Source organism: Castanea sativa, chromosome 9, assembly GCF_040712315.1.
Source record: "Castanea sativa cultivar Marrone di Chiusa Pesio chromosome 9, ASM4071231v1".
Lineage (NCBI taxonomy): Eukaryota > Viridiplantae > Streptophyta > Magnoliopsida > Fagales > Fagaceae > Castanea > Castanea sativa.
Genome location: NC_134021.1, coordinates 7,378,206 through 7,450,294, shown reverse-complemented (window position 1 = coordinate 7,450,294; position 72,089 = coordinate 7,378,206). Strand labels below are relative to the sequence as shown.

Genomic DNA, 72,089 nt, shown 5'->3' with positions numbered 1-72,089 from the left:
AGCGTCACTTGGCAAGATCTCATGCACTCCCGCATGAAATCTCTACTTATATATATATATATATATATTGATGATTATTCTTTTATAACTCCTAATCACTAATCAGCACGAGTCTCAAAAAACTTTGTGATAGGAATTTATCATACGTACAAAATAAGCACAGATTTTTTATCTTTATTTTTTTTTAAAAGGATATTACTATTGTGTTAATCCTTATAAGAATTTAAGCATATATTAAATTTCATTATTTTTTACATGTTTTCTTTGTTTCCTTTATAATTTATATACTGTGTTGGTTTAAAAGAATTTTTTCTCAAGCTTTCCAATGATGGACATTAGATAAGATATTCAACTTTTATACACCAAGCATTGACTGTAAGTCTTGTACATGGAACAAATCAAGATAAGAAATTAAGAATATGGTCTATTTTGGTCGGCCTTAGCTTGATTTCTCTAAACATCAATTTTATCTCTTGCCAAAAGTCCGAGTTATTTTGGGAGGAAGTTTCCTTAATTATTACTTGTATACAAAATTCCAGGATCATTAAATTGGAATAGGTCCCTTACTAACCTAACCAATTGGAATAGAATGAAATTTCTTCCCATTCACACTAAACACTATGTACACTCCAAATTTTTTCCGCATCTCATAATGATACATTGTGAAAAGGTGTCATCCAAGTCCAACAAGATTGAGAGAAAGGTGTGATGTGAGCTTAGACAATTAATGAGAGATTAATGAGATAATAGTAAAATAGGTTAATGTGAACTTTTGAGTAACAGTAAAAAAAAACTTAATGAAAGAGGTAAAAAAATGCTAAATGCAAAATTAAAACATTACTTGGCAAGACCCCACACACTCCCGCACGAGTTCTTTGCTTATATATATATATATATATATATATATATATATATATTATACAGACCACTTCATGCGGGAGTGGAGAAAATAAACACTTCTATTTTCAAAAAATATCAGAAAACAACGGACCTGATACCATAAAGGCGGAAGGATGACAGCGCAGAAGGTGAAAGCACAACAGATAACAGATATATAGAATAATTCAAAGTAAATGATAATTGAAAGTAAGGCGGTAGAACCAGCCAAGCAGTTGTATATCAAAATAATTCAAAATATTGAAAACAGAAGTGTTTATTGAATGTACTTCAAAACACTTACAGCAGTAGTAGTCACAAGATTACAATGATCAACAGGGATAGTAGTACAAGGCTTGAAAGCTAGTCCTGGTTCTAGTTACAAGCTTTGTGTAATCAGTGAGATATTCTGAACTAAGGGAAGTCCTAGAGAGAGTTCTAAAGGAAATCCTAGAAGATAATTCTGAGTTTTCAATAAGGGACAACCCCCCTTAAATAAGTAAATAAAGCAGTGAATAGTGACATTTTTACTATTCATATCAGGACCCGTGAGGGGCATTAGGAGCGCAATATCTGGAAGGAATCAAGTCGGCTTTTAGGGCCGAAAGAGGTTTGGCTGGTAGTGCCAAAAGTAGTCAATAAAGAGATCATGGCAGCAGCAGTAAATACTTTTACCCTTGGGTGAATATTGAAACATCATTACCCATTGTGCAGGTCAGACAAACATGGGGATCAACAAGCTCCTAGATCAGGAGTATTTTCATCATATTCTTGATCATGCCCAAACCAATCTTTCGGATAAGGTTGGGGGTAAGGGAAATAAGGACTTTCAGCAACAAAACCTTCATCGTCAAAATTTCTATTTTCTGCCTCCTTTTCTTCCTCAATCTTTTTCTTGAGAATGGCATATAAATCATCTTTACTCAAATTATCAATATCTGAGGCTTGTGAAGTAGAGGGAGCCTTGGAAGTAGTTTGGGCACTAGAGAGTAGATGCTGGGGAGGCGGTCTTCGGTAAACATTGTCCAATATTTATGAAATGTAACCAAACTTGTCCCACCATTTAATATACCAATGTCTAGTAAGAATATCTCATTCTTTCTCATATTTCCATTTTAGAATCCAGGGGACTCTGAAACGTTTAACAAAGTGGAGAAGACAGGGAATTTGGCATTATGAGCATTTACCTTAAAGCCTTGTTTGAAAAAATTGAAACAGTCAACAAGAGGTTTGGGGAAAATATCAATATTAGGACCAAATTAATTCCACCAACGAGTGAACCAAAGAGGTAAATCAGCAGTGGCATCAAACTCTTTGTCAAAGTTAATAAACCATGAATGAGTCATTGTTTCATTCTGGTGAAGCATGAATCTGAACCAAGCGTCAATATAATCATGGTATGAATATGGGACAGGGTGCTTGGGGAGTCTTTTTGTTGAGGCAGGGGAATGTCCCCAACTAGCTTCAGTAGTAATGTTTTTCAAGTAAACACTGTGGTAAATAATTTTGGTTTTATCATGTAAATCAAAAATAGTATTGATAACAATGGAATTATCCTAGCGTAAAATGTCAGAATAATATTCTAGTTTTTTACCACCATGCTCGGCAATCCAGTGAAACATTGGAGGGAAATAGGTTTTTGCAATCTAGAGAGGATTCTTGATTGCAGCTCAATTTGGTTCAACAAAAAACAAGTTTTGGGAATATTGTTTTTTAACATATTGGGAAGCATTGGGTTTTCTTGGATAAATAGTTTGAATTGGCTGGTTAACAGGGGTCAAAGCATAAGGATCATAGGCAGAAGCCAAAACAGAGGAGTAATTAGGTTTAGGAATTGTTCCTAAGGGGGTAAACCGGTGAACAATTTCTTCAGGGGAGACAGGTTCTTTTTTAACAATTTGGTTAGGTGTTGCCGCAGGATTCTTATCCTTGGATCCTTTACTTGCCACTGTGGCACTGCAAGAATTCACGAGTAAGAAAATCAGGAATAGAGTTTTGAGAACCTTTAATATATTCAATATTAAAATCAAAAACACTTAAAATAGCTTGTCATCTGGCGAAAATATGTTTGGAGGCAATATTCTCAACATCTTTTTCAATAACATATTTTGCACTTTTGCAATCAATTCGTAATAGAAATTTTTGGTTCAACAAATCACTTTGAAATTTTGAAATGCACAATACAATAGCTAAAATTTCTTTCTTTATAGTACTATAATTTAGTTGTGGAGTATTCCAGACTCCAGAGTAAAAGCAAACAATTTGTTCGGATGAGTCAGGTGAAACTCTTTGTTTCAGAATACCTCCATAACCAATGTCAGAGGCATCGGTTTCAACAATTTTGAAGGCATTAACAGTTGGAATACCAAGACAAGGCAAAGTTTTAACATGAGATTTGATCTGTTTAACAAGAGAAGTATGAATATCAGTCCAAGGAGGAGGATTACTTTGTAACCGATCAAAAAGTGGTTTACATTGTTTCGTCAGATTTTTGTAAAAATCAGAAACATAGTTTAAGGAACCAAGAAATCTTTGAAGTTGAGTTTTATCAATAATTTCATCAGGGAATTTGTCTGCAAATTGAATTGCTCTATCAATCGGACGAATCCGTCCTTCAAAAATATCATAACCAAGAAATCTTACTTTGGTTTGAAACAATTTGATTTTCTTGGCAGAGATAACAAAACCACTTCGTTTGATAGTGTGTAGAAACGAGTACAAATGTTTCCAGTGTTCATCAACAGAGTTGGAGAAGATTAAGACATCATCTATGTAAACAATAGTAAAATGGCTGAAACAATTTAAGATATCATTCATGATATTTTGGAATTCACTTGGAGCATTTTTGAGGCCAAAAGGCATAACATTCCACTCAAAGTGACCAAAGGGTGTGGTAAAAGCAGTCTTGTACCTATCCTTCTCGTTAATTTGGACTTGCCAAAATCCGGATTTCATATCAAATTTGGAAAATATCACAACATTACTTAGTCTATGAACTAAATCATTCTTATTAGGAATAGGGTATCTAATCCATTCTAAGACTTTGTTCAGAGGCTTGTAGTTAATCACTAGGCGAGGAGTTCCTCTCTCAATCTCATCATTTTTCTAGACATAAAAAGCAGCACAAGACCAAGGAGATTTGCTATTCCAAAATCATTAATCTCAGTTTTACAAAATTCAACAGTTTTAGCATTCATCTGAATGGGACGGGTTTTAGTAGGAATATTTTTTTCATTGAAATCTTTAACATAAGGCAAGTCAACAATATGTTTTTTTCTATGCCAAAAAGCATTAGGAAGTTCAAAACAAACATCACTCATTAATATTTTGTTAAAATTATCAATTTTGGATTGTAGTATTCTATCAGAAAGTTGTTCAATAATTTTTTTGTATCTAACTTCTTGTTGAAGGAAGTTAAGGTGTTTAACTTTAGCATGGATCAGATTAAAAGCATTGTCATGGGTTTCATATTTTGAACAAAATTTGAATTTTACTTTTTGTCCAAAAGGATCAGTAGTAATTCCATCATCTTCAGTAAGAAAAAGGATATAAAGAGTTAATAAAAGGCAAACCAAGAATCACTTTATCAGTCATGTTTTCAACATGCACAGAGGGAATTTTAAAGCAAACATTATCATGGCAAACATGAGCATTATTCAATTCATATTTGATTTTCATTTTTGTTCCATTGGCAGAAACCAATCTCTTAGTAGATTTTTAAAAATATTTAGAAGTAATCAGTCATTCTTGAATACAATTAACATCAGCACCAGAATCAATCATAGCAACAACATCAAAAGCATAATCATGAGCAACAACGATTTTGAATTTAGTGTACCATTTAGGCAGCATATGTTTAACAAGAGATAGTTGATTATCAATCAAATTAATCAAGACTTTGTCAGAAACATTACCAGAAGGAGAAGCTTGTTGATCGGATTCATCTCCGTCTTCTTCCTCATCATTATCAGATTGGTGTTTATCCATATTTTTATCAATCTTCAGAATTAACAATTCTTTTTTATGATCATTATCATGTTTAATAGTTTTTACATCACTTTTTAATTGAATTATTTCTTGTTTAATAGTTTTTATTTCATATTGAATATCATTAACAGTTATTTCTTTGGATTTATTTTTATTAAATTTTTCCAAAGTTTCTTCAAAACTTATCGTAGATTTAGGTTTTTGAACCTTTTCATCTTCTGTTAAGTTTTTCATAAACTTGTCAAGATATTCTTTTTGTAAATTGGGGTCTTCAACTTTGCTTATTAATGTTAATAATAAATCATCGCTTTCTTTACTTTTAGTTAACATTCTAACAGATTTTATCACATTACAACAAGAATCTCTACAACCAAGTTTAATATTGGGAGATTTAGAAATATCACTACAAGAGCGATAATCAGAATTAGACGAGGAGAAATCCTCTTCAAAAGAATCAGTTGAAGTAGCAGATTCAAGAATCTGAAATAGTTCATGTTGATCATTATCATTAATGTTTAACATGTTCAGCTTATTTTTTAATTTACCAGGTTCTTGGTTACAGTCTTTACTGAAATAGCCAAATTTGCCACAGTTAAAGCATTTACCTTTACCTGATCTTTGTTTATCATGTTTTTTAAAAGCAGATTTCTTTTTGTCATAAAAATCATTGGGTTTAACAAAGTGGGTTCTATATCTTTTATGCTTTTTATGGGAATAACTTTTGTAAACCTTATCATGTTTACTTTTTCTTTTTTGCCTGGAAGGGGCAATAGGAGGTAAACCATATTATTCACAGAAATTACCCATTTCATATTTAGCTTTCTTCTTATCTTTTAATTGTTTTTTTTAACCAATTTTCATCATTATACATATTGATTCTAAGTTTTTTAATAGTGCTGAAAATATCACCATAAGTTAAATTATCAAAATCAATAGAATCATTTTTACCAATTAATTCATTTTTTTACCTTATGAGCAAAGATAGGAGGTAGACCATCAATAAACCTCTCTTTCCAATTAGGCTTCGTAGAGTCTTTCTTGAGCATAACTCTGGAAATAAATACATCTTGGTACCATCTGTAATCAGACATAGTAGGGTATCTCAAATTATTCAAATAATCAGAAATTCGAGACGAAATATTAGATGGAGTACCAACAAAATGTTTAAGAATGGTGTAAACCAAAGTATTGACACCATCAGGAATTCCATGATTAATACTTTCATCGAAAATGGGCATACCATCAATATCTCTTTTAACAGCATGTTTAATAGATTCTCTGGATTCTTTTGTGAGATGTGAATCCCACCAACCTCGAAGAGAACCAGTAAAACCAGAAGCAAACAAATCAACAATATCAGGGTGATCAAGATTGTCATGATTGTTCATGTATGCAATACCAACCATAGACATGTGAGCCATTTTGTTAATAATTTCTTGTTCAGACAAACCATCAATATTCCACTCATAAAGTTTTTCAGCAGAAATAGAAAATTGAGTTTGAAAGGATCTTTCTTCAAACTGCAAATCAGGAGGAGTAGGTTTAGAATACCAATTTTTTGTAAAAGACTCAGAATTGGGTTTTCCAACAAATCGTTTAATTTCAGGTAAACTTAAACCATCATCAAAAGCATTTTTTGAAGAATCAGAAGATAACGAGTCAGAATTTGTGTATTCTTCAGAAACAATTTCTTTCTCATTTCTTGAAATAGCATAATCAGCACTTCTAGAAGTAGATGTTTGCTTGGTTTTAACTTTTACATCAGCAAGCACTTTTTCAATTTTTTCAATAGTTGATCCTTGAGAGGCAACTAAGTCAAAAGTCTTGGTCTGAGAAGTTTTAAAGTCAATATTTTTTCTTTGACTGGGTAAGTCAATCAAAGGTTTCTCAGGCTTTGAAACAGCAGTTTTTTCAACAATTTTTTCTTCAATACGATCAAGTTGTTGACCAATAATATGCAGAGATTCATTAGTAAAATTGTTTTGTTCAATAATGGCAAAAACATGAGTTTTATCATCAGCAATTTTGAAAGGGGAGGCTTTTACCTCGGTGCTTTCTTTATCATTTGAACATGTGATCAAAACAGTTTCAAGGGGTGGATGGCTAGACCGGACAGTGGTCTTGTCTTTTTTAATAAAAATGGATTTTCTTATTACGTTCAAGTAATTAGTGTGAACTTCATTTCTTGAAACATAATAATTTTCCAAATAATCAAAAAACAAAATATGTTGTTTTAGCAAATTCATTTATTCTCTCCATTTCCTTTTGATTCTGTCTTTCTCAGACTGAGCAAAAGTACTTTGGTAAAATTTTCTTTTATCACGGTTTGCTTTAGAAAAGAATTCATTACTTAAAGCAACCATATCAATTTGAAAAGCAGGGATTTCAAAATCCATATCCATCGGATTAATCACACGTAATTGATTTTCAAAATCAAGGTTTTCAATGGGTGGAAAATCAGATCTAGAAGGAGTTTCAGATTTAACATCTTCTTCTTCTTTGTTAATATCAGAAGGAAATTCAGGTTTTGTTGAATAATAAGTATTGCTAACTTGAGAATTGTTGCTAGCAACTCCTTTTAGCCTCAAATCAAGTTTATCAAAATTCTTTTCTAGAAATTTATCAACATCAAAATTTCTTTTAACAAAACTTTTAGATCCAGCAAAGAACTTTCTTCCTTCATTGATTCTTAAGGGTTTGTTATTAGGAAAACATTTGGTATCATCAAAAAATATTTTAACAGTTCCATCAGTATATTGTGCAATTTTAGTAAGATCAAGTTCATCAAAAACAGGTTTAACATGTGGTGCTATTTGTTCCAAAGTCCATTCTCTGGGAAGAGTAATATCTTGCCATTGAATCATTTTAGGAACTTGGATCTTAGCATCAGGGGTGGAACATTGAATCAACATGGTTTTTCCAGCAGGATTACGTCCTCTAGCTCGAGGAGTTAGCTGGGAATCAAGCAGTCTATAAAAGATACGATAAATAAGAGTAAAAGGTCTACTACCATCATCCATATCATAACTAGAAGTCAATATATTCAAAGTTAAAGCTTTAATAATATTATGATCATCTAAAGCAAGAGCAAGATCAGGATCAGGATAACAATCAAAGTAAACAGGACCATCATACAAAGAAGCAGTAATCATACCAAGAATGCTATCATTAAATTTCTTAAATCTAGCATCTCGTAAACACATAAGCACAGAAGCATCAATTCCTTTTTTGATTAAAGGTTTAACAGCAACTTGAACCAAACCAATATGTAAATATTTAAGATTTTTCTTGGACAAGAACTCATTAATATTTTTCTTGGAAAATAAACAACATTTTTCATGAGTTTTAGAAATAAAAAAGGTTTGTTCAACAGTTCTAGCTCTATATTCAGAGAAAATATTTTTTTTAGTCCAATTGGTGTTTATCCATATTTTTATCAATCTTCAGAATTAACAATTCTTTTTTAAGATGATCATTATCATGTTTAATAGTTTTTACATCATTTTTTAATTGAATTATTTCTTGTTTAACAGTTTTTATTTCATATTGAAGATCATTAACAGTTATTTCTTTGGATTTATTTTTATTATATATATATATATATATATATATATATATATATATATTCCTTTATTACTCCTAATCACTAATCAGCATGTGTCTCAAATAATTTTGTGATAGGGCTTTATCATACATACAAAATAAGCATAGATTTTTTTTTTATCTTTATTTATTTTTTAAATGATATTGCTATTGTGTTCATCCTTATAAGAATTGCACAGATTAAATTTTCATTATTTTTGAAAATTTTTCTTTGATTCTGTTATAATTCATATATTGTGTTGGTTTAAATGAATTTTTTCTCAAGCTTTCAAAGGATGGACTTTAGATAAGATATTCAACTTTTATACGCCAAGCATTAACTGTAAGCCTTGTACATGGAACGAATTGAGATAAGAAATTAAGAATATGGTCCATTTTGGTCGGCCTTAGCTTGATTTGTCTAGACAACAATTTTCTCTTTTACCAAAAGTCCGACTTATTTTAGGTGAAAGTTTCCTTAATTATTACTTGTATACAAAATTCCAAGATCATTAAATTGGAATAGGTTCCTTACTAATCTAACCAATTGGAATAGAATGAAATTTCTTCCCATCCACACCAAATGTTGTGTACACTCCAAATTGTTTCCGCATCACATAATGATACGTTGTGAAAAGGTGTCTTCCAAGTCCAACATGATTGAGAGAAAGGTGTGATGTAAGCTTAGACAATTAATGAGATAATAGTGAAATAAGTTAATGTAAACTTTTGAGTAATAGTAAAAAAAAAACTATATGAAAGAGGTAAAAAAGTGCTAAATGCAAAATTAAAACGTTACTTGGCAAGACTTCACACACTCCCGCATGAGATCTTTGCTTATATATATATTCCTTTATTACTCCTAATCACTAATCAACGTGAGTCTCAAATAACTTTGTGATAGGACTTTCTCATACGTACAGAATAAGCATAGATTTTTTTTTTTTTTATCTTTTAAAAAAAAAAAAAAAAAGGATATTGCTATTGTGTTCATCCTTATAAGAATTTAAGCACAGATTAAATTTTCATTATTTTTGAAAAATTTTCTTTGGTTCCTTTATAATTTATATATTGTGTTGGTTTAAATGAATTTTTTCTCAAGCTTTCAAATGATGGACTTTAGATAAGATATTCAACTTTTATACGCCAAGAATTGACTGTAAGTCTTGTACATGGAACAAATTGAGATAAGAAATTAAGAATATGGTCCATTTTGGTCGGCCTTAGCTTGATTTGTCTAGACAACAATTTTCTCTCTTGCCAAAAGTCCGACTTATTTTTGATAGAAGTTTCCTCAATTATTACTTGTATACAAAATTCCAGGATCATTAAATTGGAATAGGTCCCTTACTAACCTAACCAATTGGAATAGAATGAAATTTCTTCCCATTTACACTAAATGTTGGGTACGTTCCAAATTTTTTCCGCATCTCATAATGATATGTTGTGAAAAGGTGTCTTCCAAGTCTAACATGATTGAGAGAAAGGTGTGATGTAAGCTTAGACAATTAACGAGAGATTAATGAGATAATAGTAAAATAAGTTAATGTAAACTTTTGAGTAACAGAAAAAAAACTTAATGAACGAGGTAAAAAAATACTAATATGCAAAATTATTTGAAGAAGTAATTTTGTTTTTTTTTTTATAAAGATATTTGAAGTATTTGAATTTAAATAGATAACAAATACAGATAAATACATATAGATATAAGACATTTGAATACAAATGGGCAATTAGAATAAAGGTTTTTTTTTTTTATCCTATTGTTGTACTAGCATTACTATTTTAACATTTTTTTTGCTTTTTTGTAGGGGGAAAAAAAAAAATAAAGGATATGTTGTTTCAGAAAATGTATTAGTGTATTTTGGTATGCCAAAAATTGAAGACAAAAAAGGGGAAAATTAAAGACGAAGCAGACGAAACTAAATTATATGTTATTTCAGAAAATGTAGATGATTTTTAACTTTTAATTTAAAATAAGCCAAATTAAAGATTATATGATAATTTTTAATTTCCTTCCTTGTCTGAAAATCAAACCAAGAGATTTTGACATGAACAAAGTTTCCCTTCAAACTAGTTTGGAGAAAAACCCCTTCAAAATCCTCATATATCTTTATATTGAGTGTAAATTTTGAAAATCTAACCGTTGGATTACATATTCTTATTATATCATTCATCCTTGCAAAATTTCAAGAAAATCAAATATATATATATATATATATATATGTGTGTGTGTGTGTGTGTGCACGTGTGTGTAAGAAGTTTGATGAGTTTCTTTCCAAACTAGTTTAGGAAGAAACTTTGTTCTTTTGATATGCAATTAACTTCAATTAATTGAATTAGAGATAAAATTGCATGCGATCAATAGTATACACTATGAAAATATCCTTGCTTTGAGGGTGAGTCATCCGGTAAAAGTGAAAGGGGAATTGGAAGGGTATACATATGTAGTAGATCTAAGGATGACAAAAGCCTCCTGTGAGGATATTAATTTGTTACGTTTTATTCAAATATTTATTTCATTGACACAAACATACATGTGCCTTAGTACGTGAAACTTATCAGCTTCTTATTACTATTTAAAGAGAAGGGAACGCATAATTCCTCTCCCTAATCTATGGACAGAAAGTGATAACGTAGTTAGGTGCACCAGAGCAAGTAAATGTGCTGTTCTGATCATCATAAGCATAGCTATAAGCTTGAGGACATTGCTGCTCAAAGATCTGAGAGTAGTTTGTGGGTGGACATGTTTCAGGCGTGCCATATGCGCCAGTGCAACAATATTGTGGTTCATTGAAAGCGGTACATGCACTCTTGCAAGCAATAACGCTCCCATCAGACCCTTTCACTTGCAGCTCTGCTGGGCAAGCCGCGTTCACGTTGGCTGGACAGCTTGAGGCCTTGCATTCGCCAGTTCCGCCTTGTGTGGCTACTGAAACAGGCAAGTTGAATCCATCTACAAGGCTAACATCATAGAAGTCCATTCCACCATCGGCGGCTATGTTGATTTCTACCAAAGAAGCTGGCGGAACTGCACCGTTACCATTGCATGAAACTTGACCAGAGCTACATTCTGCAGTAGCGCAACTGAACCTTCCGGAGCTATCTGTGGAGCATAGGGTACGGGCCCAGAATCGGCCTTTCCATGGAGCTTGGACATCTATTGCTGAGGATGCCGTAGATGCTAACTCAAACCCGGTAGTTGATAATTGAGGTTTTTGGTCTGAAGTTAAGGTTCCTGGCCAAACGGTATATGGACAGTTGTTTGTGAAAGTTATTCTAGCAGAGTGAGCACCTGCATGGAATGTGTATAAACCAAAATCATCGTCACCATTTTGAACATGAAAACAAAACCTGTATTGTAAGCAGCAAATATAAGTAGGAGATGCAACGTTAATTTTAACGTGTAGATCACACGTATCATGATGGTGCATGGTTATAATTCGACGGGCTGCAATTATAGGAACTACCATATTATTCTTTTAACTATCAAAAGTAAATAAATAAGAGTCGTGATAAGAAGAATATGCGTGAACGCTATGCCTTATTAGTGAGGTTTCATGAGTTTATTGTGTAAGTTCCCATATGATGAAGAAAGGGGCAAATCAAAACTGCCAGAGTGATGACTGACTTGTAGCAACCTAGAATTGTGTGATTCTTTTGGCTGTATATTAAGCACTTCTAGAGAGAAAGAGAGAGAGGGTGTGATGCTGCAAATAGTGATTAGTGAGGAGGCATACCAGATAGGAAAAAGAAGGCCAAGGTGAGGCCGTAGAGTGCCAGAGTTTTCATCATTGTATGATATCGTTGCTATAAGAACTAACAAGTATGATGAACTTGTGTGTACGTTGTATGGTGGTGAATGGTGATAATCCAAAGAACTTGGTTGGCTATATATATAGGCTTATAGGTGGTTGCGGATTTCATGGCGGTCCATGCGGGGAAACTAGACTTTTACTTTTCTTCTTCTTCTTTAATTGTTATTATTATCATTTTTTTTTTTTTTTTTTTTTGTTGAGGGCAAGCTTGGACTTTTCATTGCGACTGTATCATTATTTGTTACGTATAGGAGAAGCATGTAGCTGAGGAACTTGGTGTATTTTACAACAGCGGGTTGTCTAGAATGGCTAATAGCCTAATAGTGTTATGTTCAATAGACTTTTGTTTTGTAGTCAATTTAACAACGTGTGAGGTTGAGACGAATTAATGGTAGTCTAGTTCTCCCATGACTTAAGGTTACGTGCATAGGTTTTTTACTAGAAATTGAAGACTACTCCATATGCGACTTGTAACTTAAGTTATGCCATTACTAATTTGTCTGATTTCAACACGACTTTCTGTGGACGGTTTGAACTTTGACCCGGGGCGGCTGGGTTATGAGAGTTCTGCAGATGATTTCAACAGTAAAACTTTTTTCTTTTTTTTTGGAAGTAAAACAGTAAAACTTTTTTGTTTGTGAGTGCATATTAACAGTGTTGCCTTTGTATTCTGAAGAATGACCGCTTGCGCCATTTGCACCAACAGATTCATTCCAGTGGGGGCGAAATTGCTTCTTAAGGATAGCGGATTTAGTTCCGTGCCTCGACAATAAGTTTTACTTAATTCTTAATTTTATACTCTTTTGCACTTGTCTATTTTGCTTATAAGTTAATCTGAGCATATCTTGTTTTGTTGATATATTATTGATATTGCTTTGTAACTTTGTTAACAACTTGGACAATTTTCAAACTATACTTCCAACACATGAATCAAGTCTCATAACATAATAAGTAATATTTGTTGCACACATTGTTATAAACCCATTTTTTGAATTGAAATCGTGTTTTCAACTTAGAATTTTTGTTCAAACAATGTGTACGCGTAACAAGGTTTGTATAACAATTTTTTTCTTTATGTAATTTGAAAATTCTTTTCCAATTGGGGTAAATTAACCTAGACCTAGCAAATGCGTCGAACCGATAGATTTCAAGTTCACTTGGCTCAAGTATTAGTATTTTGAGAGAATAGTGAAGTGATACTTCTTCATCTCACACAATAGTGAGTTCCATTAATTAAATTCCTATTAATTTACCATTCATGTGAAAAGATAGAGTACTACGTCATAATACTCTTAAAATATCTAATGATTTTTTGTAAGCTAGTCAATCACCAAACTCAGGTGTACTTTTTAAGAGAGATTTTGATTAAGATTGCAAAATCAAGAGGGTGTTTGGATTGGGTGAAAACTGAGTTATATAAATCGTGCAACCCATAGAAGAATTGTTGTTTGGCAACATTTTTGAGTTATGTTCTCATCACTCAAAACTCAAAAATTTAAGTTTGTGTGATGAAAACTGGAAACAAGATTTTGGTGTTTTCGGATTATGAAATATGAGTTATAGTGGCAAAGTTGTAAGAAAACCAAACTTGTGGGACCCACTCTCTTGGCTTGTCTCTATCAAGTCCGACTCACTCTATCACCAACGACATTTTTTTTCTCTTCTTCTTCTTCTTTCCTTTTCTTTCTTTCTTCTTCTTTCCTTTTCTTTCTTTCTTCTTCAAACCCACTCCACCACCAATGGTTTTTTTTTCTTCTTCTTCTTTCTTTTTCTTTCTTTCTTTCTTTTTCAGACCCACTCCACCATGTTCACCCACGCATAAATCTATACCTAGAAACAGAAAGTCACTCCTCATTTTTGTGATTTTAGTCTTTGATCTAAGGATTCCTGGTTTTGGGTTTGGGTCTAGGTTTTTTGTGTTTGTGGGTTTGGCAATTTTGGATCGCCAATCTAAAGATTTTGTATTGGTGGGTTTGGCTTTTCTATGTTTGTGGTTGTGGTTTGAAGTTTGGGCTGTGATGGAGATGGGTTTGTGTGGTTGTTGGTGGTGGTATTGATGGTTGGAAACTTTTTCTTTTTGTGGGTGTAGATGATGGTTGGATTTTTCTTTTGGTTGTTGAGATTTTTCTTTTCGTTGTGTGGTCGTTGGTGGTGTTGACGGTGGTGGGTTCTGAGTTTGGCATTGATAGTGGTGATGGACTTGGGTTTGGGTTTGTTGGGTTTCCTAGAATGTTTTACCGTTAGTGTGTGGGTTTCGCCTTCTTCATCCTCTAGGTTTCATTCCTATGGAGCGTGAGGGAGTGGGTTCCGGTCTATCACACGGGTTTTTAAGAGAAAGGCAATGAAAGTTCTAACTTGAGGGCTCCAGAAAATTTAGTTAAATTTTTTTTTTTTTTCAAAGTGAAAAGTGAAAACTAAATAGAGTTTTGATGCCAAACACATTCTAGAGTGAGTTAAGAGAAAATTGGGAATTAGAAATGAGATATGAGAATTAGATTTGAATTATGAGTATTTAGATATATGAAGTGAGATATGAGTGAAGTGAGAATCAAACAAACCCCAAATCTTACAAAATTTCATTCCATATCATTCAATATCGGATGTTATTGCATTGACCATCATTTCTTTATTTGGTTAAATTCTTCTTCTCTTTAGGATCCAACTGCTTGACCGAAACTTTTTTTCCCTTTCATTTTCTAATTTTTTTTGGTAAGGCCAAAAACACACTTAAAAGCAAAAAAAACTTTTGTGTTGTCAATAGGGGGAAAAATCCAATATAAGAAGATGAATCTTGAATAAGAGATGGATTTTACAGTTTATGTGTGATAGGCCAAGAATGTATTGACCCCTTGTGATCAATTAATTGATTAATTAGCCAAGTTTATTAATTAATCAAATCAACATGCAATACACATGGTAGCACAAACAAATCACCAACTAAAATAAAATGCAGCGGAAATTAAAGTTGACACGGTAATTTGTTTACGAATGGAAAAAACCTCTAAGGCAAAAACACCACCCGGTGATTTTAAGGTCATTACTCCCAAAAATTCACTATTATCACAACAAGCAGTTACAAGTGAAGGAATCGCAGTACCTTATACCAACTTACAGTTGAACTCTTACCACAATACCCAATTGGACTTGTTTAGTAGTAACAATCTCTCCTTTTAATGTACAGCTCCCAATATGTAACTAACCAATAGATGTGCGGATCCTAGTACGCGACTTAATCACCAACTTTTGAAGAATGTTGGCTGCAAAGTTCTTCAGTTCATCACACAATGAAGATCACGAAACCCCTTGGTCACAAAACTCTACGGTGTACAAACACAGCAGCTTCTTCAAGAGAAAGATGAACTAGGGCATATGTCTCCGGTTTATAATATGCTTGTGAAAAACTTTTGCATTGATGTGCATCAGCTGTGACGGCCCTTAAAAAAATCCTTATATATATTTAGGGTTGTGAGTAAAGAAAGCTCAAACATCTATTCACAAATTGGATGAAAATCAGAATTGGAAAACTGACTTTCTTAAATCTCGATAGATACCCTATCTATTGAACAACTGTTAAGTTTTGGGCTAAAATAGCTTTTTAAATCTCAATAGATGCTAGCTGTCGAGCTAGCTTTCGAGTTTTAAAATCCAACACTTCATCACTTGATTCTTGGACAAACTTGCATGGCTTTAACACTTGAACTTGAAACCTTGTTTCTTGAAGCATTAAACACATCCTAGATCTACCCAATTATAAGTGAAGTGCGTTTTGTCAAAGGATAGCCAATACATGATGACATATATATATCAATAATGAATACAAGGTTTGCTATCACAAAGTGGTCACAAGACCAAAGGTACATGAACAAAGTATCTAAAAGATAAAGAAAAGAAAAGATACATAAGTTCTCACTACATCCCTCAAAGTATACACACTCCCCCGAACAAAAATTTCCTATGTACTAACTCTCCCCTTAAATACACGACTACTCTCATCCCAAAACTACTCCCTCTTTTTGTCATGAATGACAAAGGGCAAGTAACTCAAGCAGTCATCTCATCATCATTGGAAGAGCTAGAACCATTATCCTTATCACCAACTCCATCAGAGCCACCATCGTCGTCCTTATCCTTAGAAGTCTCTGGAGAAGAAATGGGAGACTCAACGAAGCCACCAAGGCGAGCCTGTCGTCGTGCAATACTACCGACACGGGTGTTCACCTGACATAACTCATCGCTGAGAGTGTCAAGGCGAGCATCCATGCGTTGAAGTTGTGCCATGATTGCATCAAGAGTCACACTGCCCGTAGAACAGGAAGGAGCAGATATGGATGGAGTTGAAGAAGCTGAAGTCGTCATTTCAATCCATGTCCGCCTCGGTCGAAGTTGCGCCTTGCTCCGTTTAGCGGTAGCAGCGTCTATGGCACACATAACAGAGAAGTGGTCCGAGTCGGGATAGGAGACAGAAAAATGGCGAATGATTCGCATGATAGACAAAGGAAAAATGAGCTTATCATGGGTCGCTGTATCCCTATAGACATCTATGAAAGATAAAATAAAGTGAGAAAGGAAGTCAATAGAAATGTGCTCTAAGAGGGATAACAAAAAACGAGCACGAGGCTCTGTGATAGAGTTATAGTGAGACAAAGGATGGAGAACGAATGTCATCACCATGTTAAGGAATCTTGGACCTTTAGCAAAGGCCGAGCAAGGGGTGTTTTGACAGTCACCCTAAGAAGAAGGTATCTCACAAAATAGAAACATGAGTTCGTCTTTAGACATAGTCTTAAGACGATCACAGTCGGGGTAGTCGGGATGCGCTACCCTTGGGACATGTAGCACCTCAGAAATAACATCCGGAGTGACTACGATGCGCGTACCTCGAACGCGAGTGATAAAATGAGATACAGAATACTTAAATCCGTGCATATTGGAGTAAAACTCCTGTATGATCATAGAAGGGCACGTGATCGGGATGCCACACAATGACTCCCAACCTCTACGGTAGATGACAGTGGAAAAGTCAGTATCGAAAAAGTCCAATAAGATGACTTGGCGTTCCGAATGAATGCCTCGTCGGGAAAATGCATGAATATGTGACATGCAAAAGTAAAAATATCATGGGCTCAGCCCAATCCAATCCTACCAACACACATGTAATCAACACATATAGCACACATCTATAATGCATGAAACATTGTTATAATGCAAATGTGATGCAATGCATAAACAATTAGGATCATTTAAACAAAACCCATTCCATAAATTTCACAAAAAAAGTTCATCAATTTTGAAAAACCCCAAAATTTTTCAAAAAAAAACCCCAAAAGTTAGGCCAAAATGCATGAAATGTATGATAAAGAGATAAAAATGAGATCATACCAGTGAAGAATACAAGGAAAAGACCGAAGATTAAGTAGGGAAGATGAAGAGGTTGAGTGAGAAGTGTTTGGGAGAGATAGAAGTGATTTTCCGTCGAGAGAGATCGGAGTAAAATGAGAGAAAATCGCGCTGAAGGCTTTATATAGGATTTCAAAATTCTCGACTGATCGAGAGATATCGAGAGGTGTCGAGGTTTAAAATTTAACAGATACAACTATCGAGAAGCTATCTAGAGGTCTCCATAACAAAAGGGGCTCAATGGTTTAAGATGCTATCGAGCATCTATTGAGGAGACAAAAGCTTTCTCGATGGATTGAGAAGCTATCGAAAAGCTATTAAGATTGGGATAAAAAGAAGCTAAAGAGCTCGATAGATAGCCTAGCTGTCAAGAGGTGTCCAGCAGCTGTCGTGATTGCTTAAAAACAATTTTTCAAAGAAGGGAAAAACACAAACATGAATGCAATCAAGCATGCTACACAACCAAGGATTCAAACAACATTTTAAATTCTCAAAATCATCTCTCAACAAAAAAATTGTTAAGCACACAGATCCAAAAACACACACACACACACTAAACAAGTCTAACCAATTTTATATTCTAAAAACAAGTCAAGATACTTTAGTGAGCATACATTTACACATGTAGACCTTGTGATGGTCAAATCACATTGTACCTACACATGTATCAAAAGCAGCAAAAAATATTACATGTTGTGTGTGAAAAACATTGCAAGATTGCATGAGCGTTTACATGCTATGATGATTTGAGATATGAGCAAATTCATTTAACTCACACACAATTATTACTGCTTGATGGGGACTATCACCTTCGAGGTACATCCTATAACTCCCACATCTCCTAGAAGACACGCTTGCAATCATATATAAAGCATTTTAATTCTTTTTTATTTAATTTTTCTTTGCATATTTTTCTTTTATTAAGCATATCATGCATGGGCATGTAAGTAAGAGAAAAGAAATACCCAATTATGTTAAGCTTTTGACATTGCACTTTTACTATGCTGAACCATACAAATGTCGTTTCATAATTGGCAGGCAATAGTGATGAGTTGGTTATTTATGCCTTTCTCTTAGGATTTTTTAGTATTTCCCGTCAAAAAGAGTGATACGAGTGATAAGTATAGGAGATTACTTAATCTTACTCATCACAAACACGAGCCACAAAGCTTACTTGCTTAGTTGTGCATAGAGATACTCATCTAAGCTACAAGAGATACAAAGTTTAGAAAATTTTGTTTCAATGGTCATTCAAGGTACACAAGTACCAATGTACACAAACGCACACTGTTTTTGTATTTTTCTGATTTTTCAATTTTTTTTTAAATAAAGAAAACATGAAAAAAACAAACGAAAACATGTTAAGTAAAGCAATGCATAAAAACTAGACTGACTCAAAACAATAAAGCAAAACACACAAGTAATGCAAACACAAAAATAGAGGGAGGAGAGAGAAAAGTGACTAAATCACTTAGAGCCTTTTTCCTTCCACACCTTGGAGGAACCTTTCTTTTTAGCGAACCCTTGAACTGGTGGTGAGGGGGAAGAATTGCAACCGTTCAAGTTTGAAAGGAACATGAGGGCTTTGAGAAGATCTCTAAGAGGAGCAAGAGAGGATGGAAACTAATTTTGGTTTCCCAATGAGATCATACTGTTGCTTTATTGAGTGGCTAGCCACTTATAGCAATTAGGTTGAGTATGTCTAGCTACTCCACAGTGATGCTAGAGATGCTACTACTTATGAGCAATACTCTTCTTAGCCCTAGGGTGTTTAGTTTCTTTTTTAGCAAGCTTAGGGGGTGTTCCTAAGATAGATTTACCATTGTATATGTTCTCACTAGCTAACATAGTTTTGACATCATTGTTCTCAGATTCAACATTATTAGCAGGAGAAACAAAAATAGTAGTACTAGAGGAAGCAGTATTAGGAGAAGAGAAATCATACCCTAAACTAGTTCGATCAGAATTAGATTTTTGAAGGTTGAGCATCTCATCAAGCTTTGCACTTGAAGTCCTCTCCAGCTGAGCTCTGACTTGAAACAACTCCGCTTCAAGCTTCTTGGTCTTCTCAGCCAAGAAATTGTTCTCAAACCTCAGTGTTCTAATAGTCTGATTGGCTTCATCAAACTTTGTGGAGATTTCTTCTCGTTCAATCTCCATATCACTAAGCTTTTTGGTGGCCTACCTATACAACTTCTCATGCTTTTCGGAGACCTTGTATAATTTTGTATAGGCTGTACGGATGTCATCTTGTTCATCTATCTTTTCAAACTTAGAATCCACCAAATCCTCTTCTTCATCCACATCTTCTACAATCCCTTTAATAGGATTGATAGTGGCGATGAAGGAATTTAGGATTCCGTCATCCTCATTTTCGGAATCATCCTCAAGTTCGATGTCGCTCAAAGTAGCAGCAAGTGCCTTGCTCTTCCCAATGGACTTGAGATAAGTAAGGCATTCCTGTTTCATGTGACCGACACCTTGACACCCGAAACACTTATGTCCTGAGGGAATAGTGTACCGACCGCCATCCCTAACACCCTTCTTCCCTTTGTCTTGGCTCTTAGATTGAGAAGTAGATTGCCTACGATCCTTGTCGAAGCCCTTCGCATTGGCATTCTTTATGAACTTCTTAAACAACCTGGTAATGTAGGACTTCATTTTAGAATCTTCATTGTTTGAAGACTCATCCGTGTCACTGCTCTTGGCCTTCAATGCCATACTCTTGCCCTTACTTGATTTCCCAATCTTTGTCAAACCCAACTCATAGGCCTGTAAATTACCAACCACCTCTGTTAAAGGAATTTTGTCGATGTCCTTTGATATTTCAATAGCAGTGATCTTGGCATGAAATCTCTCACGTAGAGATCTGAGTACCTTTCTCACAATCTTTGGTTCGGGAATAGTTTCCCCAAGATTAAAGGCTAAATTCGCTATGTTCTTAAGCTTGGCATAGAACTCATCAAACGACTCATCCTCCTCCATCTTAATCTCTTCAAAGCTTGTAGTGAGCCTCTGAAACTTTGAATCCTTCATAGCCTTTGTTCCCTCATAGGTTGTCTGGAGAATGGTCGATGCTTCCTTCGCAGTTTCAGTGGAGGATATCTTCTTGAACTCCTCATTTGTGACCGCACTGAATAAAACATTCAATGCCCAGCTGTTGAAGTTAGCCGCCTTGATCTTAGCATCATTCCAATCAGCCAGCGCTTTCTTTGACTTGGTCCAACCTATCTCCACAGCTTGCCACACTTTCTCATCTAAAGATTGCAAGAAATGTCTCATGCGTACTTTGCAATATGTATAGTTCGTACCATCAAATAAAGGAGGTACAATGAGTGACTGTCCTCTATCCATGACAAACAGGAGTCAATAGATCACACAACAAAGATTAAACACTAATCAGAGTGTGCTTGCTCTGATACCACTTGATAGGCCAAGAATATATTGACCACTTGTGATGAATTAATTGATTAATTAGCTAAGTTTATTAATTAATCAAATTAACATGCAATACACGTGGTAGCACAAACAAATCACCAACTAAAATAAAATGAAGCGAAAATTAAAGTTGACACAGTGATTTGTTTACGAATAGGGAAAACCTCCAAGGCAAAAACTCCACCAGGTGATTTTAAAGTCACCACTCCCGAGAATTCACTATTATCACAACAAGCGGTTACAAGTAAAGGAATCTCAGTACCTTATACCAACCTACAGTTGAACCCTTACCCCAATACCCAATTGGACTTGTTCTATAGTGACAATATCTCTTTTTAATGCACGACTCCCACTACGTGACTAACCAATAGATGCGCGGATCCCAGTACGCGACTTAATCACCAACTTGAGAAGGATGTTAATTACAAAGTTCTTCAGTTCATCACATGATGAAGATTACGAAGCACCTTCATCACAAAACCCTACAGTGTACAAACACAACAGCTTCTTCAAGAGAAAGATGAACTAGGGCATATGTCTCTTGTTCACAATATGCTTGTGAAAAACTTTTGCATTGATGTGCATCAGTTGTAACGGCCCTTAAAACAATCTTTATATATGTTTAGGGTTGTGAGAAAAGAAAGCCCAAACATCTATTCACGGATTGGATGAAAATCAGAACTAAAAAACTGACTTTCTTAAATCTCGATAGATACCATATCTATCAAACAGCTGTCAAGCTTCAGGCTAAAACAACTTTTTAAATCTCGATAGATACAAGCTGTCAAGCTTTAAAATTCAGCACTTCATCACTTGATTCTTGGACAAACTTGCATGGCTTTAACACTTGAACTTGAAACCTTGTTCCTTGAAACGTTAAACACACCCTAGATCTACCCAATTACAAGTAAAGTGCGTTTTGTCAAAGGATTAGCCAATACATTATGACATATGTTCCTAACATGAGTCACATATGTCCTAACAATGTGGTTTTCTTATTACAAATTTGTCCATAGTTTTGGAAAGAGAACAAAAGATAAACTATGAATTCATTTAATATATTTTTTCTTAATACAATAAACATATTAATTATTGTTACTAAGATTAAATTTTAGAAATTATCTATTGTTTCTAAATACAATAAACATATTAATCATTGTTGTTGTAAGTGAACTTTAATTATTATTTCTTAAAATGTTTTTATCTATTAGTATATGTCTTTACTCATTACAATTATTTTATTTACCAATTAAACTCAACATTGACAACTATTGGTCTTTATTATTGTATTGAGAAAAAAAAAATTGTGTTAACATTTGCATTTATCTTCACTCAATCATTCCCCTATCCCGTGCCCCATGCCCCTTATCTATTTTCTTTTTTTTTAAGAATCACGCATGTCTAATTGTATAATTGCTTTTTAGTGTAACATTTCCTGTTCAAAAAAACTAAAATATTGTCAAGAGAATCATATTCAAGCTTATTTCATTGAACTTAAAAAAAAAAAAAAAAAAAGGGTTAGGAGTTCAAAATTTTATTTTGGGAAAAATGCTCACACACTCCTTGAACTTTGAAGTAGTGACTAAAACACCCCCTAAACTTTTAATTTGGCCAATTTACTCCGCATATGCTTGCCAAATCTATACCTCTGTTAGTTTGGTGTTAAAAAACTAACAGAAACTCAAACTCACATGAGAGACACGTGAGCATAAAAATGACCAAGGGAGTATGAATTATTTCAATTGAGATGGAGAGAGAAAGCTTTAGAGAGAGAGAGAGAGAGAGATTGTAGAACCAGAAGTCCAGAACCACGTGTCTCTCTTATTCTTTTCCGTTGTTCTGTTCACTTCTATTTTGTTTGTTTCATTAGAGCATCCACAATAGTGGTGCTAAATAGCTATATTGCTATTTTTAGCACCACTAATACTTAGAACGCATGATGTAGTAGTGGTGTCATAGCTAAATTTTTTATTAAATTTATCTCTCTTCTCTCATTAAAATTTTCTCTTTTTCTTTCTTTCTCTCTCTCTCCGGCTTCTCTTCCTTCTTCTTTTCTTCCGCAGTGGTGCTCGAGTGGATCGGCCTTTAGTTTTGGTGGTCGTGGGTCAAGCGGGTCCTGAACACCCCTACTGCTAAGACCCCATCTCCCCAAACCCATCTCGCCAAGACCCCATCTCCCCAAGCCCCATCGCTGATCTGTTACCCAAGCCCCATCACCGCCAAGTAGGTGTTGGGTTTGTGTATGTGTGCTGAGTTTGTGTTTGTGTTGGATTTCCGCCAAGTTTATCCTGGGTTTGTGTTTGTGTTTTCGTGGGTGTGGTCTGATTGGATTGTGGCCTGTGGATCAGTGGGTTTCGTGGATTGTGGCCTGTGGGTCGATGGTGGTGGGTTATTGATCTGTGGGTGTGGTTGGTGGGGCACGACATGGGTTGTGATGGTTGGGTTGATGGGTCACGGCATGGGTTGTGGTAGTTTGCTTGCTATATATTAGAGAAGAGAGAGACGAAGAGGAAAGGAGAGAAAGAGATAGAGATGATGATGAATAAAAAACAATATTTAAATGAAGTAGCTAAAAAAATAAACCCATTGATGTTGGATGTGTTGTGAAATGGTAAGTTAAAATAGATAAAGTGACTTCTTGTAGTGCTAAAAGGCTAAAAATTTGCCTCTACTGCTGTGGATGCTCTTATATTGTTTTTGTTTGGCTATCGGCAAATACTTTTTTTCTCCATTTTTCTTTACTTGGGAAAGTTTTTCTCTAACAGTGGTTATTGAATATACATACATATATATATATATAGTGGCGGAGCTAGGATTTTGGTTCAGAGGGGGAAAAATTAAAGACAACATTTAAAGTGAAATTAATCTAAAAAATATTAATCGATAATAATAACAAAATATATATTTTTTATATCATAAAAAAAATAACCAATTCATAGTTACAACAAAATCTACATCAAAAAGTTTACAAACTGATGTAGTAAAAATGTGATTAGTGTTATTCAAATAATATAATGAATAGATGTTTGTAATTATTTTTTGTGATTGGTGACATGCTAATTTGTAAGATATAAATAGTAAAATTTGTAATAACTCTAGCATCATTTAACAATAAAATGTTACAAAAAGTTTCATTAATAGTGAAAATAATGATAGAAAATAAAAAGAAAAAAAATTGTGAAATAGGTGTCTTACAAGGACACTAGGAACAAGACAAAAGCTTACAAGGACAGTAAAATAAGTGAAAAGGGGATATAATTTGATGTTTGAGAAAACTTTTTTTTACTTTCTTTTTCTTGTGTCAAAGTGATGACTTTCAAGTTTCAACCAATTGAGAGTCATTTTTTTTCCCCCTATGCTAGAGTAACTACTTAAGATTACACATACAAGAAAATTTTAAGTGGACTCAGGGGGGCAGGGGCCCCCCTCGCCCCCCCTCCGGCTCCACCAATATATATATACTCACCAACAGAGAGGTTTTTGAGCGAAGCAATGGAAGGGAATATGAAAACAGCGTCATCCTCTTCCTTGACTTTTGAACTTTTTAGGTCCAAAGAATTTTCTTTGTCATCTGGGATTTTTGGGTCTATCTTTGTGCCTTCAACCAAGGTATTGGTTTTATTCTCAATTCAACTCTGTTGTTTTGAGCTAATGTTTAGAATCTATAAATATGCGAGGTATTTTCTTCAATTGTTTCGATTTGATTTTCATTGCTTTTATTGTGTTATGTTCACCTGTTTTCTGCATTTTATGGTATTGGTACCAATTTTTGTTTTTAGTGTGAGAACCTTCTATCTCTCGCTAAAGCCTTCTACAATTTCTACTAGTTTTTTAACACCAAACTTAAGGTATTGATTTTACAAGTTTATAAAATTTGTGGAGTAAATTGACCAAATTAAAAGTTCAAGTGCTATTTTGGCCACTATCTCAAAGTCTAGGAGGTGTGTGAGCATTTTTCCCTTTAAAATAAAAAAAAAATTATTTTAAAAAAATTATACATAATTCTTCTTCTTTTTTTCCAGCTCAGGGGGTTTATTTGAAACCCTAAGATTCACTTGCCAATGCCCTTGCGTCCTCAGAGTTTCTACTAGGGAAATTGAAGACAACCCATATGCGAACTGTAAGTTATGCCATCACTAATTTGTCTGATTTCAACTTGACTTTTTGTGTATGATTTGAACTTTGAACTTTGAACCTGGGGCAACTGGAAATGTTTGTGAGAGTTCTGCAGATGATTCTAGTGGAAAAACATAGTTTGTATCACATACAAAATATACGCAGCGGAAAATTAACGAATCTACTTCATTCGTAATTGATAACATGTACTATGTAAATTTCAAAATTTAAGAACAAGAGAGCGTACCTTGGTGCGATGAAATTCAAAACCAAAGATTAGAAGTACTTGGGAACACTTTTAATTTTCACTTATGCCCAAGAAGTGTGGTCTCTCAATCAGTTTACACTCACATACATACTATTTCATTCCACCCAAAATTCTATATGTTTCTCTCCTTATATCTAACTGATTATCTAATTGGACCAGCCTTTTGGGTCATTCCAATTGGGCTTCAATATGTGGCTTGGAGTGGGACCAAAAGGGAATAAATAAGACTCTAACTCCAATGGGTCTTGGGCTGATCTGTCAACTCTTGACAAATCCAAAGTTACCATTAATTATATTTAATACCACTATATAAGTATAATTGCACTCTAGGCCTTATTAATAAATTATATCTCAATACTTTATTATACATGCAATTCCTTTATTAAAATATTCGTTGTAATACAAAGTCATGAATATTGATTGCCACTTTGAAGATTACTACATCGTAATCCTTGAGTGCCCGGTTTAATCCTTTAAATTATTCATCATATATCTATGAAAACCAATTTCATAAATATATACTTTAGTAATTTCTTACTAAAGTAGTTAGACCTAATATTCTGAATAACCAAATCCATTAAACTTATCTCAAATTAAAATTTTATATATCCGTTAAGAGATTATGAATTTCATCTTGATAATATATGTTTCATCAACATTAAATGCGGCTGCCCAACATACTGTGATTTTGATCGTGACTTTAGATCTCACTTCTGATATATCAAAGCAACCTACACTTCATGATCAGGTTCATTATTCTTTTAGGATTGAAAGTTCATGTAAATAGAAGTCGTGAAATTGATTATTCATTTGACAGTCGTTAGCAGGATAATAAATCTCACAGCGGTCCAAATCAATATGTCTTAACTCTTAAAACATATCAACTAGAAGTCTCCACTTTCATGTTCAAGACAAATCGTCTTAGTTAATATATTATATAGTCTTCACAGATGAAATGCCCAATTTCATCACCAACTACGGACTAAAATTCTATGTTTACAAAGAACTTGTGATTTATATTTTTTGTGACTAAATCACATACTATGCATCTTATGAACTATATGATAATGTCCGAATATTCATGTTACCATTATTTTAGATAGTAACAAAACAACTTTATTAATCATAACATGATATCATACATAATATCATATATAGCATCATACAATAGGATTTAAAGTGCACATATCCTAACAGATTCTTACAGTAAAATATTTTTGTTGTTCATATATTGAATAACTATAAATTTATAATGTAATCTTAAATTTTAAATGACATAATACCCTATAAGACCTATACATTGTTAGACATAAGAAATAAATTCATAACCGTGACTTTTTCAATCTTTAATGTTGTACTTATTAAAGAGTTTTTAATGAAGAACATTGTAAACGTTGATATGGTGGTTAATTGAAACTATGATTCTCATGACTCCCACTCTAATGTTAACAAAAAAACCACCATTTCTATTAACTTTACACCAGTCCCTGGAAGGAAGAGGTCAGGGTACTGTACCGGAGGCTGTACCGGTTTGGCTAGTGGTACGATATATTTCGGGTATCGGTTAATACCGGTGTACCGTTTCGAGATTACCGCTAAATATAAATATATATATATATATATATTCTCTTAAAAATATAAAAAGATTTAAAGTCTGACTAATAATAATAATTCCTTTAAATATTAATAATTATGTTTGTAGTATAACTTTTTATTTTAAGAAGGATTGTAGTTTAATAATAGTACTAAGTACATGTGCTTACTAAATGCAGTAATGAAAAAACAAAACAAATAAAAATCAATGTGCAAAACTTAAAACTAGGACACGTGTGATTAGAGATAAGTTTGAAAATTTTGAAAAGACTCATTTAATGACTTCAGTACATTCACATGGGAGTGGGAGTGTGGGACTCTAGCTTACAAAAGAAGATATATCAGTGCGCGTTCAAAACTAGAAAAACAAAACAACAGAGAAGCTAGCGGAAGAAAAACAGAGAACGGAGAAGTGAAGAGGCGAGGAAGAAGAAGCTGAAGTAGGTGAGGAGACTGCAATTGACAAAATGGAAGTGGCTGGAGACATGGGTGACCAGCGACGTGGTAGTGAGTGGCTGTGATGATTTTTGGGTTTTTTTTTTTTTTTTTGGTACTGGCCGGGTTTAGATTTACCGGCCGAAACATACAATTTTCACCGGTAAAGCCGAAACAGTCAGGTATGGGCCGGTACTCAGAGCAGTACAAATCAATGGGGGTTTTGGTACTAGTCAGTTCACCGGTATGAAAAAAACCGGCCGTACCGGCCGGTACGGTATGGTATCAACTTCTTTGGTTTGAGGGCTTCTTCTATTAAGAGGAAATGATCAAAAGAATTGTATAGTAGAGATGTTAATCTAATTTTGGAACAATCCTCGATAGTCCACCACGGATTACATTATGCAAGCCAAATATTGAGCGCCTAGCTATATATCATCTCCAACATCAGCACCAGATTTTTTTATAAACCAACCCGGACTGGCCCGATCATGTAGGGCTAGAATCATAGAATGGTATCGCTTGGCTTTAATTTTCTCCTAGGTTGCCTAACAAGTCCAGCAGATCTCTCATTTGCAATTTGGGCAGAAGGTCTGATTCTCACTCTAAAAAAGTTTTGATCGAGACTCTAAAGAAGTACACTGACGGAACTGGGCCCATATAAATGGGAACATCAATCAAGCATCGTTACCTAATGAGTAATGTTGCTACACACTTTGTTATAAACCCATTTTTTGAAATGAAAACGTGTTTTTAAAACACAATTTCTGTTCAAACAATGCGTTTAACAAGGTGTGTATAACCATTTTTATCCTAATATAATTTGAAAATTCTTTTCTGCTTGGGGTAAATTAACCTAGACCTATCAAATGCGTTGGACCAATAGATTTCAGGTTCACCCGGCTCGAGTTTTAGTGAGAAACAAGTTGTCCCAAATAGGTTGCAAAACCTATGAATCTTAACTGGTCTTTGTACGGTCTTGTCAATTCGATATGCCACGTATTTTTTTACATGCAAAAAATGATATAAAAATATAAATGAAACTTGATAATATTGCCCTTGCACTCTTTCAAAAAAAAAAAAGAGAGAGAAAAATAATAAAAAACAATTGAAAATAAAAGTCAAAATAATACAAAAATTCTTAACTTTACACATTTACTAAACTAAAGCCTTCAAGCCTCGACTTCATTAAGAAAGAAACTATGAATGTTTGTGAAAAGAAAAAAAAAATTTTGAAAAAGAAGGGAATGAAGAAAATGGTAAGAAGTGAAAGTAAGAAACATGTTTATATGGAGTTAGAAGAGGGGGGAGGGGCAAAAAAAATTACTTAGATTAGAAAGTAAAAAGGATTAAATTTCTAACAAAGAAGTTGACCCGACCCAACACGATTTGACCTAACATTTCAACAGGTTGACTCGTTTTTTCACTGGTCATCCATATTCATATTTTTCCTTTTAGTATGAGTCCAATTTTGTTTGGTTTAGACCATCTAGTATAAATAATGCCTAGCTATTCCCTTATTAAATAATTTTTTTTAAACAGATATTATTTTGAAATAATTATTTAGTACTTTGAGAGCATACTGATGTGACACTTCTTCATCTCATATAATAGTGGGTTCTATTAATTAAATTCATAATGGTTTACCATTCATGTGAAAAGATAGAGTACCACGTCATGATACTCTGAAAATATCTAATGATTTTTTGTAAGCTAGTCAATCACCAAACTCAGCTAACTCAGCTGTACTTTTTGAGAGAGACTTTGATTAAGAGATTGCATAATCAAATATTTCAAAATTTCATTCCATATTGTTCAATTTCGGTTGTTATTGCACTGACAATCCTTTCTTTGTTTGGTTAAATTCTTCTTCTATTTAAGATCCATTTGCTTGACCGATACTTTTTTTTTTTATCCCTTTCATTTTCTAATGCTTTTTGGTATGGTGAAGAGCACACTTAAGCAAAAACAGTTTTATTTGTTGTCAATAGGGGGAAAATTCCAATTATAAAGAGGAAAAAATTTTCAAAAAATTACATATTAAATAAGCTACCACAAAAAAATAATAATAATAATAATACATTTAGTGATAACTTCTCTCTCTTCACCCGGCCTCTCCACATATTGATTGTTGATCAAATATTGACCAATCAAATTTTTCCCTAATGGCATTTCTTGCTCATATCAGTCATTTCCCACCTATCTTTTTACTTGGATTCCAAATTTGGGATATATTTGATTATTTTATGGTTTAATGCTCTTGAATGACAAAAAAAATTAATTTTCTTTTGTACGTTTTTAGACCCCTTAAAACACAAGTTGTTTAACCTAATTATATAGCCAAGTGATTACTTAGATAAATTATTTAGATCTAGGTTAACACAAACAAATCATATCATGTAAAGCAGTACAGAAATATAATGAACACACAATATAATAACCCAGGAAAACCAAACCGGTAAAAAACGTGGGGAGGATTTAACCTAGCTATCCTCAAGGTAAAACAGATTCATGGACAGCTCCGAGTCCACGGACTACTTCTTTCTTAGATCCACGACAGCCACAAGTTCTCTTACTTGTGTTTTTCTTTAAGCTCTTGAAACAGCAACCGAAGAGATCACCAAGTTCTTGACATCAATTTAGATCTTGATAACCCTAAGTGTATATGAAGGTAAACACCTCTAGATCTCACAGAAGATTCACACACACAGTATATCAACAACCTCTAAAACGTGACTAGAGTTTTTCTATTTATATGAGACATAAAACATAAAACCCTACACGTCAAACTGGACTTGGGCTAAGTTGGAAATTCTACAAAAAAAAATAATCTGCACGAGGTTCGATCGATCGAGTCTAATTTTTTATTGATCGAGCCTTGTAGATTTGGTCCATTAAATTCTGCAATCACTCAATTCTAACTTTATACATAAACATACTTTGAGCAGCCTAAATCTAGACTCTAAATTTTGATCATGGTTTGCCAACACATTATACATTGAAGTTCTAATACATTAGTCCCTAAGGTCTTAGAACCTAACATATTTTCATTTATTACATGTTTTCATGAATAATTTTTTATATTATTATTTGTAATTTCAAGAATAATTCATAATTTCATGAAAGAAAAATAACTAAACATACTTTGTAGCTCATTTTCAAGGTCACAATCCAACGCAGGAAAATGACCCTTTAAATGTACTTTTCCCTAATAAAAAAAGTGTTAATTAAATTTTCTAGCGAATAAATTCAAAATGCAAATGATTTACAATAACGAGCATGCAATGATGAATGTCCATCTGGTAAATGTTGAAATGGGAGTTGGAAGGGCGAACAACGTAAATGTAAGGATGATAGAAGCCTCCTGTGGGATCGTGATACAAGGCCAACCCAGTTTGTTAGTATAGTATTACACAAGGACTTTTTATTGTTTTTTTTATTTTTTTACCCACTCTTACTGCATCATTGCTCATTAATTTACTGCTACTATATATTAAGCTTAACAGCTTATTCCCTGGCTGTCAAAGATTCAGACTATTTTAAACAATGGTGGAGCCAGAATCTGACTTGAGGGGAGAAAAAATTACATTCGACATCACATTTACACGCATGCAAGTAAACACACACACACACACACACACACACATAGTATTTGAGATCAATTTGCAAGATAACAATTCATTCATGTGTACATTAAGCAAAATATATATATATATATATATTTTTTTTTATATATTTTTTTTTGAGGAAAAACGTAATTTATTTTATTAAGTAAAACCAGCTATCTCAGCCAATACAACCGGAAATAAAGGTGGTGGAACATCCTCCATCCACACTATAAAAACCAAAACACAAATAGCATGACGAGCTAACTTGTGAGAAACAATATTACCCTCTCTCTTTACATGAGAGTAGTGTAATTCAGTAAAAAAAATTAACCATATTTCTAATTTCATCCAACACTAAGCCCACTGTTGAAAGGAATTTTGTACCTTCGCGCAAGGCCTTCACTAACACTAGCGAGTCAGTCTCAAGGAAGGCGTGTTGAACTCCCAGGTCAGCCACAAACTGCAAAGCTGTTTCGACGGCCATCGTCTCGATTTGCAGAGGGCTAAATGCCTGGGAAAGTTGCTTAGACAGTGATCCCAACATCATTCCCTCACTGTTACGTATGACCACCCCAATCCTTGCTTTGTTCTCCTTTGCGAACTTGGCACCATCACAATTAATTTTTACCAACCTGTGATCTGGTGGTTTCCACTTTTGCACCAAGGAATGGGCTGTCCGAGGAGATGGAGGGAATTTATGAGGTTTCTCACGTTCCCCTCCACTGCTAGCTGTGCTTGTATGCCCTGCCTCCTTAGTACCCGTTGTATCAAACTTCCTTATTTCCTTGTCAATAACTAAGAGTTGTGAAAGGGATAAATCACCTTGGCATTTATTTTCGGAATGTGATTGAGGGAATAAATGATCGTGGCAATTACGTTCGGAAATTGATTGAGAGAATAACGGGTTTGGCTTCTCTTGGTTCAGCACGTTTCCTGCCTCAGACTCCCTTTCCTTATGAGTTATAGATTTTGAATTTGTAATGGACATGGAATTAATGTCATCCCTTGATTTTTTGATTTCCATAATTGCTTCTCCCTCTCTAGTCCGATCAGCCACTGTGCCTGAAAATTCTCCTTCATGTCGCTGAACTGGGGGAGGTCTCATAGGGCGCCTGAAAATTCTCCTTCCTATTGTTTCACAAATACTTTTTGCCACAGCCATATTCATGAATCTGTAGGGGACATCATGTACCCTATGGTTGCCACAATGCTTGATTTTGAAACCATTTGTAGAGTGCCAGATTTGTTTGGAGGTTCGTGCAACTGCCTCTATCTTGAGGAATCTGCTTGTGAGAAATTTTGTTGCTAAGATGAATTCGCCTAATCTATGGTCCTTTTGAAGAACGTAGCCAGATTTCACTCTATCAGACATTGAGAAATTATTCCATCTATTTGCTAACTCCTCCATTGCAGTGGTAAAACGTTTGAAGTGTTTCCCTGACCCCGAACAAAAAACCACAAGCTCGAGAGACAGTTGGTATCTCAAGAGGACAAGACTCTCCTTCGAAGAAGGGACAAAAAACTTCTACTGCCTAATAGAGGAGAAGAACCCTACTTTCTTAGTGACAGAGAGACATTTTTGTTTTGACTTACTATGATGGTTAACTTTCTTCTCAGTTCTGAGAAAACTTTCACCAATATTTGAATGCCAAAAAATTCAAAATAAAATAACATATTCATTATATTATTTATCTATTAGGGGTTTATTTACATAAAAAAAAATTATTTTGAAATTGTAATTATAAAAAATGTTATATTAGGAGGGAATTGGTTTTGGTTTAAAAAACCATCCTATTTATTAACCATTTATTTATATAATTTTTAAATGCATTTACTGTATATATATAATATAATAGAAAAAATGCATTTAAAAAGTCACCAAAGAAAGAGAGGAGAAAAATCAAACAATATTAGATTATAAGTTAGATATATGTTATGGTATCACTACAAAAAAAAATGCCTATTAGCGACCAAAAATTTTTTATAGACCCAAAAAGCCCTCTCAAAATATCTTATTTGTGATGGCAAAATAAAGTCATCGTAAATACTTGGTAAAATGTGAAATATTTGTGACCAACAAAAAAAGTTGTCGCAATTATGTGTTATAGCCGTCACAAATACTAATATTTTGGAGGGAAATTTTCCCTCCATATTATTTGCGAGGGACAATTAAAAATCTCTCACAAAAAGTGTATTATTTGTGACGGTTAAAAGAAAACCATCACTAATACTAAATTATTTGGAGGGAAATGTTCCCACCAAATTATTTCCGAGGGACAGTAAAAATCCCTTGCAAAAAGTTTATTTTTTGTATGGGTTAAAAATATGCTCTTACTAATACTAAATTATTTGCGAGGGCCACGATTGACCTTCGCAAAAAATCATTAAAATATTAATTTTTTTTGGAGATAAAATTTATTCTAAAATTCAAAGAAAAATAAAAAGAAACACATAAACATATAGCATTTTGTATTCTTTAAATGAACCTTTTGTTTACAGTCTTAAAAAAAACATTTTATATACATCCTATATAAGAAAGGTTTGTCCTTATTTTCTAAACAATTGTACCCATAAAAAAAAATGATAGCACTTTCAACTTCAAAATGGTAGCCTAAAACTCAAGAATTTCAGCCTCTTGTACTCACTCTCTCTCTCTCTCTCAAGTGAATAAAAATTTCTTCCCATTAAAATAATGCATAAAAGATGAGTTCATAAATCAAATGGTAAATTACATCCGATTGGCATGAAAATTGGCATGCATGTTAAGAACATATAGAACATGTAATCTAATGGTTGGATTTTCAAAATATGAATTCAATAATAAGTTATTAGGTGATGTAACATTTTTTAGAGTTACAACACGTGTAACTTGAACCCAACTCTCTATTTCTTAATTTAATGTGAACTTTGAAAAATCAACCGTTAGATTACATTATCTTCATATATTTTTCATGCTTATAAAATTTTAAGGTGATCAAATATATCCATTTGTTTTATTTTATTTTTGTTTTTTATTTAATAGAATTGGGCTATGTTAATATAGGATGGGCTATTTTGAGATGGTATAAGTGGGCCATGCTCTCAATCCATGGAAGCAGCGGCTTGTATTGTGTATGTGGTTTTATAGCTTTTCATCATTAATAATAATTTTACATTTTTACCTAAAATATGTCTAGACTAGTTAGTAAGTAAATATTAATAGATTTTACATGTTTGTAGTGACACGTATTTTGTATGTTAATTTGATTAATTAATTAAATTTAGTTAATTAATTAATTAATTCATCACAAGGAGGTTAATATATTCTTGGCCTATCACTCTGATATATATTAAGCTTAAAAGCTTAATTAGATCATGGCTGTTAAAGCTTCACACTATTTTAAATGTCTCGGAACAACATGAAGAGGAAGGGAAATAGTATTCTTTTACAGTATCCATTTGTTATGTATTATTCAAATAATTATTTCGTTGACACATACATACATGTGCCTTAGTACATGAAACTTATCAGCTTCTTATTACTATTTAGAGAGAAGGGAACGCATAATTCCTCTTCTTAATTTATGGACAGAAAGTGATAACATAGTTGGGTGCACCAGAGCAAGTAAATGTGCTGTTCTGGTCATCATAAGCATAGCTATAAGCCTGAGGGCATTGGTTCTCAAAGATCCGAGAATAGTCTGTGGGTGGACATGTTTCTGGGGTGTTATTTGCGCCAGTGCAACAATACTGTGGCTGATTGAAAGCAGTACAAGCACTCTTGCAAGCAATAACACTTCCATCAGACCCTTTCACTTGCAGCTCTGCTGGGCAAGCTGCATTCACATTGGCCGGACAGCTTGAGGCCTTGCATTCACCAGTTCCGCCTTGTGTGGCTACTGAAACAGGCAAGTTGAACCCATCTACAAGGCTAACATCATAAAAGTCCATTCCACCATCGGCGGCTATGTTGATTTCTACCAAAGAAGCTGGCGGAACTGCACCGTTACCATTGCATGAAACCTGACCAGAGCTACATTCTGCAGTAGCACAACTGAACCTTCCGGAGCTATCTGTGGAGCATAGAGTTCGGGCCCAGAATCGGCCTTTCCATGGAGCTTGGACATCTATTGCTGAGGACGCTGTAGATGCTAACTCAAACCCAGTAGTTGATAACTGAGGTTTTTAATCCGAAGTTAAGGTTCCTGGCCAGACGGTATATGGACAGTTGTTTGTGAAAGTTATTCTAGCAGAGTGAGCACCTGCATGCAACATATATAGACCAAAATCCTTGTCATCATTTTGAAAATGAAAATAAAACCTGTATTGTAAGCAGCAAATATATGTAGCAGATGCAACATTAATTCTAACGTGTAGATATACGTACGTATCATGATGATGCATGTTTATAATTCAACGGGTTGCAATTATTTTTAATTATCAAAAGTAAATAAATAAGGCTCGTGATGAAAAGAATGTGCATGAACTCTATTCCTTCGCGGGGTTTCATGACTTTATTGCGTAGCCCATGTGATGATCAATGGGGCAAAAAAACCAGCATGATTTTTTATTTTTTCGAGAAAATGAATCATCACAAACAAGAATTTTGTAAGAGCACTTGCAGCAATGGAGCTAAATAGCTATATAGCTATTTTAGCTCCACCAAAACACCAAAAAGAAGCATGCAGTGGAAATTTAAATCTATATTTTTTTAAATTATTCTTCTGATCTGCACATCTATAAATAGATGTGCACTATTCATGAGAGCTAAAAAAATTAATTTTTTATTTTGTGTTCACATTACTTTTTTATTGTGGTGTTTTTATTGTAGTGAGATGTATTATTTTATTGTGGTAGATATATTATTTTATTGTGATGTTTATATTATTTTATTGTGTTGAAAGCTAAAATAGATCCACTGCTGCAACATGTGTGTAGGTAAAATAGATAAAGTAACTTTTGGTAGAGCTAAATTGCTAAATTTTTAGCTCCACTGCTGTGGATGCTCTAATGATTTTAGGTGTATATCAAGCACTTCTAAAGGATGAGAGAGAGAGTTTTGGACGATGCAATGTGGGATAGTGATTAGTCAGGAGGCATACCAGATAGGAAAAAGAAGGCCAAGGTAAGGCTGTAGAGTGCCAGGGTTTTCATCATTGTATGATATCGTTGCTTTAAATTGGTGGTATATAAGAACTAACAAGTATGATGAACTTGAATGTGGTATGGTGATAATAATCTGAAGAACTTGGTTGGGTATATATAGAAGCTTATTCGTGGTTGCGGATATCAATGCGGTCCATGCGGGGAAACTAGGCTTGGAATTTTTTTTTTTTTTTTTTTTTTGTCATTTTCTTTGAGTGAAGGCTTGGACTTTTCAGTAGGAATGCTTATTGGCCTGGTGATCGTTAGAGTCTTTTATACGGCACCAAGGTCGGTATTACTGCAACTGTGTCATTAATTGGTACGTAGAGGAACTTGGTATGTTTACAACAACGGGTTCTCTAGAATGACTGTAATAGTATTATGTTGAATAGACTTTTGTTTTGTTTTCAATTTAACAACGTGTGAGGTTGAGACGAACTGACGAAGTAACCAGTCTAGTTCACCCATGACTTAAGGTAGCGTCCATAGGTTTTCACTAGGGAAATTGGAGACAAACCTACGCAATCTGTAAGTTATGCCAACTCTAATTTTTCTGATTTCAACGTGAATTTTTGCGCGTTGGTCTAACTTTGAACCCGGGCGGCTTGAGATATTTTTGAGAGTTTTGTGGATGAATTTGGAGTGAGAAAAATATTCTTTCACACTTGTTCATTTAAAACATAAAAGTAGATATGAAAAAAATTACCTGAAATAGTAGATGTGTAAGAACCAAAACCCCTTGGAGCGAACCAATTTGTAAGGCTTCCAATCCTAGCTAGGATCTGGTAGGTTACTTTTTTAATTTCTTTTTCACCAAACTTATGTTGTCATAATTCAAAGAGTAAAGCTAAACCATTGATATAGTTGGCGATCAAAGACTTTATTAATACATTCACATTCTAGAATATAGTACATTTTCTAGTAATGTTGTGGCATATTCTTTTCGTGAAAAATATTAAATAACAACTCGCTTTTGTGTATAGAGAAGTGAGCTAGGAGCCTAACTTCTTTCGGCTTTTACATTTGAGGGTCTGTTTCTTCAAGATTTTAAGAGATGGACTACGCCGTAATAAACAACAACAACAACAACAACTGCAGCAGCAACAACAACGGACCTAGCTTAAATCCAGTGTCCTATGCATTGAACATGATAGGATGCTACCATGTGTCCAAAAATTGCCATATGCTAACATCCTATCAGGTGCAGTGGACTCAAGTCACTCTCAACAACAATAATAATAATAATAATTTATAATGTATATCAATTATACAAAAAAAAAAAATGTTAAATGTTAGCATCGGTGCAGTACACAGGACATAGTGGACCCAAGTCTCTCCCAACAACAATGATAACAATAATAATTTATAAAGTATATCAATTATACAATTAAACGTCTGCATCTATATCATAAAACACTAAATAGGTACATCTTACTATTGAAATTTGTATATTATAGTGGATCCATGGATGGATATTGATGATGCCTAAGAGATCACCAGTAAGCTGCTAGTACTCCACCGATTTGAAGCAACACCTGCGAAGAAAAAAGTAGGTGATCGACAGAGAGCACCGGTGTGGTGCCGGCCAAAGACCCTCCGACGATCAAGTTAGAATCTTTAAACAACCCTAGAGTGCCAGAGTTGAGGTAATTGTGCGTACCTTTGGGTCATGAGGGTCTTGGGATATATATAGTGGTGTGTGGCCGAAATATGCGCCTTGGTGAAGAAGTACTTTCCTTTTTAAAAGAGTAATTCGCGGATCTTTGCCTATTGTATTGAGCCCTTTCCTTATAGGAATCTTCTTAACTAAGTCGAACGCGTAGCGCAAGAACTTTCCTTATATTCACATAAGCAGAGGTCAAGATAGGCTAAAAATGAAAGTTGGATTATTCCTTCAGCCTTCACCTGCCAAGGTCGTCAGCCCACGTGTAACTCCTATACTGTCGTCAGCTTACGTACGCCAACGTGGTCCGTCAGCCAAGGACATCAGCTAAAGACCTTACAGCCAAGGTCGTCACCCCTGACTCGTCCACGTGATCCGTCAGCTTAACGTTGCTGCGTAAGGGGCATGGCTATGAATGCTGAAGAGGTGTCAATGACAGTAGTTGACGGATAGCGTATTGTCGTCAGCTTCTTAACGTGCATTCAGTATGTAACAAGTGAACTTCCGTCAGCTTCTTAATGTGTCGTCACCTTGTAATAACGTCACTATCAGATATAAATAGTATGAGCTATGCTAATAGTAAACTAATTAGGACTACATGTCAATTAGGACCAGAAGTCCCAGTATAGTTACGACTAGGGTAAAATAATGTGCTTAGGTCTAAACCCACATCTCCAACACCTAACTATGTCATGTGACTATGCTATATATCACACCCAAGCAATTAAGGCGCCATGTGATTTGGATCAAATGCAATTACCAGTTACCACATGGTTGTGAAATGTAAAAATTAAGATAGCTAGTAAACAAAAATTTGTCTTTTATCTTTTTAACTTTTTACTTTTTTACCGTTTTAACTTTTGCATCTTACAACAAATAATGATTATATGGATCTAAATCTGTGGCCAAATGGCATAAGTGCCGGACCAAAAGCTGTCCCACTAATTTAAATAAGGTACCACAAGTCCTTGTAGGCTGTCATAACTTCTGCTTTGGCATTAATTTAAATGTAATTAGACATGACACCATGAGGGGAAGTTTAAGAAGTCAATTGTATTACCATCATGATTAGGAAATCTTGTGGAATGGCTTTGAGAAAAGGTTAAAAAAGATCGATGAGGTATGGGAGAGAGAGAGAGATTCCAAACAAAATTGGAAGCCTAGACCCATGAGATAACACTTATCTAGAGGTAGGTAAACCAAATCCTGTTAGAAACCCTTTTAGAATGCTAATTGCTTATGTTCAATGTTTTAAGCCCTAAATGTTCAACAACACACTAATTCACAATGTTCTGCCATAATGAGATCATAAATGAGGTTATTTAAAGGCAGAGATTTCCAAAAAATAAGGACGCTCCCTTCATGGATCCAGTGAGGGGCTACATGTTACTCAGTAAAACATTGTTAACGTCTCCTCACTCATAAGGCCGGGCTTGTCAGGAGCACCAATTAGGGCAAGTATCAATTAATGGTCACCTTGACAACCTATCCTTTAATTGAAATCCCTGCAAATATTGATCCTCATGAGATACTCATTCTTATGTCGTCATGCCCTTCGAGCATCCCAAATCTTAATTCCTAATTCTTACCCAAAACCATAGAAAGTAACTTCCAAAGCTTTTTCTAAGGCACCGAATCCACCGATCATCCAATTTGCCTTGGTCTGCTAGCTTACATAGAAGCCTCATATAAGGATCGTGATACAAGGCCAACCTAATGGGATTTTTTATTGTCTTGTTTTTTCTTACCCCACCTGCATATCATTTCGCCTACCATTAAACTTAACAGCTTAAGGACCCTGGCTGTTAAAGATTCGGACTTAATCTCAGCGTCTGAATGTCTCGGTCCAACATCAAAAGCAAGTGAAAGAGTAGCCCGGAAAACTTTCTTATCTATGTTGTCGTAAATAATAAGCACAACCACACCGCTACTCGACAAAGTTAAAAGAAAGTTTTTGCAGTATTAATCGATTTATTCAAATAATTATTTTATTGACAAATACATCCATGTGCCGAGTACATTAAACTTGTTATTTTCTAATTACTATTTAAAGAGAAGGGAACACATAATTTCTCTCCTCAATTTATGGACAAAAAGTGATAACATAATTGGGTGCACTAGAGCCGGTGAACAAGCTATTCTTATCATCTTGAGCATAGCTATAAGCTTCAGGACATTGCTGCTCAAAGATCTGAGAATAGCTTGTGGGTGGACATGTTCCAGGCATTTTATATGCACCAGTGCAACAATATTGTGGTTCATTGAAAGCGGTACATGCGCTCTTGCAAGCAATAATGCTCCCATCAGACCCTGTCATTTGCAGCTCTCAGGGACGGAACTAAGATTCGAACTTGGAGGGACTAAAGCTTAAAACAAATTTTTTTTTTTTTTATGAAAATAGAAACTAACATCTATTTCATATTCAACAAAATACTACATATAAAAATAAGTATTTTTTAAACATTTGATATTATAAAAATATCAACAATGTATAACATATAAAATAAGCATTTCTTAAACATTTCAACACAATTATTAAAATAGAATTCGACCCTATTTCAGAAGAGATCCAAAAACATATATATATATATATATATATATATATATATATATATATATATATATATATATATATATATATATATATATATTTAAGGGCAAATCTTAATTTTTCAAATTAAATATGTATACCAATTTTTTTTTTTTTTAATTAGGGGTTATTAAGACCAAAATTTAAAATTTCAAACACACACATATATATATATATATATATATATATATATATATATATATATATATATATATCCTAGTTTTTCTTTTTTTGTTGGGGGGCCCACTGTAGGTCCGTCACTGCCCGCGTAGCAACCCACCTCTCTCTGCCCCTGTATGTCACCTTTTTTTTCTATTGCATATGTTTATGACTATAACGAAGAGAGGAGTTACAAATCCTTTTGAGGAGATCAAAATACCGATTATTACTTGGGAATAAGAATTAATATTAGAAGAGATGCAAGCAGTAATAGTGGAATAAGAAATTTTTTTTTGCAGTATTCATTTGATGCGTTTTATTATAATTATTTGGTTGACATATCCATACATGTGCCTTAGAATATGAAACTGCTAATCAGCATCTTACTATTGTTTAGAGGGAAGGGAATATATAATTCCTATCCTTAATTCATGGACAAAAAGTGATAACATAGTTGGGTGCACCAGAGCAAGTAAATAAGCTATTCTTATCATCATAAGCATAGCTATAAGCTAGAGGACATTGGTTCTCAAAGAACTGAGAATAGTCTGTAGGTGGACAAGTTTCTGCAGTGCTATATGCACCAGTGCAGCAATACTGTGGCTGATTGAAAGCAGTACAAGCACTCTTGCAAGCAATAACGCTCCCATCAGACCCTTTAATTTGCAGCTCTGCTGGGCAAGCTGCGTTCACATTGGCTGGACAGCTTGAGGCCTTGCATTCGCCAGTTCCGCCTTGTGGGGCTAATGAAATAGGCAAGTTGAACCCATCTACATTGCTAACATCGTAATAGTCCATTCCACCATTATCAGCTATGTTGATTTCTACCAAAGAAGCTGGCGGAACTGCACCGTTACCATTGCATGAAACCTGACCAGATCCGCAATCTGCAGTAGCGCAACTGAACCCTCCCGAGCTGTCTGTGGAGCATAGGGTTCGGGCCCAAAACCGGCCTGTCCATGGAGCTTGGACATCTATTGCCAAGGATGCAGTAGATGCTAACTCAAACCCAGTAGTTGATAATTGAGGTTTTTGATCAGCAGTTAAGGTTCCTGGCCAGACGGTGTATGGACAGTTGTTTGTGAAAGTTATACTAGCAGCGTGAGTACCTGCATGCAACATGTATATAACAAACTCCTTGTCACCGTTTTGAACATGAAAAACAAAACCTATCTTATAAGCAGGGAAAATAAGCTAGAGAGCACCATTTTAACATGTATTATCATGATGACGGTTTTAATCAACGGGTTGCAATTTGGAACCACCGTATTATTTTTATTCTATCTAAAAATATATAAATTAAAATCATGATGAAAAGAATGTGCTTGAAATCTAATTCTAGCCCTCAGATTGATTCCCTGTTCATTGGAGATCCATAGACTAATATGAAAAAGGAAGAGGCAGAGCCAGAAATTTTTGTTTGGAATGGTCAAGTTGCAGCACTAATATATTTATCAAGACAACCTCATACACATATATACAAATGTTTTTTTTTTATTATATACACACATTTTTTTATTTGATAAGTTATATTCTACGCACACAAAAAAAAAAAAAAACTTAGTATTTTAAATCACAATTATGTTTGATAGCAATTGTTCATAAAATAAAATTTATTTTTAGCATTTTTATAGTGAAATTCTTAAAAAGTTTCATTTTTTATACAAATTATCAAATTTTATACTAAAGTAAGTAAAATAATCTTTCAATTGAACTAATAAAATTTTCAAAAACATAAATGATCTAAAACTTGTAGAAAAAAGTTAAGCTCCAAATATATTTGAAACTATCTTGCTCTAACCCATTATGTGGCAACTAAAAAGACATTTCATGTGTAGTTTTAATAACAATATTTTTTTTTAATGAGTCAATGACTTGTTAATTGCCACATAACAGATTGAAAAAAATATAGATTCAAACATGTTTAGTGTCCAACTTTATCAAATATTTAACAGATATAAGATCACATTTTACAATAAAAAATAGAATTACGAAAAATAATATTGGGTTTCTATAACTATTAAACCAATTATTTTTTTAAGAGTATCATTAGATTAAATCAAATATTTGGGGGTCAACTCTTATTTTTGTAGATTAAATTTTGAAAACATTAAAATAATTATATATTTTTAAAAAATTCAAAATTTTGAACACATAGCTACGCCCCTAAAAGGCTAGTGACACTGTAATGTGTTGATGCAGTGATGCATGCGTATATCAAAAGTAGATAGTGAGGCATACCAGATAGAAAAAAGAAGGCCAAGGTAAGGCCGCAGAGTACCAGAGTTTTCATCATTGGATGATACAATTGCTTTAAATTGGTGGTAAAAACTAACAAGTATGATGAAATTGAACGTGGTATGGTGGTGCTAATCCGAAGAACATGGTTTGGTATAAATAGAGCCTCATACGCGGATTTCAAGATGCTACAGTACATTAGGCTTGGACTTTTCATTACGAATATTTATTGGCCTAGCTTAAGTCTTTAATTCGGCTTCAAGTCGGTACTCTGCAACTGTGCCAAATTGTCAAATATTGGGAAGGGTAAAGTAGAGGGACTTTGTATTTTACAAGTGGGTTGTTAAATGTAATATCATTAGTGGTACGAGTTTTATGCTCCATCGACTTATGTATTCAATTTAACGTTTGACTTTTAGCGAAGCAACTAGTCTAGTTCATTATGACTAAAGGTTATTTCCAAGGATTTTTCACTAGGGAAATTGAATACAACCCTTGCGAACTGTAAATTATGCCAACCCTAATTTGACTAATTCAACCAGTGACGGCTCCAAAAAAATTTTTAAGAGAGTTCCTTAAGAAGCATAAATTATAATCTAATAAAAAGAGAAATTCATATATTAACAACAACAACAATAAAAAAACACGCAAATATATAAAATTTACAATTGCATTCTACGAGTTTTCGTTTTTTGAAATCGTTGCATGATAGTCTCATTATCAATGCTACAAGTTACATCTCTTTCAATGTACACAACTAAACAATTATTCATCTATTAAATGTAGAACAAATTATGAAGCAAAATTTAATTTTATTGACATAAAAAAACTGAAGGTATTTCAAAAAAAAAAAATTTGAATGGTAGACAAATAAAAAATTTTAAATTATTATATATAAATTTTTTTTTTTCAAGTCAGGTGGTCCAAGGACCACCCTAGCCTTAAGATGGCGCCGCCCTAAGATTCAACATGAGACCCTGTACAATGTATGGTTTGGAAACGAGGTAGCTCCGTAGCTGGAGATATTTACGAGAGTGCGGCAGTTGAATTTGGAGTGAACCAATTCGTACAACATCCAATCCTAGCATCTGCTAGGTTCCTTTTCTTTCTTTTTAACCAACTAGTGTGAGCTGCAAGTGCAAGGAACGTGCTTGCCTATGCATTGGGTATTTGTAAATACATCCTGAGCTTTAAAATTTAAAGTTGACAACTTATTTTAGTGTTAAATTTTCAATTTCCATCCCATTGTCTATATTAGAGTAAAAATTTAAAAGTGTAATGGACAACTAACCAATCCTTAAAATCCCATATCAATCTATGTTGTAAACCCAAAAGTAGCAATACATTTAGTAAAAACAAGTCCTTAAAATCCTATAATAATCTATGTTGTAAATCCATAAGACCCCATAAAAGAAGAAGAAAACAAGATTCTAGCTGGTCATTGATGAAATTTAAAACACCTTGACAAAGTATCAGTATATCACTACCAAATATGGTTTTTTTTTTTTTTAATAAGTATATGTATGAAATAAAAATGTAACCAGGAGTATCGTCTAACTACCAAATATAGTTAGACACATCCACTACCAAGCACTATGTCTACCTTGTAATCATAGTTGACTTTAGCCAATGGTTATTTACAAAATCAAAAAACAAGGCATGTTTTCTAGCTAAATTCAACCACTCTAGAAACTAAGCTTTTAGATATGGCTCTATGCTAGAAGGTGATAGTATGTAGTACACATTCACATTCTAATGAGTTTATTTACATCTTTAACCTTCAATAGCACAACACTATGATTTTCTATCATTGTGAACCACTTGATTTTATTGCACTTCATCTTCCACTCTTGTAGAAAACCAAACCTTAGTATCAAGCCAAGGAAGGGTGCTTCCACATCTAATGTGAGAGGAATCTCCTTGATCCTGCACAACCTCTTTGGTATGCTTCATACATCAACCTCTTCGCCACCTAATCCAGCTCCTAGTTTGGTTTTAACCAAAGCGACAGCCTAGAAAGGGGGAAAGAATTAGAGAGTTGAAGCTCTAAAGGTTAAGAGTAATAGCATGTTTGATTAATTCAAAAGTCAAGCAAACACCTGACACCCATTCAAAAATTGATAAGATAATAAATAACATTTTTCCCCTGTAAATGATAAAAATGCTAGATTAATCTCCATTGTGTTAGTAATGACTGCAATAAACAGTTTTTTGAATCAAGACACAATAACCACTTTTGGCCTTTCACAATACACAAGGATCTCAATAAGACGGGAAAACTTAAAAACAACAACAATAATAATTACAGAATCAGAAAGCATGACAAACCTCATATGTGACAGCATCCCACAATTCGTCATTAGCAAGGATAAGATAAGAACCTCAAGGGAAGCATCAATCTTTTCCTCCTACAAGTTTTATAAGGATGTTAGTAGCTGATTATTCACAAAAAAAAAAAAAAAAAAAAAAAAAAAAAAAAAAAAAAAAAAAGAAGAAGAAGAAGAAGCATGAAAGGGGCACTCTTAACCAGACTAAATGTACCAACCAAAGCTCTCTTAAAGAGGGACTTGTACTACTATTGACAGGTGTCAATAAACAATATTCCTCTAGCAGAAAGCCAATTCACATATGTAGATACATTGAGAAATGCCAGTATAAATTTTGTACATTTTCAAATTAAAAAAGATTATGAGTACGTATAATTATTCTAGCACACAGAAGATAATTACGATGCAGGCATAATAATATCAGCAATTTCATTTGTTTTTCTTCTTAATAATTATAAATAAATAAAGGTGATCTTAAGTTTTCATTTGAATCACCATTTACCATAGTAAGAAAGTAAAACTTCCTTTACATAGTAAGCATCAAAAGTCAATGTTAAGAAAAACCTGCACCTAAAATTCTGGATCAACAGCAACATATTACATTGAGAGTCTATCGCCAAATGCACAAGAAAAAAGAAAGAACTCCTTCAACTCTCCTAGTTGGTGTGGTATAATTTTATTCACCAAGACACATGCAATTTACTAAATCACCAAAAATCTTGAAAATTAATGTATGATGAGCCTACCAGCCCACATAACAAATTCACCAACATTCCCTAATCCATTATGGCTCATTAGTTTGGTCTAGCTTGTGATCTAAAGAAACAAAAATAGTTGCAGAAAATCACATGATGATAAACAAATGAGATAACAAGTTAGCAGAATAGGAAACACATAACATTTTAACCGAATCCTCTCACATTAAAAAGATTTTAGATATTATATATTGTTTGCTACTCTCCATTATTAAATGGTCAATACATCATCTACAATGGCACACTTATCAAAGGAACTCATACAATTAAATCAACTAAGTCTCTAAGATCATGAGAAACAAATCCTTGAAGGGATTTCAAAGTAGCAACAAATGGCACTCAACTATTCAAAAAAGAAATGACACAATTGAGTATTTTCCTATAGCAAGCCAAAGCTTTGGTAGTGGAAGTAGCTCCAAAGAAGTTGGAAATTTGGTAGTGTATCTCTTGACATAATTCAAAATGAATAAACTCAACTCAAGGGATCAGAATGCATTTTTTGTTTTATCCTTTTTTGTTCTTCTTTCCATTTGAATTGATAATGAGGGTCGATTTTTTTGTTCGTTAAACATTACCTAAAGCATTCAAACACATATGTTGAAGTATTTTTATAGTTGATCAATCTTGATATAGGGTCACATAGATGGAAGCTCCAAACTAATTTATTATCTAAAAGCTAGTTTCAAAGTGGTCTGCATCACTTAAGTCCCAATATTGCTACAAAAAACATTCACATGGATTATAAATCCAAACACAGAGAGATATGATTATATAGAGTGTTCCCCAAATGATAGAAAGAGACATAATAAGTTGATAAGGAATACCGCGTCATCCATTTCTTGGTGGGATAATGTCAGCAAAGATGGTTTAAACATGGTAAAAGCTGCTGATTCTAGTTTTTTTTTTTTTTTTTTGCCCCTATTTTCTTTCGGCTGGGATGGTAAAAATAATAATAAAGGCACATTAAACTTTAATTATTTCTTTAAATCATAAGAAATATATAACCATTCCATATCACATTAGACATCATAGGGCCTTTTCACTTCAAGTTATATAAAAGTCATGCAATTTTCTTAACATATTGGTAAACTTATAAAATCTTTAATCCCAAAACCATGGGGTTTGTATGAAAATACACAATTTTCAAATGGGTAAAATCAAGAACAATTACCATATGTGTAGCTATATAATTGGGCACAATTTTTCTCCCTAAACATGGCCATGAACTCATCTAAAAATTCATGCAAGACAAAAAAATTAGCTCATTAACAATAAAATAAGCTAATACACATCTATTTTTCTAAGATAAAATAAGTTAAGTCAAACATTCGGACTCACTATAAAAATAAAAACTTGAAATATCAAATACCAAAATTTTAAGGAACTAATTTTAGAGCTCACACAACCCAGCATGAGATTTGATTCCGTGCACTATGAATAATGGTCGATCACGCTGTCTCTAGTGTCAATCACATTTGAGTTTCATCTAATTTTTCACCATTTCCATAGCTCGAAGAACAAAGTCTCTTATTTTAACAAATATGTGCTTTGAGGCACGTTGTTTCATTGCACCTTTAATTGTGTTAACACCAAAAGTGAGAAACTTTTTCACATCTTAAACAAAGAGATGAGCAAGAAAGAAATATTGGATAGGAAAAGAAATACACATTATAACAATAATTTGAGGAGAGAAAGAAGAAGTACGCCATTGACATCTTAGAGATATTTATGAAGATCTTTTCCTTTGTGTTCTTTGGGGAATTTTGTGAAACATATATAGGACTGGGGTGTTGTCATAAGGTTTTGTGCTTTTGATTTGGAGGGTCCCCTGGGTTAATCATTGCAAACTGTGTACCAAAATCTTTGGGCTATATAAATATAAAAATGGAACCACCCGTTGGTTCATATTACTCTACTATTTCTTCACAGATCAGCAATGGAACCATGGCAAAGCTAGAAGGAAGTGAAATTGAATGACAAAACTTCAGGAAAAATTCAAATACCAACACAAATTAAAGAAGGATATCTAAAACAAGAATGAAAAACCCACTGAAATTTCAGAGAATCGGATTTTGGCGAAATTCCCAGCCTTGAGACGTCAAAGCTTTCATCAAATATATAAAAGGCTCACTACCAGTTTTGTGAAATTAGTACCTCAGTATAATAAACAAAAGAAAAAGAGAGATAGAAATCAATCAAACTATAAAGAAATTTAGAGATAGAAAATACCTGTCGTGTGAGCTGAAAGAAAACCACCGAAGCCACAAATCAGTCCTCTGCTTTTCCATTTCCTTCTCTCAACCTTCAAAAAAACCATCATTAATATCTGGTGAAAGAAAATTGGCAATTTTGCCTCACTCGGTCTTGTTGCTTCATACGCTTGGCTGTGATCTTGGAAGGGACAAAAGAGTGTATGAGAAGTCTTGGGAGGGTCCTTTCCACGAGTTCAAATATTCTGTTCCATTTTTTCTGCTTCACTATGTACTCTACTAATAAAAATTTGATAAGTGTTCATCTAATTAATTAAATATTATCATTATTGACTTATTAATGCTACCATTATTAATTAATAGTAGTATTTAATTAATTAGGTGAACACGTGGCAAGTTTTTATTGATGAAGTATAGAATGGAGCAGGAAAAGTGGAACAGAATTTAGACTCCGTTTCCACACCTACCCATAACACATATCAAAAATCTGGAAGAAATAAATAAATAAAAGCAAAGTATATAGAAGCAAAAAGGAAGAAAGAAAAAGATGGTACCTTTCAACTCAAAGCCTTCCCTCACTCCGATCTACTTATCCCCCACTCCGATATACCCATCCCCCTTTGCTCTATTCAGATTGGCCGATGTTCCACCATAGACGTCCAAAAAAAGCCATTGGCAACCATGGCTTGCTCTCTCAATCCAAAAATTCTCTAGACATTGAGAAAGAGAGAAAAATAGAGGTTGAGAGGTAGAGAGAGTTCCAGATTCCAGAACTCTCTAGCCCTCTGGCTCTCTATCTCTGTCTTCTTTTTTGTTAGGTTTAAGAGCTTTAAGTTTAAATGTATTAGATCTCTAATTTGTAACGTTGGCAAACCAGAATCAAAACGTTTTAGTCTTGTTTAGACCGATCAAAGTATATGTCTTATATGTAAAGTTGGAATTGAGTTGCTGCAAAATTCACTGCGCAATTCTGCCTGGCTCGATCGATCGAGAATTAGACTCAATCGATCGAAAATCGTGCAGATTATTATTTTCTGCATAATTTTCTAACTCAGTCCAAGCCCGTTTTACGTGTAGAGTTTTATATTTTGTCCTAGGTATAAAAGGGAAAACACTATCCACGTTTTTTTTTTATTAGTTGCTTTTTATGCTGTGTGTGTGAATCTCTTGTGAGATTTAGAGGTGTTTGTCTTCACATACACTTAGGGTTATCAAGATCTAGATTGATGTTAAGAGCTTGATAATCAATTCAGTTGCAGATTCAAGAGCTTAAAGATATACAAGCGGGAGTGCTGGTGCTTGCTCGGAATTCAAGAAAGAAGTAGTCTGTGAACTCGGAGCTGTCACATGGTCGTGGTAATAAGTTTCCTACTCGAGGTAGCAATAGGATGTTAGTGGTATAAGTCGCTATTATGTAAACTTCAATTCTTCCGTAATGGATTCAGTTTTACCTTGAGGATAGCTAGGTTAAATCCTCCCCAAGTTTTTTACCAGTTTAGTTTTCCTAGGTCATCATATCATTGTGTTCTTTATATTTCCGCTGCTTTGCATGATATGATATATTTGTATTAACCTAAATCTGCTTAATTTATCTAAGTTAATCACTTGACTAAATAACTAAGTTAATTTGGTTGTGTTTTTTTTTTTTTTTTGTTAATCTATTTGTGTTTAAGGGGTCTAAAAACGTATATTTTTCTTTTCTTTTTTATTTGGTTTTCACATTTTAGCCAAACGAACCCTTTTGGCATTACAAAAAGACAATATATATATATATATATACACTAAACCAAAAACACAATGTAGAGGCATTGCCTCTTTTTATATAGTTAATAGAAATAGAAAAGATCTTGTCATAATTCAAAGAGTGAAACTAAGCCATCGAAATAGTTGAGATCAAAGACTTGCAATACATTTACTGTCTAGAATAGTACGTGTTCTAGTAATGTTGTGGCATACAGCATACTCTTCGGTAAAAAAGACTAGTTTTGAGGTACATGTAAATCAGCATTAGAGAATATTAATAGCAAAAAATATTTTGATTTTATCACATCGATCATCTTTTATTCGAATTTAATTTTCTCTATCTCATTTAGAATGAGTACTAATAATTTATTTACAACATGATGGTATGCATCAATGATCATTGTCACGAACACAACCAACAATCTACTGTTCGTAGGACATAAATTAGAGAGCAAAAACTAGAGCTCTAAGCTTAATTAAATCTGAAGATGCACAATTCATTTGTTATAAATGGGTTAAAGTACAACGGGAAAGCTAAAAAGGAAATCAAACACTAAAACTTAATAAAAAGAGGTCAGTAAATACGTATCTCATCAAGTGTCTCCTCCACCTTCTAAGAGAGATAAGTGGGTTTCTAGGTGAGTAACATTATTCATACTAGTCATTCAGTAATAAATGCAGCTTTGTCCAATGGGAGATATCCATATAATGCGAATGTGACATTGACCAAATTCAAGCATTATTTCATCTAGTTCGTCAACATATCTCATTATATGGTGACCGATTCATTGACTTCAAAGAACTACTTTACAACTTCTTCTTTTTTTTCTTTTTTCTTTTTTCTTTTTTTCTTTTTTTGCTGAAGAACTACTGTACAACTTAATTATGATTTCAAATGGATACTTATTCCATTCTTGGATTTAATCATGCATACCAAACATGTCCTCACATGTCTAATACAATATGAAACATCATAGGAATGGAAAACATTTTATAGAATCATAAAATGAAAACATCACAAACGTTGCAATATAGCCCATGGGTAAGTTGCTCGGGCAGCTCTGGGTGTTGATCATGGGCCCAAATCCATCTCTTCAATCTATGGTTGGATTCTGGCCACAAATTAAGTAGATGGGTTGGGCCCTAGTAAACTTTTTTAAATCTAGCTATTTTGTTTTTGTTGTGTGTATGCAGTATGTGTGTGTATATATATATATATATATATAAACCTATCCCAGCCTAATATTTAATTAAAAAGAACATTTTAACTAGCTAAAAGGATGGTTATGTAATTGTTATAGACAAAATATTATTTAATAAATGATTTGGTACATTAGACGCTCTGATTTGGTATATTGTTGCTGGATATTCTACTTTAAAAAAACTTTTAATTAATATGGAAAATTGTTTTCACACCTTTGTTAGTATACACTTTGTATACTGAACGTCCATAATTTCACAAGTGATATCTATATTTTTTTTTATTGATTTTCACATTTAAAACATGATTTGGGTGATGTGTATGGATGATATACATTAAAGAATATGTTGATATTAATATCCTTTTAATAAAAAGAGCAACCAAAATGAGTATGCTATATCAACTATTCATTGTCTTATTCCTTTTTTTTTAAACACTATTCACTCGGTTAGGTTCTTAATTACATGAGATTTTATGTTTTATAATAATACCGTTCATTCCTTTGTGTTGTTTACAAATAAATCAAATAAAACCAAAATATGGGTTGTTAGAGTATCATATTTTTAATTTAATATATTTGCTAAGATATTATGATTTTTTTAAGCCTTCAAAATTTTAAATTCCAAATTTTTTTTTTCATGATATCTTTTTAACACAAGGAGTATATACAGATAGCATCATTTTCTAAAGTATAAATACTTTGTTCGTTTAGAATGTTATTGCGAGTATTAAACTTGTTTTTTAGATAGGTAGATAAGGGGCATTCGAACTACTGGCATAGGACACCAAATAATGTCATTACCACTGGACTCTCAATTGAACTTGTAGAAGTCTTGAACTTAATTAATTCAATGTAAGTACCAATTTTATAAATAAAATAAAAAGATATCTTGCTATTCTATATATTTGTATACATTGTATAATGTATATATTTTTTTAATGAAATGTTTTCCGCAGTAAAAATGCCTATATGGTATTATTTTTTGGCTTCATTAAATATGTATATATATATATATATATATATATATATATATAGAGAGAGAGAGAGAGAGAGAGAGAGAGAGAAAAGCAAGGCCCAAGCCGAGCAAGAGGACCCAATCTAAAGAAAAGTTAGTCAAGCCAAAGCCCATGAGAGGGGCCAAGACATGAAAAGAACCTATGGGACCAGATGGGGAATGGGAGATGGAACCCATGCCTAGTTATAAAGGCACCTCTTGGGTAGGGTAAAGCAGAGGGACTTTGTATTTTACAAGTGGGCTGTTGTAATACCATTAAGTGGTACGACTATTATGCTCCATCGACTTATGCATTCAATTTAACGTTTGACTTTGAGACGAAGCAACCAGTCTAGTTCACTACGACTAAAGGTTATTTCCGTGGATTTTTCACTAGGGAAACTGATACAACCCTATGCGAATTGTAAGTTACGCCAACACTAATTTGACTGGTTCAACATGAATATATGGTTTGGAAACGTGGTATCCCGTAGCTGGAGATGTTTACGAGAGTGCGGCAGTTGAATTTAGAGTGAACCAATTCGTAAGGCATCCAATCCTAGCATATGCTAGGTTCCTTTTCTTTCTTTTTAACCAACAATATCTTGTCATATAATTCAGTGAATCTGAACAATCGGTTCATCGAAATAGCTGAGATCAAAGATTTGCAAATACATTTACTGTCTAGAATAGTACATGTTCTAGAAATGTTGTGGCATACTCTTTTGGTGAAAACTAGTTTTGAGGTACATGTAAATCACTATTAGAGAATATTAATAACAAACGATATTTTGATTTTATCATACATCATCTTTTATTCGAATTTAATTTTCTCTTTCTCATTTAGAATGAATACTAATAATTAATTTATTTACAACATGAAGGTGTGCATCAATGATCATTGTCACAAACATAACTAACAATCTACAGTGCGTTGGACATAAAATAGAGAGAAAATACTAGAGCTCTAAGCTTAATTAAACCTGAAGATGCTACCACGGCCACTAGAGCCATAAATATATAATCTTTTTTGTGAGAACAATCTGCTTCTCTCCAAGGTATGAACAATCCTTCATACATACTGTGGGGTGAGAAACCAAGATAGGACTTGAGGCTTCGTTTGGCACAATTCATTTGTAATAAATGCAACCTTGTCAAATGGGGGATATTTATTTAATGCGGAGGTAACATTCGCCAAATTTAGGCGTTATCTCATCTAATGCATCAGACATATCTCATTATACAGTAACCGATTCATTGACTTCAAAGAACTACTATACAACTTAATTATGATTACAAATGAATACTTATTCCATTCCTAGATCTAATCATGCATACCAAACATGTCCTAACATGTCTTTGTTTTATTTTTTGCTGAATGTCAATATGAAACATCATAAGAATGGAAAACATTTTATAGAATCATAAAATGAAAACATCACAAACGTTGCTCTCAATGTAGCCCATGGGTTTGTTGCTTGGGCAGCTCTGGATGTTGATCATGGCCCCAAATCCATCTCTTTAATCTATGGTTGGATTCTAGCCTCAAATGAAGTAGATGGGCTGGGCCCTAGTAACCTTTTTAAATCTAACCATTTTGTGAGTATTTGTAGTTATATATTATATATGAGATGGATTCAAGTTACACATTTTTTAAACTATTGAATTTAAGTAAATTCAACAGTGAAAAAAAAACATTCATTAATGCTAATATTCTAATTTATTTTTTTTATTATCTTTTATTTTATACATTTCATACTTATTTCTAAACCCAAAAAACTTTATAAGGCTATACGATAAAAGTTGAGGCTTTGTCACCCCAGACTTCAATTGCCTCTTCGGAAATTTATATTAGACTCCTAAATAAATAGTTAAGAACTCCTATACTTCAATTCTCTAGTAATTGAAATGTGCACTCACATTCAAGGAGGACCTAGCTCCTTCAACTTACCTTGATTGGTATAGACCAACCCAAACATTATCATTTAGAAGGGCCATGTTTGGTACAACCTCACATAAAGCCTTACTTGACAACAATCTTAGTATCTGCATTTCTGATGTGCAATAAAAATAATTTTTGAATTGGCATAGTATATCAAAAAACAAGAGTAACGCTAGAGTGTTTTGATTGTGCTATTGGAACATGAAGCATATTGAATTACAAGTTCTTACGGGACAAGACAGGACAGCCTCCATGATCAAACACAAGACAAAACACTTCAACATGACGAGAACTTACACATCAGAATGTATACCCAGGCTTTAATAGGGAATGATGAATCTCTTTACTTTGCATAGCATCAATCAAATATAAAAGAATCACACTTTTGAAATAATAGGTGGTAAAGGCTTGTTAGGGTACTTTTTTTGCACCTAATTTTATTTAAGTACCACCTATTTATTTTCAAATACCACTAATAAGTTATTGGGTTTTCCCACATATTTTTTGCTCCATTATTATGTTAATCACAAATATTATATATCTCATTATCTAAAATGGGTCATGACATAAACTATCACAAAAAGCCCATAAAACTCATATTTTATCCAATTTTATTGTCATTATTTAGCTAAGCTCAAAACCGACCCTATAAGGCTAATACACACATCCTATTCTATTTAAAAACCAAGAATACTTATGCTTGGCAATATTTGAAAAGCCCATGATTCAAGTCCATAGCAAAACAATTTTATCAATGGAATTCGAATTCATAATCAAAGCCCATTATTTAAACCCATGGCAATTTTATCAACGGAATTCAAATCCATAATCAAAGCCCATGGTTTAGACCCATGGAAATTGATTTATCCAAAGCCCAATTCACATTGGCAATATCAAAGCCCAATTTTCATTGACAACATCAAAACTCAATTCTCATCGGCAATATCAAAGCCCAGTTCTCGCTAGCAATATTTAAAGTCCAATTTTCATTGGCAACATCAAAGCCCAATTCTCATTGCCAATATCAAAACTCAATTCTTGCTGGCAACATCAAAAGCCCAGTTCTCATTGGCAACAACAAAAGCCCAATTCTCATTAGCAATATTGAAAGACTAATTCTCATTAGCAATATCAAAAGCCCAACTTACGTTGACACTATTAAAAACTCAAGCTAACTATTTAGCACTATTTTATCAAAAGCCCAAGGTAATTAATATTTAGCAAAATACTATATCATAAATATTTCACTTTAAAGTCCAAAAATGAACAATACTATAGATTCTTAAACCTATTACTATAATATTACAAGCTCATGGAATTTATGAATTATCCATTCTCAAAACTCATGGCAATCATCTTATAAAAGCCCATGGAAAGTTATGATTATTTATCTTAGACCCATGACATTTATTTATTTCATGTCATATTATAAACTCATGTTCACTATCTATCTTACATCACAACATTCATAATATTTATTTCCAAAACTCATGACAATTATTCAACTTACAAGCATATTATGATAATAAAAAAAACCATGAAAAGATTACATTATTCCACCATTGTGGTTGTTACCATATTTTATTTGAAACACATGGATATTGCCTCTATTTGAAACCCATGGTAAATAATATATTAGAGGTCATTATTTAAAAGCCCCAAAGAAAATATCATTTACAAAAATAATCCATAGCAAAAATTATGAGAAACTATATAAGTTGTTATTTAAAGCCCATGGAAATTAATACTCAAAACATGTCATAAATATTCATTTAAAGCTCATGGATTCATTTTATTTTTACTAACAACTAAAGCCCATGTGGAATAAAAATTCATGGCAATATATGGTAGCTTTGTCCATTTTGTAGGCCTCACAATGAGAAAACAAAATAATAAGCCCAAGTGGAGAGAACAACTAAGTCAGAGACCCACCAAAATACTCAGCCCTCATGGCCAAGTCCAACATGAAATCTCAACCAAAACAGCCCATGTGTGCAAACTGACTCCGCTAGAGAACTCCATCCAATTTTGCCTTCTGCTAGATGTCACCTCAAGAAGCAACTAAGCTCCCAAACTAAATTAAGAGTTGGCCACCTATCCCACTACCAACTCTGACGTGAACAGTACCAGAGGCCGACACCTAAAGGTTAATGGGTAATAAATACCATTTTTCCCCAAGTTTTGGTCACAACTCAAGGGAGCCACAACCAAGACCTCCAAACTCATGAAATCCTTAACCAAATAGTTTATTTTATTACTAAAAATGTATGTAATTGGTTCATGAACCAAGTCCATGAATCCTAAAGGGGAAATTTGGGAACATGTGGTTTGGAAGGCATAAAGGGATCTCCAGCGAAACCCTCTGAAGTGGACTTAAACTTTGACATCTGGCTTGGAGTGTTAAATCCTACTTCCTAGGGTCTAAATCTCAGTTACAGCACTAAGATTCCTCCTTAACACCTACCTGAATCCCATTGACTGGATACAATCTCAGAATTCTTAGCATTTAATGTAAAATTATGTTGATCTTTACCCATGTGTGACATTGCCCAAATAAGCAAAACAGCCCCAAAAGCAAATCTCCCATTTTAGGTCAAATCCTAGGATAATAAGTCTATTGTCCTACCCCTAATCAGTCCTACGTTTTTGGACTTTTGCTAATCAATCCCTAAAGCTTCACTATAAAAGAAAACTACCATCAACTCATGGAGGACAACAAATCTTATCATAAAATTCCTCACCCATCATGCAAATTCCTCACCCATCATTCTATTTTCAGCCCATAAGTCAGTCCCTTAGTTCAGAAACTAGCCTTTAATCCATAAATGTTCATATACACTTACTTATAAACATCACATTCCATCTTCTTAGAAAATCATAGCACCTTAAAATAGACACCAACTCCCTCTGAAATTTCTTATTTGCTTGCCATTTTGCTTGTGATTTAGCTCTCTCCAAGCTCACAACTCATTCCCCTTAACCCTCACTCATTTAGCCTCAGACATTCCCTTTCCTTTTTTGCATATTCACTGCCCATAAATGCTTCTTTATTAGTCATAAACAATTCTTTACCTAGTAAAAACTTAGTTTCAGCATTAACTCTATTATATCATCACAAGCTTAAATACTCACTCACTCAAAACAGCCTATACTACTATATATATATTCCAAAATCTTAGTTCAATATGTGCTGCACTGAGCTGGAATCTCTCTCTCCCTTCATTCCATCCTATTTTTCCTCTTTTATTTGTAATTATGAAGCCTTTAATTCTTATCTATTGTTATTATGATAAAAGCCATAATGTTTTGGATACTATGGAAGTTTTCCCTTATGTTGAATTAATAATAATAAGGAAAACATATAATTTTTACCATGTAAACACACTTATTAATCTGTCAGTATCTACTACTAGAGGTCTGTCATATTCACCGCTGGACTATTTTTCCTCTTGTATACTTGTTATAATGGGCTCACTTTTATATTAACCAACTAAGGAGGAAATGCATAATTTTTACTATGCAAATACATTTATTGATTTTTCAAACATCTACCGTTGGACGTTTCTCTTGCTTAACGCTAGACTATTATTTAAGCGCTTGTTGTGGTGGGTCATCCTTTGTGCTAGCTTATCTTTGCAGGAGGTATTTTTCGGCCTTATTATAATCTTTATTGGATGCAACCTAGACCTTGAGTAAAATGGGCTTTTCACACTTCACCGATAGCCTTTGGGCCATGTTCTAAGCCTAAAGTCGAGTCTCAGTTTTGACTCCCCTAACATCATATGGGCGACAAATAAAAAAACGCCCTCGACAAGGCTTTAACTTCTCCAACAACTTCTCTACTTTGCGAAAACCAAGAGATCCCACAGACAATAATTTTACACATTTCCATCTATTCAACCTCTTAGAGAATTAGATTGTATGTTTGCAACTTTCATGAACAATATCAAAAGATGAAGAACAATATATGACATTAAAAGTTTCAGGCATATAGGGTAGCAAAAGTTGTGTTGTTTAACAAAGTACCGCAGGCTGTGGCTTTTTCTTCTTTTTTTTTTGGCTGGCGGCGACCTGGCCATGGAGGTGGAAGAGCCACGGAGGAGATAGAGAGAAAAACGTGCAAAGAGAAAGACATGCAGTGGAGAGAGAAAGATGGCTATATATAAACCTATCCCAGCCTAATATTTAATTAAAAAGAACATTTCAACTTTCTAAAAAGATGACTATTTAATTTTTATAGCCAAAAAATTATTTGATAAATGATTTGGCACATTTTTGGACACTCTGATCTTGCCATTGTTGCTAGACATTCTACTTAAGAAAAGCTTTTAATATACAATTGTTTTCACACATTCATTAGTATACACTTTGTATACTTAGTGTCTATAATTTCACAAGCGATGTCTTTTTTTTTTTTTTTCTTTTTTTTTTTTTTGATTTCCACATTTAAAACATGATTTGGGTGATGAGTATGGATGATGTACAATAAGAAATATGTTAAAATTAATATCCTTTTAATAAAAAGAGTAATTAAAGCGAGTATGCTATATCAACTATTCGTTGTCTTATTCCTTTTTTTTTTAAAACACCATTCACTTGCTTAGGTTCTTAATTACATGAGATTTTATTTTGTAATAATACCGTCCATCCCTTTGTGTTGTTTTCAAATAAATCAAATTTAAACCAAAATGTGGGTTGTTAGAGTATCATATTTATAATTAATATCTTTGCTAAGATGTTATGATTTTGTTTAAGCCTTCAAAATTTTAAGTTCCAAATTTTTATTTTCATGATATCTTTTTAACACATAGAGTATATATAGATAGCATCATTTTTTGAAGTATAAATACTTTGTTCGTTTAGAATATTATTGCAAGTATTGAACTTGTTTTTAGATAAGTAGATAAAGGATGTTCAAACTATTGACATAGGACACCAAATAATGCCATTATCACTGGACCCTCAATTGAACCTCTACAAGTCTTTAACTTAATCAATTCAATGCCAGTACCAATTTTTTTTTTTTAAGATATCTTGCTGTTCTATAATTATGTGTACATGGTACATTTTTTTTTAATGAAATGTTTTCCACAGTAAAATGCCAATATGGTATTATCTTTTGGCTCTATTAACTATGTATTGAGAGAGAGAGAGAGAGAGAGAGAGAGAGAGAGAGAGAAGCAAGGCCCAAGCCGAGCAAGAGGACCCAATCATAAGAAAAGTTAGTCAAGCCGAAGCCCATGAGAGTATAATTATTTATAATTTTTTTTTTCTCTTTTTTTTTTTTTTTTTTGAGAGTATACTTTTTTTTTTTTTTGTCATTAGCATAACTACATTGTTTAAAACACTGATTCTTCTAGCAAGTCTAAAACTTTTGTTTCATACCGGATGAGAGAAACACACATCTGGCTAATATTCGATAAATAGTACCAATTAAATATGTACAAACAAACACATTTTATCTCTCCATCAGCATCATCAAATTCTTATTATCTTAATCCAAGGGAAAAAAGGAAACATATTGATATTAAATTTTGTAGTTTTTTTTTTAATTGATAACAACTTTATTTACCAAATATCACTTGTAGTTTATACATTGGGGAGTAGAAAAAATGGACACTCCTCTTCAATAATGTAAAATAATTCGGGAGAAATAAGCCATTTACCTAAACGGTTAAAACAATAGTAGTATTTACTGTAAATAGGAGCAATAAAAAGCTAGATGTTTGGGTCTCTATACGTAATTGGAAGAAGCTTTAGCTTGTACTTTGTAGCTTATGCACAGAATGTAATAAGATAATCAGCTCCACCAGTGCACGTAAATGTGCTAGTTTTGTCATCATAGGCATAGCTGTAAGCTTGAGGGCACTGCTGCTTGAAAATCTTAGAATATTTAGTAGGAGGACATTTATCTGGGGTACCATAATTACCAGTGCAACAATATTTGGGCTGATTGAAAGCCAGGCACGCGCTCTTGCAAGCAAACACTCTCCCACGATGTCCTCTCACCGCCATTGCAGGAGGGCAGACCCGGTTTATATTGCCTCTGCAGCTCGTTCTTTTACAACTGGCTGAACCGCCTAGTGGGGTTATCGATACGGGCAAGTTGAACCCGTCGACGAGGCTAACATCGTAGAAGTCTTGTCCTTTATAACCTGATAAGGTAAACTCCACTAATGAAGCTGGTGGAATTGCACCAGCACCATTGCATGAGACCTGGCCAGAGGCACAGTCGGCTGTGGCACAAATGAACTTGCCCTTAACAATGTGGCAATGGGATCGAGCCCATACTCGGCCTGACCAACTAGAAGGAATGTTAAGGGTTTTTGAAGCCCCCGATGCTAGCTCAAAACCAGTTGATGATAGTTGAGGCCCGGCACCTGTTAGGGTTGCTGGCCATATTGTGTGGCGGCACCTGTTTTTGATTGTGAATGTGGTTGAGTGAGCTCCTGTGCATATAAGTAGAGTTTTATATTAGTTGGGTGAGAGTGACTTATGTGAGCAAGATTAGGATACCATCTTTTTTATGATTCTCCCGTATTCATTATTTAATGTCCACTTTTCACATTCACTTTTTATATTTTAGACATGGCATCATCTTTTCGTCTTTTAAAATGATATATTAGCACACACTATTATAGATATTGAGTAAAAGAATGTATGTAAACGAATGCGCATAAGAAATGTCATGTTCATCTGCAATTACAACAAACACCACTGCATTAATCACACAACAAGCCATATATCAACCAAAAAAAAAAAACAAACACATTTTTAATTTAATCATTTTTTTATGGAGGTTGATTACAGTAACTTTTTTTTTTAATACTTCTATATTTAGGGAACAAGATTTGAACCCTAGATAATTTGCATTGGAAATACAAGAAGATGTCCTTTTTTTTTTTTTTTTCTTTGGGTGAGAATTGAGATGCCAATTAAATTATAAAACTTTTTGTAAGAATAAACTTTGTCCTTTCCAGTATTTTGTATCTAAATTTTGTCATTTCTAGTATTTTGTAGCATTAGAAAAAATGAGTCAAATGAAAAATTATTTTTGGTTAACACAAAAGGCATGGCTTATTTTTAGTAAATTGTTTTCCACTAGAATTTTTTGGAAAGCAATTATATCCCACAACAAGCTAAATAAGAGAAGTTACGAGAATGTTTTTCTAGTCATTTAAGATTGTTACAAAATATAGGAAAATGAGATAGCTTTATAGAAAATACTTTTTGGAAAATAACTCATTTTCTGAAAACATTGGTTTAGAAAAATATTTTAGAAACTTTTTATGAAAGAAGAAAAAAGTTGCTGGTTTTTTTTTTTTTTTTTATAATTTTTAATATTTGTCATAAAAATAGTATCAAAACTTTCTTAAAATAGTCCATTAACAAATGCCGTAACCAAACCCATACATTAATACTTCAATAATGAAATAAAAAACCTTAAGGGGTTGACTTAGTAATTCCTAAAACCTCATGATATCCATGAAATCTATATTTGAAACCTCTTACTAGCATATTAGGGCCACTCCCAAGGGATTTTTTCCTGTAATAACTAATTATGTATAGGACAAGGGGATTGCACATTCCCAAGGGAATAATTAGATACTCGAAGAGTTAGAGACTCTTATTTATTAACAACAAACAAAAAATGAAAGAAAAAGGCATTGCATATGAGGGAAAATGTGTAAACTAATGCTAGTAATAAGGAAGCAAAGAAGGAAATTAAACCAAAAGGAGAGAAAGGAAACGAGGATACTTACCTGAAAAGAAGAGGAAAACCAAGGCAAGGCCGAGGAGTAAATGGCTTTCCATTTTCTCCGAAGATGATATTTGGTGTGTAATGAACTTAAGGCTTTGAAATTAATGGCCAAACGGGTGAATTTATATCAAATCGAAATCTTGTAAATACCTTCTTACTAAATTTTGGCAAGTGAGAACACCAACAAGATGGACGGTAACAAAAACAATACGGATTATTCGGACGCGTGTGTAAAAATAATTTAAACCTTTTTCTTTTCCTTACTTGACTGACTGCTCTACATAAAATAAGGAAGAAGATGCCAAATACTCGGTCATAATGATAATAGTTGGAAACTGTTTCTCAACAAAAAAAAAAAAAGTTGGAAACTTAGAATGAATAATTTGATTAATTTCTTCATGCGAATATAATTTGTAGTTGATTTTTTTTTATGCTTATCCTGGCTAAATATAGATATAGAGGAATAAAAATAATGTTTGGGTTCTTAGAGTATTGTTAAAGAAGTTTATAGTCTGTGCTGTATATTCAAGAGTTAAGTTATTTTGGATATACACTACTGACAGTTTCTTTAAGACTTTCTCTCATTTTTCCGTATGTGTGCTAAAATCAAGGAAGTCAATACCGTACCGAATGCTGTACCGGTTTAGCCACCGGTACAATATATTTCGGGTACCGGTCAATACTGGTGTACCGTTTCGGGTTTACCGCTATTTTATATATTTAATACACACACACACACACAAAATCTCTATTTACCATAAAACATTACCTCAAAAATCCCTGATTACAATAAAACATTATTTCAATTGTTCATTGCATACAAAGAAAACAAAAACACAATATAAAAAAAAAAAAAATTTAATTGTTCATTGCATACAAAGAAAACAAATAATAGAAATAATTACGTTAACACAAATTTAATACAAATAGTATTTTCACTTATTTTAAAATTATGGTCAACTTTGTGTTAAGCGAAATTTTTTTCTTTCTAATTTTCTTATGAACCAAACGTGTGAAAATATTTTACCATTAAAAAATATTTTACATAGAAAACAAATGTAAACCTCTCAAATTAAAAATAAAAAAAAAGTCAGCAAAGTATCAACACAAGAATATCCCCTTCAGCACAAGAATATCCACAAGAATATTCCCTTCAGTAAACTATCAACCACTGTAGTGTTCAGAAAAGAAGGCCCAAGATTATGTACAAAGACAAGAAGAAAAACAAACAACAAAACAAGACACATCTTCACCATCTCTCTTCGGACTGGCAGGTGAGGTGAACCCATCTTCACTTCCATTCCCATCTTCACCTTATTCACCTCCGAACTCCATCTTCACTTTTGATACAAAAAAAAAAACCCATACTACTCTTCTTCTTCGTTTCTTGGCTACTTAGTTGTGTTTGTGTGCACTTCATCTTTATGTTCTTCTTCTTATTCTACTATTTACCCAGATGAGAATTGTACCCACCAATGACCAATGGCTGCATCATCATCATCTTTGGTGAGCATAGAAGCCTCCTTTTTTGAAAATCTCAAAGGCTTTATTCTTGCTGTTGTTTGTTTCGGTCCGGTATTCATTTTCAGGCCGGTACGGTCGGAATTCGCCGGTATGTAGCCGGTACGGCCGGTACGGTATGGTATCATCTTCCTTGGCTAAAATACTTAGTATTCTAAAAAAAAAAAAGATTCTTAAAGTCTTGAAGAGACAATATATATATATATATATATATATATATATATATATATATATATATATATATATATATATATATATATATATATATATATATATATTAGCATGAGAGACACTATATTTATATTTTATACAATCATGATAGATGATGGCATGGTGCGCCCAATCTTATATTCATTTATGGCTGTGAATACCGCTTCCCCTACTAGATATTGAAAAAATCTCCTCATTTTTTTTCTTCAAAAAAAAAAAACTTCCTCTTGCTTCATAAATGGCAAGCTTGCGTTACACTAACATTAAAAGATTAAATTCTATATGGATGTGTAAAACTTAAATTTTATACCCTCTAATCACGACATGCCACATTATCATATTACATATTGATAAATAGGCACCCAATCAATTCTAATGTCCATTTGAAAATCCAATTCAATATATGGTAGGATGTATTGAGTTTTAAATAATAATAAAAACTAATGTGAAAATCTCTTATAAGATAGTGTAAAACATGGCTCCTCTCTAAGCATAATAGTTTTGGAATGCTAACGTATAGAATAACTCATGTTGTCATGCATATCCCTGTAATTATAAAAATGAAAATAATAAGTTGTTTAGGCTAAATATTAAATAAGATTTCTCTCCAAATTAGACCTTAGATTGCATGTTTATTGTATTCTTAACACGCATGTCAAATTTCAAATTGGGTATTATTTACTATTTAACTAATAAACTAATTTTTTATGCATAATTTTATCACAAAAACTTGAAATGTAAACATATCATTGATGACATAGTTATTGATTTTTTATCTTTTTGAAAATTTTCAAATATGGAAGATATAATAAAATAAGAGCAATACAATGATTAGAATTTCAAAATTCACCTCCAATAAAAATAAATAAGAAGAGTTTGAAGGGTTTCTTTTCAAACTCGTTTGGAGAAAAAAAAATTCCCTAAATATTTAATTATAATGGTTGTACTATAAATAGTTGGTTTGTTCCAGTCATTATGGTTGGGAATAGCAATTCTCCCTTGATATATTGTTGGTTGAGGCTTTTCTCTATCCTTTTTACCTCTTGCGAATGTTGGTTGGGGATTTACTACTTGTCAAGAGAAGAAGAAAGGTTAAAGACACTGAAAAAATTTACTATATAATTTTAGAAATTAATGTATCGCGAATTAAAAAAATATATGTAATTTACATATTCATTTATATCATAAAATTTAAAATTTAGTGTAATTTCAGTGTGTAAGGATTCATTTGATGGTGAGTCAATTCAATTATTGATATTTTTTGTTATCAAATAAGAGATTTGGATTAGTAATTGAATTTCGCCCTATTAGTTTGTGCAATGTCTTGCATAATATTTTCTTAAAAGTTCTAGCAAACCGGTTGAGAATTTTTTTACGATCCCCTATTACTGAAAATCAATCAGCCTTTGGAAAAGATAGGCTTATTTCAGATAATATCCTAAATGCTTTTGAGACCTTACATTGCGTGAAAAACTTCCAATCTAGGGGAGATGGTTTTATGGCGCTAAAATTAGATATGAGTAAAGCCTATGATAGGGTTGAGTGGGTGTATTTGGAAAATCTTATGAGGAGGATGGTTTTTTGTGACAAATGGATTAATCTCATTATGGTTTGTGTCAAAATTGTTATGTACTCAATTTTGGTGAATGGTGATCCTCAAGGCCTTATCCACCTAACTAGAGGGATTAGGTAAGGTGATCCATTGTCTCCTTTTTCCTTTTTCTTTTATGTACATAGGGATTGCATGGGCTTATCACAAAAGCAGCAGCTGATGGAGACCTTTCTCTATTTGCAAACAAGGCCCTAAACTAACTCATCTGTTTTTTGCAGATGATAGTTTGTTGTTTTGCATGGCCATTTAATTCTTCAGAATGTGGAAAAATCCTAAACTTGTTGGCTATGTATAAATCCTCCTCTAGGCAGAAAATTAACAAGGAAAAAACAACTTTCTTTTTTAGCAAGGCAAATCTTTTGACTACCAAAAATATTATCATGTGCCTACTTGGGATGCAAGAGATTAAATTTTACAAGAAATATTTGGGGCTTCCGTCTTTAGTTGGAAGGGGCAAGAGAGTAAGCTTCAATTACATCAAAGAGAGAGTATGGCGGAAATTACAAGGGTGAGAAGGAAAATTACTTTCACAGGCAAGGAGAGAGGTGCTTATCAAGTCAGTTGTCCAAGCTATCCCAACCTTTGCTATGGGCTACTTCAAATTACCTATGAGGTTGTGTCATGAATTTGAAGCCATGGTGAAAGAATTCTGGTGAGGACAACATGGGAATAGGAGGAAAATACACTGGATCCGTTGGGAGGAGTTAACAAAATCTAAGTTGATTGGCAGGATGGGTTTCAAGGACTTAATCCTCACTAATACTGAATCTCTTTTCTATAGGGGCTTTAAGGCAAAGTTTTTCCCACACTGCTCTATTTTCGATGCAAAGGAATCAGTTGCAAGTTCATGTGCCTGGAAAAGTATTCTTAAAAGGAGAGATGTTATTCTTGATGGTGCTTTCTAGCGAGTTGGAGATGGAAGGTCTATCGAGATTTGGAAACACCGATGGTTGCTTATAAAACATTCCCTGAAAATTACTTCACCTATTTTGGAATCAATGGAAGAGGCCACGGTAGATTGTTTAATAAATCCGGATACTAGAAGTTGGAATCATGAAATGATTGATGGAATTTTCATTCCACTAGAAGCGAACTTGATCAAAAAAATTCATTTATCAAAAAATGCAATTGCTGACTTGGTTTTTTGGCCGCTGGTACAGAACGGACAGTATTCATGTAAATCGGGTTATTGATTTCTAAAGGAGGAGGAAGCTAGTTTTTCCATTGATGAACCTCCCGTTTATGAACAAAAATTGTGGAAAAAGATCTGATCTCTTGATGTTCCAAATAAAGTAAAACACTTTACCTGGAGAGCTTGCAAAAACTCACTTCCAACAAAGCGTAATCTGGTTCGCCGCCATGTTAATTATATCATATCATCTCTATGATAGGTGCTTAGGATCAGCAGAAAGTCCTCTTCATGCTCTTTGGAGCTGCTCGGAACTGGACCAAGTGTGGGATGCGACGGACTGGGACTTTCGTTCTTAGGTTACTGCCCAGAATTTTGGGGAGTTGCTAGCATGGATCTTTGAGAACGACAAGCAAGCAGATTTTTTCTCCATGACAACTTGGTGCATATGGCAGCAGATAAACCAAATTCGAACCCAGTAGAACCACTATACCACTGAGAAGTTGGCTCGAATTGCAGCAGATTGGCTTGAGGAGTACAAAGCAGTCCAGCCAGCTACTATCCCTTGTGCTGCAGCACCTAGACGAGTCTTGTGGAAGCCACCTCTATCAAATGCTTTCAAAATTAATTATGATGGGGCAGTTTTCTCGAACTCTAATAGCTAAAATATTGGAGTTGTTATTTGGAATAGTACAAATTCGAATATGGCAGCAGATAAACCAAATTCAAACCCAGCAGAACCACCATACCACTGAGACGTTGGCTCGGGCTGCAGCAGATTGGCTCAAGGAGTACAAAGCAGTCCAACCAACTGCTATCCCTTATGCTACAGCACCTAGACGAGTCTTGTGGAAGCCACCTCTATCAAATGCCTTCAAAATTAATTATGATGGGACAATTTTCTCGAACTCTAATAGCTAAAGTATTGGAGTTGTTATTCGGAATAGTGAAGGGTTGGTAATCGCTTCTCTAGCAGAATGCCTCAACTGAGCTTATAAAGCTGTCGAAGTTGAAACTATGGCAGCAATTCGAACTTTAGAATTTGTTGGAGAGATTGGTGTGGACAAAATTATGGTTGAAGGGGACTCAACTATAGTAATGAAGGCATTGAAGACAAAAGATCCAGGTTTGGCGTCACATGGTTTACTCATAGAAGACGCGAGAGTTTTAGAGAGAAATTTTACTGAATTATCCTACTTTCATATTAAGAGAGAAGGTAACAAAGTTGCACATTGTTTACCAAGAATAACGGCTAATTTGCTAGATACTATTGTATGGATGGAGGATGTTCCACAATCGATTTTTCCTATTGTTCAGGTTGATTTAGCCCATTTTTCTAAATAAAATAAGCAGTCTTCTTTCTCAACCAAAAAAAAAAAAAAAAGATTTAGAAGTTGAAATATAACTTACACCAAAAACTAATTGATGCCTTAACTTTTTTTAGGGGGTTAATTATTACATAGCAGACAAGTGGATGCTAGAGGATGAATGAAATTCTATTGTATTTATATAAAACAAAAAACAAAAGAGGTCATTTAATGGAATATTGTTATGAGGCATCGTTGTTATCCTATATGGCATGTTTGAAGCTATTTAGAGGAATGAGGAAAGATATATTTTTCGGCATTGAATTTCTAAACCAAGAGGTGATTTGGCTTTTTAAATCTTGAAATAAGAAGGAAAAGGGAGAAGTTGGAAAATGGTTAAGCGAAAAAAAGTGGTGTATTTTGTTTTCATTTTTAGTGGGATTCACCACTAAAAAAACCGGTTTGGCTTTGTTATTCACTTATTTGTACTCAGTTTTCATATTCAGTATTAAAAAAGTGATTTTAAATACAAAAAAAAATATAATAAATAAATAAAAACATTTTTTTGCCATTTTCATTTTCATTGAAAATGAATATAGTGATATTTTTGTTAAAAAAAAAAAACTCGAAATTTGTGTTAAATTTTAAACTAAAAGTGAAAAAAAAAAAAAAAAAAAAGTAGACAAAAAAAATTTCTACCAAACATAAAATAAGTTGGAAATATAAAATGAGTGCAAGATTTGAGAAAGAGAAAATGGGTACATAAAATGAAAACAAAAAAGACAACAAAATGAATTCATACAAATTTGGTGGGATTCTTTTGAGATTGTTACATTTTGGTGTGTTTAAGTGCAGAAATGAGGAAGCAGAGCCTCTCACACTTAGCTTTAAAATACAAGGGCATTGGAAGATTTTTGAACAAGCAAGAATTCGATCATAAAAGAACAATCGAGCAACAACTTCATTTTTTGGTAGGTTTAATTTATCATTTTCAATGTCGAATTACATTGAAGCTCTCTCTTTTTTATGATTCTTTTTGTTTTTTTTTTTCCTATTTAGACATGCCATAAGATTTTCTATTGACAACTTCTTTTTTGTTGCTTGTATTTGTTTTGCAGCATACTTTCCTTATTCTTTGGGCTTTAACATCAAGTTTTTCATCAATGTTCTTAGCCTGATGTCCATCTTTATTTGGTAGCTTTACATTCCATTAAACACAACATTCTTACAGTGATGCTTGTCTCCATATTATCACATTTTTTCCTTGCAACAACAATCTCTTAGCGATATCCATCTTTGATGTTCTTATAGCAGCAGCCATCTAGGCAACAATGTTATCACTGGTGTTCATGATACAATGATACTATTACTAGTACTTGACTTTGAAGTTGTATTGGCTTTTGTCTTAGCAATTAAGTTGCACCAACACTTTCCTTTGCAACATAGCCACATCAAGAGTCTTTACCATGAAGCTGCGTTAGCATTTTTCCTTGTATTAAAGCCACATTAACACTTGCCTTCGCAATGAAGCTGGATCCATATTTTTCTTTGCATCAAAGTCGTGTCACCACTTATCTTTGCCATAAAGCCGCATCAGTAGTTGTCTATGCACCAACACCCTTTTTTGTGATGGAGTTGCACTAGCACCCGTTTTGAGTGGAAATACGGTTCAAACATCAAAGGCGTAGAGCGATATAGCCAAAATATAGAGATGCAAGAATTCCACCAAAAGAGACGTGATTCAGATTTCAAAGATAGAAGGTGACGTAGCCCAAACTTTAAGGATGCCAACAAAACTTTGAAGATGCGAGAAAAATGATGCCAAGACTTTAAAGACGTCAGAGTATGCCACCAAGAATTTGACATTGCATGAGCATGCTCTTAGAAGAGAGATGATGCAACACCAACTTCAGATATATGATCTATTATCATTTTGGAGGAAGGTGACATTGTCCAAATTTCAGAGACATGATGTGGAACGACACCACTTCGAAGGGAGATGATGTGGTTCAAATTTCAAAATTGTAAAGTGGCACAACCTAGAAGAGAGACAATGTAGCCTAGACTTGAAAGGTACAAAACGATGGCCCCAGGAGATAAGTAATGCAAAACATACTTCAGAGATATGGGAGAATGTCCACAGAAGATGGTCAATGCCATTCAGACTTCATTCCTTGAAAGAGGTTGAAGATTTTATTTTACTTCACAACCAAGAATCAACTTACGTCTATCATTTTCAAGGAAAGCTGAGTACACCAATTCTTTGCAGTTGTTATTTTCTACCAAAATGATCTTTGAGCATCATATAGTGAGCAATTGACTGGTCTTAAGCAATGCCTTGCTAAACAAAGGGTTCTTGAAAGCACATTGATGGCCTATGGGAAAACTCTTCAATCTAGACTAGTGATCCTTTTTCTTTTTCATGTGACTGAATTTAGTGAAAAGTACTAAGTTGTCTACGTACCCTTGAGAGAGATCAAGTCATTACGTAGTTCAACAAATTTTTTTTTTTTTTTTTAACAAAAAAAATAAGGGCTCACATGTGTAATCCTCACCCTATGCCCCATAGTGTCTCATGGGTACCAATTGCGCATTAATGGGTATCACCACTAATAGAACCCAAAACCTTGGCCTCAAGGGTGACGAAGGCATCCAACCACTATGCCACACTTGCAAATGGTGACATAGAATGGGCTTAATTTCTCTTTATTCATACTCTTTCAAAAGTAATGAGAAGACATCATGCACCCTTGTAGCATTGCAGTGGGTAGTTTAAGCTCTTACTGAGGAGCAATCCTCGATTTTCAAGCATAAAAGCATTTGAGGAACTTTCCATTGATGGGGTTGATCCTTGATCATTATTGTCAATCAACATGTAAGCTCAAATGGTGTTTGCCCCCTGCTTGAAAATTGGAAGTACATCACAAGCAACGGTCACGTGGTTCGACCTGACAACTTCATCAAAGTCTAGATCAATCTTGTTTTCTTTGGCAAGCTTCATGATTTGTTCTTTGAAGACGAAGCACTTTTGGATTGGATGGCCAATGATGCGATGATATTTGCAGTAGATAAGGTCATCAACTTTCCCAATGTCTTTTGGTCGCTTGCATTCTGGCAGTTCAATCAGCTTCATTTGTAGTAGTTGTTCTAAAATGTTTGGCACATCTTTATTAGGGAACAAATATACTTTTTGCTCACATTCCTTAAAAGCCAGATGACGCACCTCATTCTTTTGCCATCCTTCAAGCCATTTTTCATTTGCCTATACCCTTCTTCCTAGAACCTTAACTACAACAATGTTAATAGCCACTGGGTCTTTGAGATTAACTTTTGTATTTCTGTCATTCCTCCTTACTTCCTTTCTTTCCTTTCCTCAAGTATGGGAGGTTTGGTATTTTCGTGGCTACTAATGCTCAATTCCATGTCGTGTGCACTAGTTGCTAACTATTCAAATGTTCGGGGCTTTATCCTATGAAGGATGTAAAAAAGTCCTTTATGCATGCTTTGGATGCACATCTCTACAGCAGATATTTCAGAAAGTCTATCTTTGCAATCCAAACTCAAAGAACGCCATCAATTGATATAATCGACCACTGGCTCATTTTCCCATTGTTTAGTATTAGTAAGCTCCATCATGCTCACCGTGCAACGCATGCTATAGAATCGATCAAAAACTCTCTTTCTAGTTGTTCCCAATTGTCGATTGACTCAATCTCTAAGTTTGTATACCAATCAAAGGCATTCCCTTTGAGTGAACGGACAAACTGCTTTAAAATGAGACCTCCTTGAGTCCCTGCGTTCTCACAAGTTTCTACGAAGTGAGCAACTTGTTGTTTTGGATTGCCTTTCCTATCAAATTGCAAGAACTTAGGACGTTGATACCCATTTGGCATTCTCATGTTGTCAATGCGTTTCGTGTAGGGTTTTGAATATATGAGAGAACTTGTAGAAGAACCTCCATATTGTGCTCGGATAATATTTGTTATCATGTCTTGCAATTGTTGAACTGATAACGAAGCAACTGAAGTAGATTGTCCCTATCGAGGAGTGTCTTGATTTTCTTTCCCTTTGTCATCCTTTGTAGAAGTAAAACCAAATGGGAACTTAAGACCATGCCTTGATTCACCAAGATCTTGTATTTCAAGTTTATTCATTAGAGTTGCAATTTGAAGGTCCTTATCTTCAAGTGCTTTTGTGAGAAGGATGACCATTTGTTCCATTTCAGCCATCTTTTCTTCCACGGTAGAGGTGTTAGTCATCATGACTGACACAACTTCCTAAGATGATGGAGAAGAAAGTGAATTGAAGCGAGCACGTGAAATCTCGTCTTTTGAGTTCCCTAAGGTGGGAGAATAATCATGCGACCAACTTCTTGTGAAGGAAGAAGGAGATTTGCCCCCATATTTAAGGTGTTCCAAGGTGGAGATGTCCTTGTTGATGACCTTGTTTCTTTCAAGAGGGTCTAAGGAGATGATTTTTAGGA

At 33.8% G+C, this 72,089-nt stretch overlaps 3 protein-coding genes, 1 long non-coding RNA gene and 1 pseudogene across 4 annotated transcripts; all 5 read right to left on the bottom strand.

Moving 5' to 3' along the window:
* Positions 1-10,908: 10,908 nt before the first annotated feature.
* On the bottom strand, positions 10,909-12,315 carry LOC142610712 (thaumatin-like protein 1). The gene is made up of 2 exons (XM_075782626.1): positions 12,186-12,315; positions 10,909-11,740 (listed from the first exon to the last, which is right to left on the bottom strand). The coding sequence occupies exons 1-2, from the start codon at positions 12,238-12,240 to the stop codon at positions 11,061-11,063; spliced, it is 735 nt and encodes a 244-aa protein (XP_075638741.1). The 5' UTR covers positions 12,241-12,315; the 3' UTR covers positions 10,909-11,060.
* A 22,221-nt stretch (positions 12,316-34,536) lies between these two features.
* On the bottom strand, positions 34,537-36,335 carry LOC142610711 (thaumatin-like protein 1; annotated as a pseudogene).
* Positions 36,336-40,922: 4,587 nt separating this feature from the next.
* LOC142609935 (thaumatin-like protein 1) lies at positions 40,923-43,016 on the bottom strand. The gene is made up of 2 exons (XM_075781662.1): positions 42,896-43,016; positions 40,923-41,763 (listed from the first exon to the last, which is right to left on the bottom strand). Exons 1-2 carry the CDS (start codon positions 42,948-42,950, stop codon positions 41,084-41,086), a joined length of 735 nt encoding a protein of 244 aa, XP_075637777.1. The 5' UTR covers positions 42,951-43,016; the 3' UTR covers positions 40,923-41,083.
* A 1,354-nt stretch (positions 43,017-44,370) lies between these two features.
* On the bottom strand, positions 44,371-48,404 carry LOC142609998 (uncharacterized). Its single transcript, XR_012839734.1, has 3 exons — positions 48,204-48,404; positions 45,221-45,300; positions 44,371-44,904 (listed from the first exon to the last, which is right to left on the bottom strand). It is a non-coding gene; the product is annotated as an uncharacterized LOC142609998 (long non-coding RNA).
* An 11,436-nt stretch (positions 48,405-59,840) lies between these two features.
* On the bottom strand, positions 59,841-61,880 carry LOC142611201 (thaumatin-like protein 1). The gene is made up of 2 exons (XM_075783248.1): positions 61,829-61,880; positions 59,841-60,514 (listed from the first exon to the last, which is right to left on the bottom strand). The coding sequence occupies exons 1-2, from the start codon at positions 61,878-61,880 to the stop codon at positions 59,841-59,843; spliced, it is 726 nt and encodes a 241-aa protein (XP_075639363.1).
* Between the last annotated feature and the right edge of the window lie 10,209 nt (positions 61,881-72,089).

Bases quoted from the DNA above. Each gene is read 5' to 3' on its own strand.
- LOC142610712 (XM_075782626.1), bottom strand. From the start codon at position 12,240: ATGATGAAAACTCTGGCACTCTACGGCCTCACCTTGGCCTTCTTTTTC. The intron at 11,741-12,185 runs GTATGCCTCCTC...CATTCCATGCAG, and splicing joins GGCCTTCTTTTTCCTATCTG to GTGCTCACTCTGCTAGAATA.
- LOC142609935 (XM_075781662.1), bottom strand. From the start codon at position 42,950: ATGATGAAAACTCTGGTACTCTGCGGCCTTACCTTGGCCTTCTTTTTT. The intron at 41,764-42,895 runs GTATGCCTCACT...TGTTGCATGCAG, and splicing joins GGCCTTCTTTTTTCTATCTG to GTACTCACGCTGCTAGTATA.
- LOC142611201 (XM_075783248.1), bottom strand. From the start codon at position 61,880: ATGGAAAGCCATTTACTCCTCGGCCTTGCCTTGGTTTTCCTCTTCTTT. The intron at 60,515-61,828 runs GTAAGTATCCTC...TTATATGCACAG, and splicing joins GGTTTTCCTCTTCTTTTCAG to GAGCTCACTCAACCACATTC.